Genomic DNA, 72089 nt, shown 5'->3' on the forward strand with positions numbered 1-72089 from the left:
TTCCCAGTAAAGAGAAGGGTATACGTGTATTTAGTGTTCTGGTTTTAGAAGACATCCATCAAATACCAGCCCCAACGTGGTTCGTGAACACAGCACCCATTCACAGCACCACAGAGTCCATGGCTCCAACCTCCAGACACAGCACTGATCACCTTGGAAACCACAAGCCCAAAGAACAGTGCCCACCAGATGTTTTGACTGCTGGACACTCTACGGCAAATTCCACACCGGACCATTCACCAGAGCCTCGCCTCCTGGTGACTGCCCTGTGCGTCCCTCTAGCCCTCCTGGTACTTAGGCTAGACAGTCATGTGGCCTTCGCTGTATTGCTGAGAACCAGTGAGGGAACAAGGATGGGAAGCGAATCTCGATGATGCACGGTTACTTGCATAGTTCAGGTTTCTTTTTTGTGAGCTGCCGTCTTCCGTCCTCCTCCTTTTGGATGGACTGTGGCTGTGTATGTGTGCTCAGTCGCTTCTGTCATGTCTGACTTGTTGCAACCCCACAGGCTGTGGCCCACCAGGCTCCTCTGTCTTTGGGATTTTTCTCAGCAAGATCACTGGAGCAGGTTGCTATGCCCTTCTCCAGGGGATCTTCCTGACTCAGGGATTTAACCATGTCTTCTGTGTCTCCTGCAATGCAGGTGGGTTCTTTACCACTTGAGCCATCAGGGAATCCCTGACTGTATCTATCCTTACTCAAAATGTATTCTTGTAAAGATGAGTAATTACAGAGATCTACTTTGAGATTTCAACATCTGCTGGATCATCAAAAAAGCAAGAGAGTTCCAGAAAAACATCTATTTCTGCTTTATTGACTATGCCAAAGCCTTTGACTGTGTGGATGACAATAAACTGCGGAAAATTCTGAAAGAGATGGGAATACCAGACTACCTGATCTGCCTCTTGAGAAATCTGTATGCAGGTCAGGAGGCCACAGTTAGAACTGGACATGGAATAACAGACTGGTTCCAAATAGGAAAAGGAGTACATCAAGGCTGTATATTGTCACCTTGCTTATTTAACTTATATGCAGAGTACATCATGAGAAATGCTGGGCTGGAGGAAGCACAAGCTGGAATCAAGATTGCGGGGAGAAATATCAATAACTTCATATATGCAGATGATAACACCCTTATGGCAGAAAGTGAAGAAGAACTGAAGAGCCTCTTGATGAAAGTGAAAGAGGAGAGGGAAAAAGTTGACTTAAAGCTCAACATTCAGAAAACTAAGATCATGGCATCTGGTCCCATCACTTCATGGCAAATAGATGAGGAGACAGTGGAAACAGTGGCTGACTTTATTTTTTGGGGCTCCAAAATCACTGCAGATGGTGACTGCAGCCATGAAATGAAGATGCTTACTCCTTGGAAGGAAAGTTACGACCAAACTACACATCATATTAAACATATTAAAAACATATTAAAAAACATATTAAAAAACTTTGCCAACAGAGGTCTGTCTCATCAAGGCTATGGTTTTTCCAGTAGTCATGTATGGATGTGAGAGCTGGACTATAAGGAGAGCTGAGCGCAGAAGAATTGATGCCTTTTAACTGTGGTGTTGAAGAAGACTTTTGCAAGTCACTTGGACTGCAAGGAGATCCAACCAGTCCATCCTAAAGGAGATCAGTCCTGAGTGTTCATTGGAAGGACTGATGGTGAAGCTGAAACTCCAATGCTTTGGCCACCTCATGCGAAGAGCTGACTCATTTGAAAAGACCCTGATGCTTGGAAAGATTGAAGGCAGGAGGAGAAGGGGATGACAGAGGATGAGATGGTTGGATGGCATCACCAACTCAATGGACATGAGTTTGGGTGAACTCTGGGAGTTGGTGATGGACAGGGAGGCCTGGTGTCCTGTGGTCCATGGGGTCACAAAGAGTTGCACACGACTGAGCGACTGAACCGAACTGAACTGAAGCACATATCTACAGAGGGTGATATGTAGTATGTTTGACATAATAAAAACTTCACGGGCCTTAACATTTTATATTGCATACTTCTGTTACAGCTCATCTGCCTAGTGTCCACAGAATTTAATAATGACTCATTCTGAATTCTAAGAATCACTGTACACTTGGCAGAAGCGATTGTGTAAAGAATCCTTAGGGATGATTTAGGTTGAATGTGACGTGGTGCGTTTTGACCAAAATAATTCATTCAGGAACAGTTTGATCTCATTACCCTTCCCTCCGCCCTACACTCTAATCACAGTAAAGTAGCTGAATTTTTACAAGCTGTTTTCCTTTGGGGCATCTGATTCAAGCAGTTCATTCTGAGTGATACATCTCTTTCGCCAAGAACCCAAGAAGTAAGGGCACGGGGGTTACATAAGGTTTACAATTGAACCAGTGGGAACCTAGAAGCAAATTGAGGATCCACCACTATTGATCGAGCACCAGCCCTCAGATGGAGCCTTAAATGTATTGTCTCGTACAAGCCTGGGGGTGTCGAGTCAGGCACTGCAGACGGATTAGTGAGAATAACCTTTGAGATCATTAAAGCCAGTGGTCTCCTAACTGAAATATTTTTTCCAACAGAACTTTTAATTTTTTTTCACATGAAACCTGCACATCACCTCACTAACTCACATACTTGCAAGTGATTTGTAGGTACCCTGCCCAGCAATGACTCAGCCTGTGCTAACAGCAAAGTGCCCTGCTGGAGATTCACCCCATGCTGTCTCCAGGGAGCTGACGAGTTCACGTAGCAAGAGCTGAGGGAGGCTTCTAGGGCCCCGTTTCCTTCCTTCCAGGAGAGAAACCTGATATGAGACGCTCTCCCTTCTCCCCTTGGAGTGACCCATGGAATTATTGTAGCGGACTTTCTCTGAAGCTAAGAACAAAGTCACAGAGTTCACAGCAATGTGAGGAGAGAAAAAAAATACACTAGTTTTTGATAATCTCATTGAGTCACTGAACCAAGCAATGATGAAGTCCTGTATTACCTTTAGACTTGAAAATACGCAGCAGTCCCTGCCTTCGATGTTAAAGTTGGGCGTTAGGGGTCTACTTTCATGGAGCCTGGATCATCCTCACTGGCAAAATCACTCCTGGGGACCTGTTTGCTGCTGCTCCTCCTGTGGGCTCTAAGAAATAAAGTTTGAAACCCTTCTGAGATGTTCCAAATCTTCTTACAAATGTAACAAGAGGAAAATGTTATTTACAAGATTTTATGAGGTAGGTGATTGACCATACACTATCTTCATAAGTTTATTCTAAAAAAGAAATACTGGTTAACTTTCAGTTTCTTTACCTTATGATTAGCATAAGTGTGAATATTGTGTAGACTTCTAAGTCATTTGGTTGTGAGTAACACAGAGTCGGACACCACTGAAGCGACTTAGCAGCAGCAGCAGCAACTTTGTTTTGTTTTATCTCTATAGGTTATTTTGTCTCTTTATATTTTTATTAATGCTGTTTGATTTAATTCATTGTGGTCAGAGCCTATGAGCTGTATCTTGGTTATTTCAAACTTGTTGAGATTTATTTGTGATCTAGTGCCTGGTCAAAATTCCAAATGTTTCATTTGCATATGAAAGATAAATTTCAGATTAGGTATGTTAATACACTATCCTTTTGTATATTTTATTAATTTGTGTCACTCTGAGAGGAAAATTGAAATCCGTGAATGAGTCTTAAAGTGGTCTGCTGAATGCCTACCCTTTTATTCTGAGTTTTTTCAGGAGCTTATTTAGTACATTCAATATTTTAAACAAATTCATGTATTCAACAATATTGGCCAAGCCCTTCACTGTGTGCTCATAATGTATCAGACAGTAATGGTCAAAACCGAACAAGAAAAACAACCTGCCAAGAGGCATCTTTCATTGCAGGAGGGAAAAACTGAGTCATGAACGGAATGCCATAATATAATGGGTGATCTCAAGGAGAGGGAGGAAGTAGGGGGTGGGGGACGGGAGGATGACTCATAAGGTTTAGAGAAGCATAGAATAGCAAGGCAGGGATCCATTACTGTCTTATGCCTTGGAGGAAACAGCGTATTGTGGTAGCTTCTGGAAGGAGGTGACACTGATTTGAATTTAAAGCAGGAGTGGGAGATAGATTCCTAGTACAGCCACTTTGGGGGAATGAAAAAGAGAAAGTAAATTGCAGAGAAGAACACGGCATGTCCTCTTGCCTTCCTTTAGAATAGCATTTTAATTTCATACCTGAAAATTATCAAAGTTCCAAAAAGGAAGACTCATTAAGAGAATTAAAAACCAAGCCACGGTTTGGGAGAAAATATTTGTGAAGCATGTATCTGATACACAACTTGCATTTAAAATGTACAAAGAACTCTTAAAACTCAAAAATAAACACCCAAGTTTTGGCAAAATTGGCAAACGAGCTGAACAGACACTTTACCAAAGATGATATAGAGATGGCAAATAAGCATATAAAAAAGATGGTAAATATCATAGGTCATTAGAGAATTATAAAGTGAAATGAAAATATACCACTACAAACATTTGAATGGCTAAAATCTAAAGAACTAACAATACCAATGATGACAGGGATGCAGAACAAAAGGAACTTTCCTTCATTGTTGGTGGAAATGCAGAATGGTACAGCCATTTTGGAAGACTGGTGGGCAGTTTTTTACTCAGCTAAACAGAGTCTTATGAGTCAGCAGTGGTGCTCCTAGTTATTTTTTCAAATGACTTGAATGCTTAGGTCCACACAAAAACCTACACAGAGAGGTTTAAATCAGTTTCATTTGGGAGAAGGCAATGGCAACCCACTCCAGTACTCTTGCCTGGAAAATCCCATGGACGGAGGAGCCTGGTAGGCTGCAGTCCATGGGGTCGCTAAGAGTCAGACATGAGTGGCTTCACTTTCACTTTTCACTTTCATGCATTGGAGAAGGAAATGGCAACCCACTCCAGTGTTCCTGCCTGGAGAATCCCAGAGATGGGGGAGCAGACAACCAAGATGTCCTTCAGAAGATGAATAGATAAGCAAGCTGTGGTACACCCATACAGTGCATCCCTAAGTGACAAAAGGAATGAGCCATCATGCCATGAGAAGACATGGGAAAATGCCTGCTGCTAAGTAAAAGGGAAGCTATGACCAACCTAGACAGAATATTAAAAAGCAGAGACATTGCTTTGTCAACAAAGGTCTGTCTAGTCAAGGCTATGGTTTTTCCAGTGGTCACGTATGGATGTGAGAGTTGGACTATAAAGAAAGCTGAGGGCCAAAGAATTGATGCTTTTGAACTGTGGTGCTGAAGAAGACTCTTGAGAGTCCCTTGGACTGCAAAGAGATCCAACCAGTCCATCTGAAAGGAGATCAGTCCTGGGTGTTCATTGGAAGGACTGATGTTGAAGCTGAAACTCCAATACTTTGGCCACCTGATGGGAAGAGCTGACTCATTGGAAAAGACCCTGATGCTGGGAAGGATTGAGGGCAGGAGGAGAAGGGGATGGCAGAGGATGAGATGGTTGGATGGCATCACTGACTCGATGGACATGGGTTTGGGTGGACTCCAGGAGTTGGGGATGGACAGGGAGGCCTGGCGTGCTGTGGTTCATGGGGTTGCAAAGAGTTGGACACGACTGAGTGACTGAACTGAACTGAACTGAAGTGAAAGGGGCTAAATAGTGTCTTATTTTAATCACATAACATTCAGACAAGCAAACCACAAAGAATGTATAAAGAATGGTAGTCTCCAGGAGTTCAGAGGAAGGAGAAGGGTGAACAGATGAAGCAGAGATTTTCGGGGCAATTAAACTATTCTCTATGATGCTGTACTGATGGTAGGTTCATGACACGATATATTTATCCAAACATATTTTCACTGTACAACGCAGAGTGCACTTTCATGTAAGATACGGTCTTTAGTCAGTACAAATGTATCAGTACTCATTCTTTAATTGTAACAACTATACCACAGTAATTCAAACAGTTAATAGAAGTAATTTGTGCAGGGGAGAGAGAAAACATGGGAACTCTATAGCATCAGCTTAATTTATCAGTAAATCTATTGATTTATTTAATAAATGTAGAACTGTTCTAAAATAGTCTATTAGCTAAAAAAAAAAAAAAGGCTAATCTAAAAATAAACATCTAGAAGAGCATTACAAAGCAGAGGAAGTGAGTGCGGAGTTGAGAAATAGCGCGTGGGCAGATGAGTTGCAGGGATTATCAGGTAGATGCGGCAGTGGGGGTGCCTACCAGTAATTCCACGTGGTTGCACTACAAGTCATAAGGCAGAGAAGTCATGAGTGATGGGCTGGGGAAAACCAGCAGAGGCCAGTCCATGGATCTAGTTTGGAGAATGAATTCTATCCTGGAGGTAATGGATTTTAAACATGGAGATACAAAGTTTGTCTCCTGGGATGGTGTGGACAATGCCTGTGTGGCTTATCACACAAGGCTGCTGTGTGTGCCCAATCAGACCATGTCTGTTGAATGCTGACCCTGGATCAAGTTGTCAGTAAATGGCCTGTCGCTTCTGTAGGAACCTCAGGGTCTTGATCCCTCAAGGGAGGATCAAAAAGTCCTTACACATCTAACTTTCCATGTCTAACTTTCTGCTTGTGATAATGTCCACCCAAGTCTGAGGCCTGTGAAGTCACTTTTATGGTGTAACCAGTAACAGTGAGAGGTGGACTGTCCTGGATTGTGACTGGACTCTCTGGCTCCTCCAAGAGATGTTGGAAACAGTCTCATCCACTCAAGATAGCCTGGATCAGAGCAAAATTCTAGAAAGTTAAACTCACAGTATGGAATTGTAGTAGAATCATGCTGTCTGAATGACACTGCTGCTAAGTCACTTCAGTTGTGTCCGACTCTGTGCAACCCCATAGATGGTCTCCTACCAGGCTCCTCTGTCCCTGGGATTCTCCAGGCAAGAACACTAGAGTGGGTTGCCATTTTCTTCTCCAATGCATGCAAGTGAAAAGTAAAAGTGAAGTTGCTCAGTCGTGTCCGACTCTTAGCAACCGCATGGACTGCAGCCCACCAGGCTCCTCCTTCCATGGGATTTTCCAGGCAAGAGTACTGGAGTGGGTGCCATTGCCTTCTCCACGACACAGTGTGTGTAAAATCTTGAGAAAAAGAAACAACAAAAAGAAGTGGACAAAAAGCCCAAAGTATCGTGACTATCTGGAGGAAGGCTTATTTTATTCAACAAAATTAGTTTGCATTAACATAGCTATAAAAACAGTGGACAATTAATTGGGGTATAAAGTGAAATAATAATTAGTATTTATTGAGCAATTTCTACATGCTAGGCACTTGACTGTCATTTCCCTCATTTCTATAGTTAAAGATGACTTTGCAGAGAATTGAACTCATGTAATTTGCTCAAGGGCTTCCCAGGTGGCCCAGTGGTAAAGAATCCACCTGCAGGAAATCCCTGGGTTGTGAAGATCCTCTGGAGGAGGAAATGGCAACCCACTCCAGTATTCTTGCCTGGGAAATCCCATGGACAGAGGAGCCTGGTGGGCTGCAGTTCGTGGGGTTGCAAAGAGTTGCACATGACTTACTGACGGAGCCAAACCAAATCTGCTCAATATCAACCACGCAGGAAGCAGAAGCAAGATAGAAACACAGGAGGCTCACCTCAGACGTCACGTTCTCATCACAGTGCATTTCTGTCCCTCACTCCATAAGAAAATATCCTACAATAAAATACAACATCAAGTTTCATTAATTCCACGAAGATATTAACTTGCCAGGAGTGGAGTGCTGAGAGAATACCTTTCTGGACAGACAGAAGTAGGTTCAAGCTCTGGCTCTGCTATACCCCAGCTCTGGGGAAAGTACTGAAACTCCATAAGCTTCTGGTAGTTTATCTCAGATTCTTTATTTGAATGAAATGTGATGGGATAAATAAAACGTCTAGCACCCAGTGCTTCACACACGCTCCATTCACGTTAGCTCAGCTCTCGCCATTTAATTTTTCATGCCTTGGTCTCCCAAATGGCTTTTCCCAGCGTGAGAGAATGAACTGATTATTTAGACAGCTCTAGTCTCCTCGTGAAACTGAATAAATAGGCACTCAATTTCAATCATGCACTTGGTCAATATGAGTCATCCTGCAGAACGAGATAAACTCTTGGAGAACCTGTAAGTTCTGTTCTTAGTTATATAAAGCTATTGACCAGAGTTTGAGTTCATGAAGTTCATTTTCTGAGCCAGCAGCCGGCTTCCCCCTCTCATATCTGTTCAGTTCATGCAAGATTCCTCTTTGATGACTTTGTTTTTATGGCTTCTATTGATGACCGTGTAATGAGGTGGTTATTAATATCCTAAACTGCTTACCTGGATGGCATATCAATGATAACTCGCTGAGTGAACAAAAACAAGATGTCTCGGTTGGTGAGCTCAGAAGTACACATCCTATGGATCTCTGGCATCTGGGTAGGGGGCACCTCCTGCGTGCAGTGCCAGCCCCAGCCTTGGCTCTCCTACTCCTCCCCATGCTGTCAGAGCTCAAGCTGCTATGCCCATGGAGAGCTGCTACCCTGCATGGGACAGGGTGACAACTCGTGAGTTCTAAAAGCAAGGATTATAATTGCGCAGGGCAATGTCCAGACCTCCTCTTGCTGCTATCAAGGGTCAGATACTCATTTCTCTATCGTAGCACTCAGGAAACTTGGTACCTGTGTTAGGCTATTTGGCACAAGTGAAACAGGAGGACTGCACAAGTTGTATAGGAAGAAGGATGACGCATACCCATATCTACTTGAAGAAGGCAGGGTTTTTCTATTTATTTCTTGATGTATCACAAGTATACAAAATAGAGCTAAGCAATAACAGAGCCTCTGCACTGTATGATATACTCCTGGGACTATACGATACACGTCCCTGGTGGTCCAGTGGTTAAGAGTCCACTTGCCAATGCAAGGGGCACAGGTTCAATCCCTGGTCTGGGAAGATCCCACATGCAGCAGAGCAACTGAGCCCTTGCTACAACTACTGAAGCAGATGTGCCCTAGAGCCTGTGCTCGGCAACACGAGAACCCACCACAATGAGAAGCCCTCACGCCGCAGCTAGAGAGTAGCCCTTGCTCACTGCAACTAGAGAAAGCCCGTGTAGAGCAATGAAGACCCAGTGCAGCCAAAAAATAAAAAAACAAATAACTTTGTATTTCCAATGCCTGATATGTAATGAATACTCTGTTATCACATATCCCCGACACCATCACTGGAACCACCTCTAAGAAACAACCAGAGAACCAGGACGCTACAGATGGACCTCTAATCATACTCACTCTGAATCGCTTCTCCAACCCTGGAGTTTTCATTTAAGCACAGTATTAAAATATTCTTATTAACTTGCATCATCAATATATCCTTCATCTATTATTTATATGCTTTAGTTCTGCAGCCTGGTCTGGAAGAAACAGATACCGTGGGGGTTATATTACCCTGTGGTTGGAAATTGCTTTTCTCTGACTCTTCCTTTCTCTCTCTCCCCATCAGTGAAGTGCTAGTTCAGTTTCTGTTTTCCACTGGCGTGAACCAGTTTCAAAGCTTTCTCATCGCTTGCATTACTTCTGATTCATTTTCCCTGCAATGAAATAGAGCTTCCTGGTTGCCTTCTAAACAATGTGCCGACTGCACCACTTTTCCTTACTGGGCTTAGCATCACCTTCAGAATCCAAACTTTCTTTAGAGACAGTGGCTCTTCTTTGCCTAATACCAGAGGTGTTATTGGGCCCTGTGTGTTTGTTAGTTGCTCTTTGTGACCCCTTGGACTATAGCTTGCCAGGCCCCTCTATCCATGGAATTCTCCAGGTAAGATTATTGGAGTGGGTTGCCATTTCCTTCTCCAGGAGATCTTCCCAACCCAGGGATTGAACCTGGGTCTCCTGCATTGCAGGCAGATTCTTTACCATTTGAGCCCTGGTTCAATGGATCAAAGGCTTCCCTGGTGGCTCAGAGGTTAAAACGTCTGCCTGCAATGCAGGAGACCTGGGTTTGATCCCTGGGTTGGGAAGATCCCCTGGAGAAAGAAATGGCAACCCACTCCAGTATTCTTGCCTGGAGAATCCTATGGATGGAGGAGCCTGGTGGGCTACAGTCCACAGGGTCGCAAAGAGTCGGACACGACTGAGTGACTTCACTTTCAATGGATCAAATGCTTTGGATCAAATCCTAGGATCAAATGCTTCATCCTAGGACATCAAGTGACTCAGCAACCTCAATTTACTATCATTGGCTAATTGTTACCTGAACTGGCAAATCATTTTTTAAAAAAGTTGTTTAGTTAAGTGGAAGTTATTTAAGTGAGACCAAAACTAACACAGAGGCACAGGTAACCTTCGAGAGAATGTGGCTCATAGTCCAAAGTTATCTGCTCTGACTGTGCTGTCTAATGAATCGTGTCTTTCTGAAATTCGCATGTTGAAGTCCCAACCTCCATTGCGACTATATCTGGAGAAAGGGTCTTTAGGAGTTAAAGTTAGATAACGTCATAAGAGTGGAGCCGTAGTCTGATGCAAACGTGGCCTGTGGCCTTATAGGAAGAGGAAACTCTCTCTCACTTTTGCTCTCCCCACCCCGTGCCATGTGAGGTCACCGGGAGAAGGTGGACCGTCTGCAGGACAGGAAGAGAATTCTCTTAAGGACCCACCCGTGCCTTCACCCTCACCTGGGACTTTGAGCTTCCAGAACTGTAAGGAAGTAAATTTCTATTGTCTTGGCCGCCCAGTCCCTGATATTTTGTCGTGTCAGCACAAGCTTACTTAATATAAACTATTAATACTCTACTACTTCTCCGTGAACTCACACCTACAGAATCACATGCAGCTCCAAGGGCAGCCGACACAACTGGAAAGAATTATGGGTCTCTTTCACCTTTGGGAGCGAAACCATGAGAGAACCCCCTCAAGGGTTCCCCTTTAGGACCATTACACAATAAGGTTATGCAAGGAAGAGTGCAGGTAGTATTCTCTATATATGTTCATTATACAATGGAAAAGACAGAGCCTGTATAGTGATCACAAATGGATGGGTTGGCAGCTAGTATTTTTTCCCAAAAGATAACTCTTGGAAATTACATGTCATATAGAGGAGTAATGTGTGGATAGACCTCTTAGAAAGGGTATGGTGAATGAAAATATCTATGATAGAACTAAATAAGCACTAGGAGACATAGCCCATTGGGAAAACACTCAGTAGCCAGGTGGACAAGGTGAACATATGTGGACATCCCTCGGCCTCTTTCTCCAGGAAGCCTGGCATTTTCTCTGTGGGCACAAAGGTTCTGTGGCATCAGGAAGGAAGACTAGGCATGGTCTCCACAAGCTGGATGTCCTTCACCAAGCTGCGCTGGACACTGCTACTGCCAAATACTGATAGTGCTGCTTTCTTCTTTTATTTTTATTGGAGTTTAGTTGCTCTACAATGCTGTGTTAGTTTCTGCTGCACAGCAAAGTGAATAGCTATGATGCTTTTGAACTGTGGTGTTGGAGAAGACTCTTGAGAGTCCCTTGGACTGCAAGGAGATCCAACCAGTCCATTCTGAAGGAGATCAGCCCTGGGATTTCTTTGGAAGGAATGATGCTAAAGCTGAAACTCCAGTACTTTGGCCACCTCATGGGAAGAGTTGACTCATTGGAAAAGACTCTGATGCTGGGAGGGGTTGGGGGCAGGAGGAGAAGGGGACGACAGAGGATGAGATGGCTGGATGGCATCACTGACTCGATGGACGTGAGTCTCAGTGAACTCCGGGGGTTGGTAATGGACAGGGAGGCCTGGCGTGCTGCAATTCATGGGGTCGCAGAGTCGGACACGACTGAGCTACTGATCTGATCTGATCTGATATATATATATAGATGTATCCCCTCTTTTTTTGGATTTCCTTCCCACGCAGTTCACCACAGGGCACTGAGAGGAGTTCCCTGTGCAGTACAGTGGTTTCTCACTAGTTATCTATTTTATACATAGTGGTGTGTATTCAGTTCAGTCGCTCAGTTGTAGACCCTTTGTGACCCCATGAACCGCAGCACACCAGGCCTCCCTGTCCATCACCAACTCCTGGAGTCCACCCAAACCCATGTCCATCGAGTTGGTGATGCCATCCAACCATCTCATCCTCTGTCGTCCCCTTCTCCTCCTGCCCCCAATCCCTCCCAGCATCAGGGTCTTTTCAAATGAGTTAGCTCTTCGCATCAGGTGGCAAAAGTAATGGAGTTTCAGCTTCACCATCAGTCCTTCCAATGAACAACTAAGACTGATCTCCTTTAGGATGGACCGTTTCAGCTTCAACATCAGTACTTCCGATGAACACCCAGGACTGATCTCCTTCAGAATGGACTGGTTGGATCTCCTTGCAGTCCAAGGGACTCTCAAGAGTCTTCTCCAACACCACAGTTCAAAAGCATCAAGTCTTTGGTGCTCAGCTTTCTTTACAGTCCAACACTCACATCCATACATGACCACTGGAAAAACCATAGCCTTGACTAGACAGACCTTTGTTGGCAAAGTAATGTCTCTGCTTTTTAACACGGTATCTGCTGCCAACTCACTTCAGTCATGTCCAACTCTGTGCAACCCCATAGATGGCAGCCCAGCAGGCTCCACCGTCCCTGGGATTCTCCAGGCAAGAACACTGGAGTGGGTTGCCATTTCCTTCTCCAATTCATGAAAGTGAAAAGTGAAACTGAAGTTGCTCAGTTGTGTCCAACCCTCAGCGACCCCATGGACTGCAGCCCACCAGGCTCCTCTGTCCATGGGATTTTCCAGGCAAGAGTACTGGAGTGGGGTGCCATCGCCTTCTCCGAACATGGTATCTAGGTTGGTCATAACTTTCCTTCCAAGGAGTAAGCGTCTTTTAATTTCATGGCTGCAATCACCATCTGCAGCAAGCTTGGAGCCCAGAAAAATAAAGTCAGCCACTGATTCCACTGTTTCTCCATTTATTTGCCATGAAGTGATAGGACTGGATGTCATGATCTTAGTTTTCTGAATGTTGAGCTTTAAGCCAACTTTTTCACTCTCCTCTTTTACTCTCATCAAGAGGCTCTTTAGTTCTTCTTCACTTTCTGCCATAAGGGTGGTGTCATCTGTATATCTGAGGTTATTGATATTTCTCCTGGCAATCTTGATTCCAGCTTGTGCTTCATCCAGCCCAGTGTTTCTCATGATGTACTCTGCATAGAAGTTAAATAAGCGAGGTGACAATATACAGCCTTGACATACTCCTTTTCCTATTTGGAACCAGTCTGTTGTTTCATGTCCAGTTCTAACTGTTGCTTCCTGACCTGTATACAGGTTTCTTAAGAGGCAGGTCAGGTGGTCTGGTATTTCCATCTCTTTCAGAATTTCCCACAGTTGATTGTGATCCACACAGTCAAAGGCTTTGGCATAGTCAATAAAGCAAAAATAGATGTTTTTCTGGAACTCTCTTGCTTTGTCGATGATCCAGTGGATGTCGGCAATTTGATCTCTGGTTCCTCTGCCTTTTCTAAAACCAGCTTGAACATCTGGAAGTTCACAGTTCATGTATTGCTGAAGCCTGGCTTGGAGAATTTTGAGCATTACTTTACTAGTGTGTGAGATGAGTGCAATTGTGCGGTAGTTTGAGCATTCTTTGGCATTGCCTTTCTTTGGGATTGGAATGAAAACTGACCTTTCCCAGTCCTGTGGCCACTGCTGAGTTTTCCAAATTTGCTGGCATGTTGAGTGCAGCACTTTCACAGCATCATCTTTCAGGATTTGAAAGAGCTCAACTGGAATTCCATCACCTCCACTAGCTTTGTTTGTAGTGATGCTTCCTAAGGCCCACTTGACTTCATATTCCAGGATGTCTGGCTTTAGGTGAGTGATCACACCATCATAATTATCTGGGTCATGAGGCTGTTTTTTGTACAGTTTTGTGTATTCATGCCACCTCTTCTTCTTAATATCTTCTGCTTCTCTTAGGTCCATACCATTTCTGTCCTTTATTGAGCCCGTCTTTGCATGAAATATTCCCTTGGGATCTCTAATTTTCCTGAAGAGATCTCTAGTCTTTCCCACTCTATTGTTTTCCTCTATTTCTTTGCATTGATCGCTGAGGAAGGCTTTCTTATCTCTCCTTGCTATTCTTTGGAACTCTGCATTCAAATGGGTATATCTTTCCTTTTCTCCTTTGCTTTTCACTTCTCTTCTTTTCACAGCTATTTGTAAGGCCTCCTCAGACAGCCATTTTGCTTTTTTGCATTTCTTTTCCATGGGGATGGTCTTGATCCCTGTCTCCTACAATGTCACGTACCTCTAGCCATAGTTCATCAGGCACTCTGTCTATCAGATCTAGTCCCTTAAATCTATTTCTCACTTCCACTGTATAGTCATGAGGGATTGGATTTAGGTCACACTGAATGGTCTAGTGTGTTTCTCCACTTTCTTCAATTTCAGTCTGAAGCAGTGTGTATATGTCAATCCCAATCTCCCAATTCATCCCACCCACTCCCCTGTCCTCCTTATGACTTACTTCATGCTGTATGACAGTCTCTAGATCCATCCATCTCTACAAATGGCCCAACATTGTTCCTTTTCATGGCTGAGTAATATTCTGTTGTATATGTGCCACTCCTTCTTTATTCATTCCCTTGCATATAGATTGCATTCAGGTTGTGTCCATGCCCTGGCTCCTGTAAATAGGGCTGCAATGAACATTAGGGTGAATGTGTCATTTTGAATTTTAGTTTTCTCTGGGTGTATGCCCATGGTGGGATTGCTGGGTCACATGGTAGTTATATTTTTAGTTTTCTAAGGAACCTCCACACTCTTCTCCATAGTGACTGTATTAATTTACATTCTCACCTAGAGTACAAGAAGGTTCCCTTTTCCTCGCATCTTGTCCAGCATTTCTTGTTTGCAGATTTATTGATGATGGCTATTCTGACTGGTGTGAGGTGATATTTCATTATAGTTTTGAGTTGCATTTCTCTAATAATTAGTGATGTTGAGCAACTTTGCATGAGTTTTTTACACATTTGTATGTCTCCTTTGGAGAAGTCTCTATTTTTGTCTTTGCCCATTTTTTGACTGTGTTTTTTTTTATTGGGATACATGAACTGTTTGTATATTTTGGAGGTCAATTCTTTGTCAGTTTCTTTGTTTGCAAATATTTTATCCCACTCTGAAGGCTGTCTTTTGATCTTGTTTATGGCTTCCTTTTCTGTGCACTGATGATTTCCTTGGCAGTGACTAATGTCAAGTAAATACAATAATAAAATAATAAAGAAATCTAAGTGCTGAAGAATCGATACTTTTGAACTGAGGTGCTGGAGAGGACTCTTGGGAGTCCCTTATACAGCAAGGAGATCAAACCAGTCAATCCTAGAGGGAACCAACCCTGAATATTCATTGGAAAGACTGAGGCTAAAGCTTAAGCTTCAATAATTTGGCCATCTGATGTGAAGAGCCAACTCACTGGAAAAGACCTTGATGCTGGGAAAGATGAAGGGCGGAGGAGAAGGAAGTGACAGAGGATGAGATGGTGGGATGAAATAATGAACTCGGTGGACATAGTTTGAGTAAACTCTGGGAGACAGTGAAGGACAGGAGAGCCTGGAATGCCACAGCCCCTGGGGTTGCAAACAGTTGGAGATGACTGAGCAACTGAACAACAGGGACCAAACAGAGTCATGGTTTATCGCTTTGGTCCTGCTGTCCCATATTCTCCTCTTTTCATTCTCTAAAGTGTCCCACTAGAGAAAGCCGATTGTGTGGCCGCCCTGCTGATACGGCACCGCTGCCAAACACAATCACCCTGCCGCCAGGTGGTAGGTGCAGTACCTTTTTCCTTCCGTAGTGCAGTGGGCAGCAATTTATTCTAACAGAAACACATACATATTCTACATGCAGATTTGTCTTCCCTGCAGGAAACATTTCCAACAGAACCATCATCGTTCAGCGGCTTGTGGAATTCATCACCATAGTATCCCACTTTGCATTGACACTAACCGAGGAAATCATTTTACTGTGAAGGAGAATTCGTAATGAGCTAAAACCTACAAATTAATTTTGCGGCCATGTGCCTTATACGACAAAGTCACTGGCTTGACAAACAGATGGAATGGGCTTCTGAGACTCATCATAGATTTGAGGTAACTCTGTGCAAGGTTGGGGTGCTGTCCCACAAAATGAGGTGCTCCCTTCCACCAACAGTTTCCTGCATTGTGGCTTGACACGGACCTTCCCTTTACTATTGTCTGGTTCAAAAGACCCGGAGAGCAGAGTCTAAAGCTCTAAAGACCTAAAGCAGAGTCTTCTTTTGTGCTGAGCCCGTATGAAAACTTGCAGCCTATGGGTTACCTTAAGGGTAAATGGATTTAAACAATATTCCCAAATGTGGTATGTGGTTACCCCTAAAATCCAAAGAGGCTCACAAAGCAGCATATCCTGTTCTGCAGAGTGGTATGAGGTGAAGCAAGTTCTCTCTTCCTTTAAAAGGACTTTTTCCACTTGCCCTACACTCTGGAGCCCAGAAGCTTCAAGAATGTGGCAGAGTACTTACCCAACATGCTGCTGCTGCTGCTGCTAAGTCGCTTCAGTCGTGTCCGACTCTGTGCGACCCCAGAGATGGCAGACCACCAGGCTCCCCTGTCCCTGGGATTCTCCAGGCAAGAACACTGGAGTGGGTTGCCATTTCCTTCTCCAATGCAGGAAAGTGAAAAGTGAAAGTGAAGTTGCCCAGTCGTGTCTGACTCCTAGCGACCCCATGTACTGCAGCCCACCAGGCTCCTCCATCCAAGGGACTTGCCAGGCAAGAGTACTGGAGGGGGTTGCCATTGCCTTCTCCGTGAAGCAGATGTAAATAAAAATCTGTCATCTCACTACCCTAATCCGAAACCAACTAATAGTATTCAGTGATGTCTTGGGTGCCCAGGACTAGAGACAGTGAGAGCCTGTGTCTGATGAAAGGTCTATGAGTTTCCATTTTTCTATGCACAGCTACCCTGGTGAATAGCCATAGGGTGTTTCTGTGACCATTTATGTTTTAATAATATACAATTATTGTTTTTAGCAATTTAAAATTTCATTAATTATTTTGAAAGTACATTTCTCCATAAATTTAAATTTTATGTATTTTAAGCTCTGAATACATTATTATAGCCTCCCACTCTTGAAATTACTGATGGTTTTAATCTCAGTTATTTTCCTCTGAAACCTGGAGGTATTTTTTGCATATTTGTGGTCTGTATTGTTTATTTGGGCCTATGGAATTTTACATCTCCATATTTTTTAGTCCTCAGTGCGACTTTTCTCTTTTTGTTTACCTTCCTTCACTATCTCATCCTGTTGACTTTTTGTCTTAAATTTTGCTTACCTAGTGGTTTTCTGCTCCATTTTACAGAGGCTCTGGCTTCTTGAATTTTTGAAAAGCCAGTTTAATTCCCATTGAACTGCAATTATACTTCATAGATGAAGTAATGTTCTCTTTGGTCATTATTCAATGAGGTGATTTTTTTCTGGATGTACTTTCAGCAGCACGTAGTGTGGGTACCCAGTGCTTCACTCGGCATACTCAAGTGATGATAGACAAGACACTCAGCTCAGACTTGCAATTGGATGCTGCATTGGTATGTTGGAAGGAAGTTCGCCCTCAGAGAGCTGTCCAGGGTGCTGTCTGGGGCACCAAAATGCTTCTACTTTGACAACTCCTGTTTGGATAGTGCACTGAACCTCCACAGTATTTAAAAGCCAAGATCTAGACGCTAATTGCTACTCTGGTTGCTATTGTCCACAGTCCCTCCCAGTGGAAATGTGTTTGTACACATATACCCCTTAAGTCTAATTGTTTTATGTTTACAACTACCTACTCATCTACTTATATAATAACACACATGGTATTACCATAAGATGTCTTTCCATATTTCTACCTTCCTTCTTGTTACTCAAACACTGGCTCCCATTCCCAGCATATTTACTTAGATAAGTAAATGCCTGTATGCCAGTCTATGCCTCTATTGTCCCGTTCTGATACTGTATCTCAGGCTAGCATTTTGGTCGCCACTGGACTGACTGGCTCTGTGGTCTGGTTCTGATAGCATCCTATAGGCTACTGTTGCTGATTCACTTTGGTCTTCCCAGTGACTTTTGGACTAAATTAACTGAAGAAAGAAGGAAGGAAGGCAGGAAGGGGGAAAGGAAGGAAAGAAGCAGGGGGAAATAAAAGAAATTTAATTGACTCAGATCTCATCCAAACTTCAAGGATCAGCTCAGAGAAATATTCCCTAGTTATGCAGAATGATAGCCTTCCAAAGATGCCCATGCCCTAACCCACAGAATCTATGAATATGCTACCTTGCATGCAAAAGGATCTTGAAGATGAGATTAAATTAAGCATCTTTGCTGGGAAGTTGTTACAGTGGGTCCAAAGTAACCACAGGGGTCCTTCTAAGTGAAACTGGGAGGAGCAAAGTCTGAGAAAGGCTTGACTATGACACACTGCTGGCTGTGAAAATGGAGAACAGACCACCGGCGAAGGAATGCAGGAGGTCTCTAGAAGCAGAAACAGGCAAGGAAATGAATTCTCCCTTAGAGCCCCAGAAGGAACACAGCCCTGCCAAACTGTGAGACCCAGGTCTGATTTTTGACCTCCAGAACCATAAGAAATCCATTGTGCTATAAGCCACCTGGTTTGTGGTCATTTGTTGGCATAGCAGTAGGAAGTTAATGCACCCATCTCTGCTGATAACTTACTTAAGGAATCTCCTTATGATCCTCACAAGGATTCAGACTCCACAAAGACAGGGGCCCTATCCTTGGTGTCCATGGTTATAGCCAGCACATGGATGTGTCCTGGTGAAACTAACCCCTCCAATGGTTTAATTTTTGTGGCTTGACTCTTATTCATTTTAGTGGAGACTTTTAGGTCTTTGTGTGAATTACAAATAAAGGGAAATGACTCTGAACTCTACCTTCTTTTTGTGTTAACCTATGAAACAGTCAACATGCCAAGGAAAAACAATTCAGTCAATGCGTGATCTTCTAAGCATGCCCCGTGTGTGCATTTATTCTTCCACACCTTTCCTGTGCTGGTTCCTCCATCAAGAGCGCCCGTCCCAGGACTCCCTGGGCCCAGCGGTTAGAACTTCACCTCCCAGGGCAGGTGGTGTGGTTCAATCCCTGGTGGGAGAGCGAAGGTCCCACATGCCTCCTGGCTGAAAAACCAAAACAGAAGCAATAGTGTAACAAATTCAACCAAGACTTTTAAAATGGCCCACATCAAAAATATCTTAAAAAGAAACAAAAACAAAAACAAAAACGAATGCCTGTCCCTTCTTCCCTTCAACTCTTACTGTTGCCACTCAGAACAAAGATTAGGAATGCATGGCCCTCTCTCCTCGTGCATTAGAACGTATCATAGAAAGTTTCCAGGAAGTCGCAAGGCTATAGTCAAGGTTGCATTTAAAGCATGCATTGATGACTTCAGGAAGTGAGCTCATCAAAGACACTGGGGACTATGAGACATTGGTGTATCTTCAGAGATTGCATAATTCACTCAAATTCCCTGTCATGACTGATTGTCTCCTAATAGGGTGGCAAAACTATAATAGAAACCTAAAACGCTTCTAAGCCTGAGCTAAGGGAAGATATCTGGGCTCATTTAGTGTAAAGAGGGATGCATTTTACATCTCTGCCTTCCTACTCATTATATTACATCTTAGAAGTTCAACAACCTGAAAGTCAGATTTTTCTATCACATTAAGGACCTGTCAATGACTTATGGCTTTGCATTATTCAAGGGTTTGTTTAATCAGGATTTGCTTAATAAAAAAAGAAATGATGAAGCAGCTTTGACCTTTAAACTCTTCATGTCTGGTTTCGGATTTGGGTCTGCACTCATCTAAAAGGAAGATTTTGGCATTGAAAGCAACTGAAGTGGAAGCTTTTCTTGCATAACAGTTATACATTGTTTTCCTCTGAGATGCCTGCGTATCTTCCTCCTGCGGTAATGTGTTCTCATCAGTGAGACCTGGATGAAGTGTCACTTTGTCCTCGAAGCCAGGTGGAGATGTGAAAGAAGTGAATTTCATTAGGCTGATTTCTGCTGTCAGCTTGGAACTCTGTAGTTTGGATTTGCTCTGGGACAATATCATTCTTTATGCTTTTATAAATGTTATAAATAATACTTTACTTATTTTTGTGAAACGTTTGATGAAAGGTTATCTTCATGAATGAGAGTTATCCAAAATTCTGTAAAGAAATCACTGTTCTTTCTACCCTTTTCAGACATGAGAACTTGAGGCTTATAAAGATCACTCACCCAAGCTAACCTCTGGCCACAGTAAGGGGTCAAGGCGAAAAACCACTGATGTAACACAAGTTCCTCATTTTCCCAACAGCAAGATGAAGGCTTGATTGAGAAAAATGGAGTTTCCAAAAATTACTCCATGACTTTGGATCAAAGAAGCATTAGAATGCCAACTGAAATATTTTCCTTCTGGTACCATATTTGAGATAATTCATAGGGAATTTAGGTCAGAAGCCTGTTTTTCTGATTCTGTTGCCATGAAGGTGTGGTGTCTATATGGTGTGAAGTTCTGTCGGATCCCTGGTGGTAGAATTGATAAGATATGAGGGCTGGATGAGTGGGATGGGTCAGAGTGATGGAGGAGTTGATGGTGACTTTTGATTTTCACAATTCCAGCATTTCAGTCCGTCTTTTTAGAAAATCTCTCTTTATACTTCGCATAGACAAGCTTTCACCCACAAAATATTACCCAAGAAAACATGACTGGGTATGTACCTAGCAGTTGTCACTGGGAATATCTTTTTAATATGAAATAGATGTGTCATGCTATGAAGAATCCATAACTTTGCTCAAGTCAAGATATATTACACCTGTCCCCATCTTCCCATCTCTAAGCCCCATTACCCTGTCATGGGAGATTAGACTCATCAGGCTGAAAATGGGTCTTCAGAAAATCTCTCAGGCTACTGCCTAACTCTCTGCTCTCTTCTGTGGTATCACATTTTTTCTCAGTAAGCATTTCGTAACCGTGTAAGAGACTAGACATCTGGCTTACAAATAACATAGCTTCTAAAGTGATTGAAAAATTCATCTGGAAAATATATAGAATAAAATAGCTGAATTTCAATTAACTACTTGACAAAATAGATAAATTTCAATACGCTAATATTCACTTGCTCTTGACTACAAAGGGAAGATGTAAAATTTGTTGTATATAATTACTTAACAAGTATTTACTTGTGTTCTAATGATATTATAAGCTAGGAGCCCAAAACATCTAAACCTCTGGGAATATCACGTTTCCAGTCTTCATTCCTACTCAGCTCCACCAAGAAACTCTTATATTCTCTACTGCCTCAACTTCAGCAGCTCCATCAATATTGGCTTTAGAAAATTCTCCTGTGTGTTGTTAGTCGCTCAGTTGTGTCCGACTCTTTGTGACCCCTTGGACTATAGCTTGTCAGGCTCTTCTGTCCATGAAATTCTCCAGGCAAGAACACAGAAGTGGGGTGCCATTCTCCAGGGGGTTGTCCTGACCCAGGGATCCAACCCAGGTCTCCTGCATTGCAGGGAGATTCTTTACCATCTGAGTCACCAGGGACATTTCCCCTAAGGAACCTTTTGTTCTGTGACTATGTACTGTCACTGGCTTGCCACCACATCTCAGAGGGTTGCCCTGCAAGTGCCCTACACCATGCATGGCACTTCCCTTCTCATCCTGTAATCAACCCTGCCCACGGCCCCTCCTCCGGACCAAGGTGCTTAACAGTTAAGCACCATAAACTGGATGGCAGTTCTGGGAAAGGAGGCCTGGGGTCTCTGAGAAGACAAGGCAGGAAGGCAACTTTCACTTGGCATCTCTGGGAAGCCCTCCCAGAGAAGAGGCAGCATCCTGGAAAACAAGTAGGAGTAAGCCAGACGCACACAGTTAATGGCTAATGTTGGAAATCCATGTCAGCAAGAAGGAGAAGTCAAGAGGAAGAGAAGACAGAGAAGGAGGAGGAAGAGGAGGAGAGTTATATTATTGAAATCCCAGCGCGTAGAGATAACCACTATATTTTTTTACTATCTGGCTACAGTCCAATGTGGAGAAGGCAATGGCACCCCACTCCAGTACTCTTGCCTGGAAAATCCCATGGTGGGCTGCAGTCCATGGGGTTGCTGGGAGTCAGACACGACTGAACGACTTCATTTTAACTTTTCACTTTCATGCATTGGAGAAGGAAATGGCAACCCACTCCAGTGTTCTTGCCTAGAGAACCCCAGGGACAAGGGAGCCTGGTGGGCTGCAGTCCATGGGGTCGCACAGAGTCGGACACGACTGAAGCGACTTAGCAGCAGCAGCAGCACAGTCCAATGGGGTCTCAAAGAGTCAGTCACGACTGAGCGACTGAGCACACACAGACGCCCAACCATTCTATATGCAAATACAGGACAAATGTACTCAATGCTATTGTGTAAACATGGATTGTATTTAATTCTCCCCCATGCAACTGGACATAACGCATCATTTACATCCTGAAACCCAAGCAGAAGTGTCTTCAGGTTCTTGAACAATTCAGGTGACCTCACCTGACAACTGATGGACAGGGCAGGTTCTCAGGTGGCAGATACTCAGCAACATAATCAGGACGCACCGTTAACTTTCACAGTGATGTCTGATTGAGTAACTTCTTTCCAGCGCAGTTAAAATGGACACACAAAGAAAGCTTTGTCACACATGTGCACAGACACACAGGTGAATGAGGGCATGCGCAGGGCAGCTGCCTCTCCCATCCTGGGTTCTCAGATGCTGCTTGAGTGGGAGAGGGGATTTCCCGGGTCTAATGGGAAAACCGCCAGAATCCTGACTCATCCGCGTACTTCCTCAGGTTTTCAGTGACCTACGGCTGGTGAATAGTTTCCTAAGCACCACCTCAAAAGAGAAAGTCTGTGGGACTCTTTGCTCTCCTTCTCTTTAAAAGTTGTTAGAGTTTTGTAAAAGTAGAGTAGATCTATGGAAGCAGGTTAAACACGACATCCTTCATTGGTTTGGGGACAGGTGTATGTCTCACAAATAAATGGAATGTAGAATGTAGAAACCTCCCTGGAATTGCCCCAAATCCATGGGTTTTGAGTATTTAAAGCAGGGGTTATATGGCCACTGGAAGGACTAAGGTTTCACAAAAATGCTAAATACCTTCTGTTGGTGAGATGACCTTATTTGAGTTGGTTTGGGTTTTATTTTTCCCATCCCAGAGGCATTAGGGAAAACCATTAGAACAACATTCACTCTCCAGGCATATGGACCACAAGGGCCAGAACAGTGAGGGGAACTCCATCTGCTTTCTGGTTTTCAGTGCAGTGTGATTGGTGGGCTTGGGGTGGAACAAACGTGAGTTCAAACCCTGGTTTGCAGCTTGCTGTCTGTGAGATCTGGAATAAGCCATGTCCTTTCTATGAAAGTGTCTCCTTCCTCTGTCCTGCTGCTGCTGCTGCTGCTGCTGCTAAGTCGCTTCAGTCGTGTCTGACTCTGTGCGACCCCATAGACGGCAGCCTACCAGGTTCCCCCGTCCCTGGGATTCTCCAGGCAAGAACACTGGAGTGGACTGCCATTTCCTTCTCCAATGCGTGAAAGTGAAACGTGAAAGGGAAGTCGCTCAGTCGTGTCTGACTCTTAGCGACCCCATGGACTTCAGCCTACCAGGCTCTTCCATCCATGGGGTTTTCCAGGCAAGAGTACTGGAGTGGGGTGCCATTGCCTTCTCCTACGGGATAAGAAAATAAAGCCTGATTGCAAAATCAGCTCTCCACAGTTAGTGCCAACGTCCTCACACGCTAACATCTCACGGCCCCAACGCCTCTTCTCCCCGGTGCAGAAGCTTAAACTGCTCACAGTGGGCCTTGGAGTCCTGGGATGCACCTTCTGGCTCTTCTGCTGAATTGTCTGGAAATCTGCCAGGGACCGTTCCACAGCCACAGCTGTCCCCCGCCGGCTTCCGTCTCCTGCTCGGCCCTGGGCCACAGCCTCTCCTTATGCTCCTTGGCCGGGGACCTGAGAGCCCTTTGACAATGATTCGCTATGACATGGGCCTTGGCGGGGAAGGGACCCCAGCCAGGGAATGAGAGATGGTGCTGGTACCTCCCCTCGGTCCACCCTGGCTGTACTTGCCAGCCCATGTTCATGACCCCGGGACCCCTGGCGCTCCGTGGGTGCTGCAGTTTCCCACAGGGAGCCTGGTTCCTTCCTAGGGACATACTATGCTGTGTGATTTGTCTCCTCTCGAGACAAATGTGAGTGCAAGTGAAAGTCGCTAAGTCGTGTCTGACTCTTTCAACCCCATGGACTATGCAGTCCATGGAATTCTCCAGGCCAGAATATGGAGTGGGTAGCCTTTCCCTTCTCCAGGGGATCTTCCCAATCCAGGGATGGAAACCAGGTCTCCCGAATTGCAGGTGGATTCTTTACCAGCTGAGCCACCAGGGAAGCCTGACTATGTGAGAAGCAGATCCAACTCTGTGCAGCTACCTCTCAGGTCCTGTCCCCCACTCAGCAGATGGCGGTTTTTTACTCCATGGCTCCATCAGCCAGCTCCCTACATTCCTTCCCAGGTCTCTCCTAACATGTCTTTGGCTCAATAGAAAGCAAAATATCCTGTGCATATAAAACCTTTTTTTTTTCTTTAAAAATTACTAATTTCAAATGTATGCTCAATCGCGTCTGACTCTTCAACCCTATGGGCTGACCAGACTCCTCTGTCCCTGGGATTCTCCAGGAAAGAATAGAAAACTGGAATGGGTTGCCATGCCCTCCTCCAGGGGATCTTCCCTACCCAGGGATCAAACCTGCATCTCTTATGCCTCCTACATTGGCAGGCAGGTTCTTTACCACTAGCACCACCTGGGAAGCTGTTCTTGAAGACTGAGCATTGGTTGAACTAGGCAACCTTTGGAGAAGGAACTTGATATTGTTGTCATAGAAACGTTCATTCGCAACATTGTGGTTCTTTAGCCTTGGGGAGAAGAGTCATTGCAGCTGTGACTTACCCTCTAAGAGTTGGAAAGACTTTCTGATAATTTGGGGAAAATATTTCTTTGATGCTACCTCAAAATTTTCAATGAGGACTAAGAGATTCAAATATTGAAAGTGAACTTCTTATTTTGAAGAATAACTTTAACCCCCCAAAATTAAAAGAAATCTAAATGGTTCCTTGGGAGGCAGTGAGCTTTCTGCCACCTTTGATTTTTTAAGTAGAAATGGGATGGGCACCGTGTAACTCCTGGAGGAAAGCTTTTGTTCATGATCCATCTACCTTACCACCTTGTAGCCATTCTCACAACTTGACTTCTTTAGAAACATTACAGAAGTGTGTAAATGATTCAGTCACTGAAGCCAGACTATCTGAATTCTCCTTGAATAAGCTCTAAAGATGGGTTATTTCAGGTTATACCACAGCTTTAGACAATGTCCTTGCCAAACCTCAAGGTGCTTGTCCATAATACAGAGGCTGCGCAGGTACCCCTCTGGTCTCTGCTGATGTGCTGAAGCTGCTCTCACTCTCTGCTAACCTGGAAGAGAACTCATCCTCGTGGAAGTCCCTGAGATAACCCATTTGCACAGAGCCTCACTGAGCACAGCAGACTTTACTGAGGTGTCAGGGTGGAGGAGGGTTTACAGGGCACCCTTCATACATAACAACTCACAGCAATGGGCAAATATCTCCCAAACTCCCTTCTCACCTGTGCCTCCTCACAGGCTGATGGGTCTTTGTTTTTCCTCATTCCTCTTTCTACCTGCCCCCTCGAAGATACTTATTCCAGCTCCCCTTTCTTTCCAGATTCCAGCCCTGCACCTACCTTCAAATCCCTCTGCTCTAATGCAATTCCACTTCCATGGCTGTCTCAGACCATCAGACACTCTTCAAAGAAGGGATGGACAAAGGGCTCCCTCCTTGGACGGTTTTGTGCGCGCATGCTCAGTCACGTCTGACTCTCTGTAGTCCGCCAGGCTCCTCTGTCCATGGATTCTCCAGGCAAGAATACTGGAGTGGGTTGCCATTTCCTTCTCCAGGGGATCTTCCCAACCCAGGGATCAGACCTGCATCTCCTGCACTGACAGGCAGAGTCTTTACCCCTGCGCCTCCTGTGAAGCCCCCAGAAGGCTTTATACTGGGTTATTTTTGTGATTTCACTTCTACCTCAGAAAACTCTTAAAAATATTTCTCCTGAATAAACATATTGCCATCTTCATAAGAAAATTTTTATTTCTTTTCTTGATTCAATGAGTTAAAACTAAGATGCCTCGGCTGTCTTATTCATAATGTGATTCATTATTATAATTGAATGCTGTAAAATGCACAGCACCCACTGTTCAGTGTTCCTTAGAGGAAAGAGATAAAAAAGGAGGATGACAATACACATAAATGCCAAAAGGGAATTTCAAGTCAACCAAGGTGCTCTGGACTGAACTATACCCCTTCCCTCATTCATTGCTGAATCCCTAACCCCCATTGTGATGGCATTTGGAAGTGGGGTCTTTGGGAAGCTATTAAGCTTAGTTGAGGGTGGGGCCCTTGGGATAGGATTAGTACCCTTATAAGAAGAGGAAGAAACACCAAAGCTCTCCATCCTATGAAGACCTCTTGAGAAGGTGGCCATCTGCAAGCCAGGAAGAGAACTCAACCATGCTGGCTCCTTGATCTTAGACTTCCAACATCCAGAACTATGAGGAAAACATGTTGTTCACTGTAAATCAATTATACTTCAGTAATTTTTTTAAATGTCTGACATTTAAGCCACCCAGTCTACTATATTAAAAAATGCTTGCTCCTTGAAAGAAATCTATGGCAAACCTAGACAGCATATTAAAAAGCAAAGACATCACTTTGCTGACAAAGATCTGTATAGTCAAAACTATGGTTCTACCAGTAGTCATGTATGGCTGTGAAAGTTGGACCATAAAGATAGCCAAGTCGAAGAACTGCTGCTTTTGAACTGTGGTATTGGAGAAGACTCTTGAGAGTCCCTTAGACTGCAAGGAGATCCAACCAGTCAATCCTCAAGGAAATCAACCCTGAATATTCATTGGAAGGACTGACACTGAAGCTGAAGCTCCAATACTTTAGGCACCTGATGCAAAGAGCCAACTCATTGGAGAAGACCCTGATGCTGGGAAAGATTGAGGGCAGGAGGAGAAGGGGACGACAGAGTATGAGATGGTTGGATGGCATCACCAACTCAATGGGCATGCTGCTGCTGCTGCTAAGTCGCTTCAGTCGTGTCCGACTCTGTGTGACCCCATAGACAGCAGCCCACCAGGCTCCCCCGAGAAACCCCTGGGATTCTCCAGGCAAGAACACTGGAGCGGGTTGCCATTTCTTTCTCCAATGCATGAAAATGAAAAGTGAAAGTGAAGTTGCTCAGTCGTGTCCAACTCTTAACGACCCCATGGACTGCAGCCTACCAGGCTCCTCCGCCCATGGGATTTTCCAGGCAAGAGTACTGGAGTGGGGTGCCATTGTGAGTTTGAGTCAATTTCGAGAGATAGTGAAGGACAGGGAAGCCTGGCATGCTGCAGTCCATGGGGGTCACAGAGAGACACACAGTTTAGCAACTGACCATTCATTCAAAGGTTGAGGAGCAATATCAACGGTATAATCCCATGTGTCTAGAAAGAAAAGCCTTACCTGTAAAGGTCCAGAATGAAGCACAGGAAGCTGTGTAGGGTGAGTGACAGGCGTGGCTGGCTCATGTCAGCCACCAGAGGAGGCACCACAGGACTGACATGGCTCACAGCTCTGGAAAGGGGTGGATCAGCCTGCATCTGTGCATTGAATTTCCTGGCGAAAGGCACCTTTCTACTCATCACATTTTCACACACACACATACAGGCCAGGGAAGTATTTGTAGGGAGTCGTTTAGTCGCTCAGTCGCTCACTCTTTGCAACCCCATGGACTGCAGCACACCAGGCTTCGCTGTCCTTCACTATCTCCCTGAGTTTGCTGAAACTCATGTCCATTGAGTTGATGATGCCATCTAACCAACTCATCTTCTGTCACCCCCTTCTCCTCCTGCTCTCAGTCTTGCCCAGCATCAGGGTCTTTTCCAGTGTTCCCTACTGGAAGGCGTGCTACTCCAGGGGGCCGACCCCCGTGCTGTCTCCACGTGGGTTTGATTGTGAAGGTCTGCAGCTGCTCCCGGGCCTGATAATCGGATTATTCTGGCAGAAGGACATTTCATTGCTAATTAGTACAAGGAGATCTTCCAGGCTTCTCGGGTTGGGGCCTGGCGGATGATAAAAGGCCTGGGTCCTGAATGGTGCCCTTTGAGATGTTTAAATGGGTTTGGGAGAGAGCCTGTCACATCTGGTTGCTGTGATAATTAGATTATGAAACAGGGAGGGAGAGAAGGTGTCCAATATAATCTGCAGAGACTCTGCCAGAGCCTGGAGCAGGAAACTGGCCATGCAGTTGACCTCCAGAGGGTCACAGGCGATGTGGGCCCCAGGGCCGGAGCTGGGGGCACCAATGCAAGGAAGCTCTTTTTGGTGTCTAAGGGCTGTTGAGGACATCTTGTTGAGTGACTTCCAAATATCAGGCGCTTGGCATGTTCGTTTGAAAATATAGGTTTCCAGGCCCTGTCCCTGCAAAGTCTAGGTCACTGGACTTGGCTTTGATCCAGGGATGAGGCCTGTATTTTTTAAGCTCTTAAGTAGCTCTTTTTAATGTATACAGTTTAGTAGTCCCTTGCCTAGTTCAGCATTGACATTTGGCAGACGGAAATGAGGAGACATCCTGGAGACAGTGGTGACAATGGAACCCACGTATGCTTCCTGGCAGCCCTGCAGTGGTGGCTGTGTTTGCCCAACTTGACAGATGAGGATACCAAAGGTCTGAGAGGACCAGGGACTTGTCCACAGTCACCCGGCCAGTCAGGGATGAAATAAGACTCAGCAGTGCCTCCCAGGGGGCCGCTGAAAGCACCTGGTCAGAGTCCACAGGCTTATCACCGTCTGGTCCCTGCAGAGCTGCTGAAGGTAGTCACTGGATCCTGGAGGGAGGGGTTGCTGCATGGGGAACAGCATCTAAGATGAGCTGTGGTTGCCAAGGACACCGCCAACCTGCAGAGATCTTGCTGGGAGAGGAAAAAGAAGGAAGACCCTGATCTTGCCACCTCCCTGCCCTCGGATCTCTGCCAGGGCTCCCCTGTGAGCTTGGAGCAAAGTGAGAAGAGTAGAGAGAGCAAGTGGGGAGAGCGGTAGATAGAAAATTTACAGCACACAATTTGCAGGAGACATCGGAATGCAATCAAGTAGAATTTTACAGAGATAACCTTGAATTGCTCCAAGTTATTTATAAAGCCTGTAATTTGCAAACCTCAGCATGTTAATGGTTATTAGTCTCAAATTACTTGGGGCACGTCTCTGCATCGTTGGAGGTGCATCAAAGGAGCCTCACCATGTTTACAAGGATGATCAGAGACGTGGAGAAAAGATCGTTTAACTGGAACATATAAGACCTGCTGTGCGCCTGACAAACATTTCTACAATGTAAATACATCAATTGGAAAGAGTATAATTATCTAAAAAGTATAATTCACTTGTAGGATCATCTTCATATATCCTGTTAGGTTCTCCACCCATTATAGGAAATGAGAGACATGACATATAACATATATTTACACAATCTGCAATTCAGCAACTCCAAGGGCTTGTTATTTACTGACCACAGAAGCACCTGAGAACAATCACAATCCTTGTATTATCATCAAAACTACTGTTATCATAATGCACTTTATAGGATCTAGCCTGCCTTGTCTTTACTGAACGGATTGGATTAATGGGGCATGGTGTCCAATTACTCAGGAGGTTTCAGTCTTATCATTCTTCCATTCTATGCCATTTAAGAGGGAAACTGTTCTTCAATTATATTTGCACCTCTGATGTGAAAAGGCGTTAGGCCAACACTCCTTCCAAGAATACCAAGAAGAGTTTAAAAATATTTCATTTCACATTGCAATTCTATGAATGTGTAATAAACCACCCAATATATTCATATGCACACACACACATATATTCCATGAGTGTATAAGGAGCTACTCCAAAATTTAGAGGCTTAAAATAAACAAAGGAATTAATTTTCTCGAGCACTTCAACTGGGCACGTGGCTCCAGCTGGGGGAGCTTGAAGAGGGCTAGAGGACTTATTCCCAGAAGGGTTCCCTCCTGGGGCTGGCAAGTTAGTGCTGGTTGTTGCTGGAACCTCAGCCAGGTCTTGGGGCCTGAACAGCCTCTCCAGATGGCTGGGTTAGCTTCTCACGGTGCCCCAGCTTCTCCTAGGTTTGAAAAGGAAGCATCCCAAAGTCAGTGTCCCAGGGACCAAGCATCAGAATACATGATTTTGCTGTTTCAGGAGCTAAAAGTTAGCCTCAAGGTCAATCCAAAGCAAGAGTCAAGGTGACAGAGGCTACAAAGTGCATATGTTCCAGGAAGCACAATGCACTGGATATGAGTGTGTATTTGTTGATTTACTGGCATAGATAATTTGTCAAGGAAGTTAGAATTTGGGGCTGTAAATCATAGGGAAATTAAAACAAAATGAGGTGAATCCAAAATCAAATTGCATATTGCTTCTTTCATCTGAGTCATTTTTATGTAATTACAAGTGATAAAAATAGCCAAGACAATCTTGAAGAAGTAGAACCAACATGGAGGACTTTTACTACCAAACATTAAGATTTATATAAAGTTAATAATTATGACAGTACACTAACAGATGCAGAAATGGGCGAATAGAGGAATGGAATACAATGAAAAGTTTCACTGAATACACACACACACTGCTGCTGCTGCTGCTAAGTCGCTTCAGTCGTGTCCGACTCTGTGCGACCCCATAGACGGCAGCCCACCAGGCTCCCCTGTCCCTGGGATTCCCCAGGCAAGAACACTGGAGTGGGTTGCCATTTCCTTCTCCAATGCATGAAAGTGAAAAGTGAAAGTGAAGTCACTCAGTCGTGTCCGACTCTAGCGACCCCATGGACTGCAGCCCACCAGGCTCCTCCGTCCACGGGATTTTCCAGGCAAAAGTACTGGAGTGGGGTGCCATTGCCTTCTCCACACACACACATACACACACACATGTAATCAAATAAATGAATTATTCCGTATAAATTGGATATCCATATTTTAAAACTCTGAATATTGATTCCTTCTATGTTGGATCCATAAAATTCATTCCAGATAAATTATAGATCTAAATATAAAGAGAAATTGTTATACATTCTTAAAAGGTAACTTGAAGAATGGCTTAATGCTATGATACAGGCATCTTAAAAAAAAGGTTTTTTTTAAGCAGGAAAAACATTCATAAACTATTAAGTATTTTTTTAAAGATAACTTGTCTAGGATGTAATTAAGAATTGCTATTCATCAAAACACTCCAGTAAGAGAAGAACTGTGCAAACCATGGATAGGAGGAGATGATTATATCTTATGAAGGACTCATACTCAGAATAAAGAAATCTTTTAAATCAGTAAGAAAAAGAAAGAAAATTCAATAAAAAATGAGCAAGAAATTGACTAATCAGTTTCCAAAAAATTTTATCCAAAAGCCAAACAAGTATATGAAGTGTGTTCAACCTCTTTGCATGCTCAGTTGCTCAGTCGTGTCTGACCCTTTGTGACCCCCTAGACTGTAGCCCACCAGGCTTCTCCAGCCATGGGAGTTTCCAGGCAAGAAGAGGGAGTTGCCATTTCCTACTCCAGGGGATCTTCTAGACCCAGGGATAGAACCCAAGTCTCTCGCATTGGCAGGCAGATTCTTTACAGCTGAGCCCCCTGGGAAGCCTTCAACCTTTTTAGGTAAATTTAATGTGCAATGAGATCCCAGTAAATGCCCTCTCACCTCCCAGAAGATACTAAATGCTGGTAGCTGACTGAGAATTTGTCAACTGCAATCTTCATCAACAGGAGGATAACCACAATTGCAGAGGTCCTCCCCAAGGAGTGCGGGGTCTCCAGCCTCCACACTGGGCTCCCAGCAAAGGGATCCTGAGCAAGGAAGATGAGCCCCTGGAACATTTGAAGGCCACGGGGCTTTTGTATGATAGATCTGGTGGGCTGTAGGAAAAAGAATCTGCTCTTGAAGGGGCTACACAAAACCTCATGCACTCTAGGTCCCGCAGAAAAGCAGTAGTTTGAAAGGACCCTGGGTCAAAGCCATCTGCTCATCTTGCAGAGCCTTTTGGAGGGGAAGGAGGCAAACGGGGCTCCTCATTTTGGGGAGCACGTCCTACCCCAAGGACACTGAAGCTGGCAATTGCTATTTCAGAGACCTCACTCTAGTCCATGAGAGCCAGGAGATTGAGCTGAGACAAGGATTCTAAATATGGAAACTCACAGGATTGGATTAAAGAAACATTTAGAGATGACAAATTATCAAGCTACAGTGATTGGCTGGATATGAGAGGCTTAGAAGAGAAGACAGATAAGGGATGAGTTTGGAGATGAGATGATGAGTGTGAAGGGCCCTGGACAGACTCAGAAAAGCCTGAAACTCAGAGAACAAAGAGAGGTCCTGAAGAATCACAGAGAGGAGAGTTAGATCATCAGGGGTGTTTTATGCTAAAGATACGTGACAGCTGCTATGAAATAGTCCTCCTGGTAGACTCTAACCTAAAGCTCCATTTTAGCTTTAAGGTCAGTGGCCTTCATGAGTGATCTATTTGAAATGGCAACATATTTCTGCAAAAAGAAAAAAAAATGTCTCAATTTCAAAATATCTAGCAATGAAATTCAACACATGTACATCCTAAAGGAGAGGAAAGGACTGAGCAACTTAACAAGATTAAGGAAATGGAAGGTGTATTCACGTTGAACACTATCTCTAAGGTAAGAGTATATAGGGGAGGAAAAGGCATTTCCCTCCACCCTCCTAGGCTTTCGGCTGAGAACCCCATAAAAGGCACTAACAGGAGGAAAGCCAATGTTTAGTAATGTGATTTCTCCTGTATACATGGGAGAGACCCAGGAAAACTGAGTAACCTGTTGAAATGGCCCATCTACCACCTTCAGTACTGTGCTTGGAACAGTGACCACGGCTTAGCAGTGATGAACATCAGTGGCCGTTAATGTTATTATGTGTAAGTCTCCCGTGTCCACAGGGTGGCATTTAGGATACGGCCTCAGCTGGGCTCCCAACTTCCCTTTACGTGTCTCTGGCATCCACCAGCGGCTCCTCTGCCCTGCCCATTCCTGGGGTCACTGTGGCCGGGCCTCTGCCTACCCACAGCTGTCCTTGGCACACTGCCTGGCACTGTTCCCCTCTCCCGCCACATCGTGCCTGACTTCTGTGCTTTCTCCTTGGAAACCTGCCTCTCCTGACTCCTGGGAGGCTGTCCTCACCTGTCCCCCTCACGCCGGCCTAGGCTCACCGGTCCTCCCCATACCTGCCCAGGGAGGGGCCTTAAACCCTTGAATGGCAGTTCCTGTCTCACTCTCCTCTTCTCCGTGTTCATTCTAACCCACGTTTACTCGTCTGTTCGGTCATCTCTCTGGGGGACTCCGATGACCTTCTGGACACAGGCTCCTCCTCGTCACTGTCCACTCTCAGACCCAGAGTCTCCCTCCTCAGGTGGACGGGGCCCCAGGTGGGCCTGCCTGCCCCTGGGGGGGAGCAGGCTGTTGCCTCCCCGCAAAACTGCTCTGTCTGGTCTCGGAGAATGGCCCACCTACCTCCCGCCTGGCGTTCAGCCTCTCACCACCATCCTGTGAACCAGACCACAAATGTCTCTGTAATTACAGTGAAGATTCTACTAATCTTAACACTTAATCAATAGTTATGCACTTGGCAGACACCACAGTAAGCACTTTAAGTGGATTAATTCATTCAGTAACAACGTATGGAGTGGATCCTATCACTCCTCCCATTTTGCACCTCCCATTTGGCCTGGAGGGGAAGCTGCTCGCCTGGCAGAAGAAGAGGAAGACCCTTCCTAACAGGCTACCCCGTCTCCCACAGCCACCCCATTTCATTGTCAGAACCTGCCCTGCAACTGCTACAGCGAGCTTCCGAAAACAAGGGGGGGCTATTCTGTTTAGGAACTCCCCATCTTCTGCAGCTGCAAGCCCACCTGTGACCTGCCCACCGACCAGCCTCCAACTGATGCTCCGAGGCAGTCACCCGCGCGACGCCTCCTCAGGCTCCCATCACAGCCACACGGATGTGTGCGCGGAGGATGTCGACACACGGAAGCTCTTTGCTGCCCCCTGCCGGCCACCGGCCGCTATAAGGGAGCCCCGTGGGAGGAAACCTGCAAACCTCCGTAACCATCCCATCCGTGGGGTTTCAGCCCCAGGATTCTGGGGGATCTTACTTCGCACCGGGTTCCTGTAACATTCTCCAAACATGAATCCCAGAATCCCCAGCTGAGGGACCCTACCATCTGTAAAGTGCCTTGGCTGATTTTTTGTTGTTGTTTCAAAAGTGCCTTTGCTGACTTTCATTATCAGGCAGGTTTAGAGAAATCACGTTCCAAACACATTTGAGATCCAGCCGAATGGGCTTCGCCTGTCAGCTCTGCCCCTCCCGCTCCCATCGCCAATCTGAGCATCTCCTTAGGGTTTGCTGTGTGTGCAAACAGCCCCTGATTCAGTGGGGGAAAAGAGGTACCCACTCTCTGAAAAGTATAGTGTTGCAGACACAGGGGCTCACATGTACATATTGAACGTTAGCTATTATTACTGTCCTCTGGCACTCTTGGGTCCACAGGACGGGGGGTGGGGGGTTGCTTAGATGATAGTGGGGAGTTCGAGTCTTAAGATTATAGAAAGGAATACAACTGGCTAAGGTGGGGGGGTCTGGTCCCCTTTGGATGGACAGCACAAGACTTCTTTGTTTCTTATTTCTTCTCTCATCTTGGTCCTTCTTCCTCCTTTTCTATCTCCTTCTATGGAAGACCAGCCTCAGGGCCCAATACAGGCTGAGGTCACATGGTGGAATGAGACCAGGTTCCTCCATCAAGAACCTTCCCATCACCTCACATGGAAGAGACAAAGAGGAGTCAGCGTGTGGTCCTCCATGGAGGACTCCCCACCCGCTGCCGCCCCAGGAGGATCACCCTCTACCTCTGCCTCAGTGAACACGCAGTTCCTGGGGGTGAATATGTGCTCCACCCCATGCCCTAAGTCAGACCCAGACATCCAGAACAGACACTCATGCCTACAATACTGAACTTTACTTTTTCCCCCAGACCATGTTTAAGGTTGTTAAAGTAATCAGGTGCCCTCGCTTAGACTGGATTACAAAATTTTGAAGATAGGAGACTAGTCTTTAAAAAAAAAAAAAGTGAGTCAATTCTTTATTCTGAGAGGAGACCAAATTGACTGTTTTTAGGGCAGACTCGACTTTGTTCTGGAAAATCTACTACATGGGAGTGCATTGTAGAGAATTTCTTATCCTCATGCCTTGGGAAAAAATTTTAATTCAGCAAAGTGACCCAAATGAGTTCTCTGAGACAAAATGAAAAAGGACATGTTCTGCTTAGTTATGGGAATTAATTGGATGTGGTAATTGGATGTGGAAGAATTCCTGCAGATTTTGTTGCTTCAGTTGGAGCAAAGTCACTTTTCTCTGTGTGGGTTAGACTGCCATAGGCCTGAACTTACTTTGTGTTCTTACAAGATTTCACGGCTTCTCACAAAATGAGTTGCAAGGTGAGACCTTGAGGCCCCAGAAAAAAATCAAACATGTTTAAGATTCACTGCATCGTGCTGGAGGAGGAATTTAGGTGAAGCAACCTGAAAGATCTGTGTGGTCCTTCTTCTGGCTGAGCGCTGGAGCAGTGGGCCCGGTGGTGCCTACAGTCTGAAGTCAAGGCCCTTTCCATTTTTCATCATGAGCTAGCCCTAACCTTGAATCAAACCCAACAAATAAGAGGCGCCATAAACTCCAAGTCTCTTAACAGGAACTCAGAGCTTATAACCCCCTGGTCAAAAACAGCCTTTGCAGCTTTATTTCCCATCGCAGCCATAATTGTTTCAAATTGTCCCAATCAGGACCACGGCCCCTCACTGTCCTCTATTTCCAGTTGGCTCTGCTGGGAATGACTGTGCCACTACTTCTGTTTCTCTTGGTTGTTTGAAGGTTATGTGAAATGCACGTCTCTGTGACGCTTTTTCAGACTTGTCCTGCTCTGTAGACTTGCAGGCCTCCTTGCGCCCCACCCCCGCCCACAGGTCACATCCTTCTGTAAGAGCAGATCACCTTTTGGAAAACAGGGCACAGTGAGGCAGGTAAGCAGAGTGGTTGGCAGATCCCACTGTGGAGCAAAAGTGCTAACATTAAAATCTACGTTTCACAACTGGCTGGGAATGTGATTTCGAGCTGTTTCCATAAACCCTCTAAATCTCAACTCTGCACAAGCATGCAGATAATTGTGGTAACTGTGCTAAGAGTTTTGAAGAAAATGCAGCAAAATATGTAAATATCTAACCAGAGTGCTTGGCACTGCTGCTGCTGCTGCTAAGTCGCTTCAGTCATGTCTGACTCTGTGCGACCCCATAGACGGCAGCCCACCAGGCTCCCCCGTCCCTGGGATTCTCCAGGCAAGAACACTGGAGTGGGTTGCCATTTCCTTCTCCAATGCATGAAAGTGAAAAGTGAAAGTGAAGTCACTCAGTTGTGTCTGACTCTTAGCGACCCCATGGACTGCAGCCTACTAGGCTCCTCTGTCCATGGAATTTTCCAGGCAAGAGTACTGAAGTGGTGTGCCATTGCCTTCTCCAGCTTGGCACCAAAGCTATGCTCAATTCCTATCCACCATCATCTTCACCATCACATCACCGTCGTCATTATCAAGATACCATCATCCCCATCAGCAGCAGCAGCAACATCATCACCAGTAACATTATCATCATCCTCACCATCCCCAGCATATCAAAATTAACATCATCATCATCACCCTCATTGTTATGCCTGTGATGGTCATCTTATCACCATCATCTCATCATCCCCATCATCCTTATTATCATCCCCATCACCAACATAATCATCAACACCATCATCATCACTGTCATGCCCATGATGGTGTTCATCTCGCCATCTCCATCATCTCACCATCTCCATCAACTCACCGTCTCCATCATCTCCACCATCTCACCATCTCCATCATTTCACCATCTCCATCATCTCACCGTCTCCATCATCTCCACCATCTCGCTGTCTTCATCATCTCACCATCTCCATCATCTCACTGTCTCCATCATCTCACCATATCCATCATCCCCATCATCTCACCATCTCCATCATTTCACCATCTCCATCATCTCACCATCTCCATCATCTCACCATCTCCATCATCTCACCATATCCATCATCTCCATCATTTCACCATCTCCATCATTTCACCATCTCCATCATCTCACCACCTCCATCATCTCACCATCTCCATCATCTCACCGTCTTCATCATCTCACCGTCTCCATCATCTCCATCATCTCGCTGTCTTCATCATTTCGCCGTCTCCATCATCTTGCCATCTCCGTCATCTCACCGTCTCCATCATCTCCATCATCTCACCATCTCCATCATCTCCATCATCTCCACCATCTCACCATCTCCATCATTTCACCATCTCCATCATCTCACCATCTCCATCATCTCCATCATCTCGCTGTCTTCATCATTTTGTCATCTCCATCATCTTGCCGTCTCCATCATCTCGCCATCTCCATCATCTCACCATCTCCATCATTTCACCATCTCCATCATCTCACCATCTCCATCATCTCCATCATCTCGCTGTCTTCATCATTTTGTCATCTCCATCATCTCACGGTCTGCATCATCTCACCATCTGTATCATCTCCCCGTCTCCATCATCTCACTGTCTCCATCATCTCCATCATCTCACCGTCTGCATCATCTCCCTGTCTCCATCATCTCGCTGTCTCCATCATCTCATCCTCTCCACCCTCCTCATTATCATCTTCATTAATACCACCATCATTCTCATGATGCTCCTCATCCCTATCATCTTCATTACTGTCATCAGTATCAACATGACTGCTGTCATCATCTGTGTTCCCAGGTCTAGTTCAGTTCTTAGCCTTAGCAACCCCTTGAGGTTGCCATCCAACAGTCACATGAGTGAACCTGGAATTTGAGATGATGGTGGCCATGCACTCAATGCTTACCTCCTGAGGGACCTTTAGCCAGAACCACCCAGAGAAGCCACTGCAGAGTCCAGGCCCCTGGAAACCATGAGATGATGCTTCCTTCTCTTTTTTCTTCAGAGATAAATGAGGCTGTAATTCCCTTATTGTCTGATATATGGAACCTATTTTGTATCTATTTTTTTTAGTAAATACCCTTATTTTTAAATAAATATTTAAATATGTTTTAATTAAATTTCAGTTATTATTAAATATTTCTGTTAATTTTTATCCTCTTAAAGACATTTGTACATTTTTAACTTCTCACTGAACACCCTTCTCCCACCACAGTAGTCAAATGTTTTTTAAATTTATTTTTTAAACCTAAATTATAGTGTGAAGTCAAAGTGAAAGTGTTAGTCACTCAGTCATGTCTGACTCTTCACGACCCCATGGACTGTAGCATGCCAGGCTCCTCTGTCCATGGAAGTCTCCAGGCAAGAATACTGGAGTGGGTAGCCGTTCCCTTCTCCAGGAGATCTTCCCAACCCAGGGATTGAACCCGGGTCTCTTGCATTGCAGGCAGACTCTAAGCCACCAGGGAAGCCCAAATTATAGTGTATAGCCTCCTAAATGTTCTCATTTAAAATCATTTTGCACTGTCCTATAGGAATATGGCTCAGATGGTAAAGCATCTGCCTACAATGTGGGAGACCTGGCTTCGATCCCTGGGCCAGGAAGATCCCCTGGAGAAGGAAATGGCAACCCACTCCAGTATTCTTGCCTGGAAAATTCCATGGACGGAGGAGCGTGGTAGGCTACAGTCCACGGGTCACAAAGAATTGGACGCGACTGAGCGACTTCACTGCACTACAGGAGTAGCGAGTAGAATGGGCAGTTTTTGTTTACATTATTGATTTTGCTGGCCTCCTCTTCGCTTGGATGAACTTCATTTATTTCTTGTTATTTAGTGAGCTGTTTTGCTAAGGAGATGATTTTGACCCAGAGTAGCTCATTCTACACGTGTTTCCAGGCTCTGTGCTCACCCTTACTAAAAAGTCAACAGAAATGTCCTCATCCTCCTGTTTGCAGCCACGTGTTCCTATTAGTTACTTAGGGTCCTGACCTTATGGCCCAGCTCCTGCCCCTTCTGCTGGGCTTCTCTCTCCCTTCCTAGCCCCCCACGTTCTTAAGGAAAAGTTAAACTCAGAAGATACACTGGCGGCAGCTTCATTGGGCTTAATTTCCTGAGTGCCACAGGAGTGTGCATGGAGGTGAACTTGTCTGTCAAAGATGCGTTTGGTGCCCCAGGTGGCATCATCTCTGGCTCTGATTTCAGCCTCACCTGTAGAGACTTGTGAATAGCAACACACCTTGGAGTCTTTCTGCGGTCTGCCTTGGTGCCTTCTTGGAAGCCACCGGAGTTCACTCAGCACAAAAGTGCTGTCAGGAAGTGTCTGTGGGTCTGGCTTTTCATCATTGATTTTTTTTAAGTGTTCTTTATTGTGTGGATTTTCTCAAAGACTTAAGCCTTCTGTCACGTAGGCACTGCACTGACTCTTTGTTCCCCAGCCTGCAGCTTACCCCTCAATTTACTTACAGATGTCATTTGATGAGCACATTGAAGCAACAATGTGTTGAAGCCCAGGTTTTCTCTTATTTCTTTTATAGGGTCGGTGCTTTTGTGTCCTCAGAAGCCTTTGCCTATGTGAAAGTGGCATGTATATGACATGTGTTCTTTTGCAAGTTTTAACGGCTCTCAAGATTTTAAAATTTAGTCTATGATTCACTTAAAATGTATACTAAAAATAGTGTGTCTGTATGACTGAGGTAGAGATTTCATTTTTTTAAATATGGATACTCGATTGTTTAGCAAGTTGACCTTATGAAATTCACTTATCTGTTATACTCTTCTTTTTTTAGAGCCCTTAGATTTTTCTGTAGATACAACCATATCCATGAAAATAAAGAGTTTGAATTCCTTCTTTGTAATGTTTATCTTCTTCCTGTTCCTTGCCCATTGCTCTAAGATGCCCAGTTCAAGATTGGGTATGAAAGGTGAGGATGGGCATCTCTGCCTTACAAACAATGAGAGAAGACAAACATTCACTATTTTATGATTAAGTGTGATGACAGCTGTGGGGTTTTGTAGACGGTTACTATATATTTCTCATTGATGCTGATTATCATCATGAATAGTTATTAAAATATATAAAATAATTTTTATTCCTTCATTAAAATGGTAAGATGATTTTTCTTTTCGATACTCTTTTTTAATTGAGGTATAATTGACTGATACTCTTAATCTGGTGAATTACCATGGATTGTTTCTCAAATGCTGAAAACACCCCAAGAGTCCTGAGATAAACTTCACTTGGTCATATTTTAGATACTTCTAGATTCATTTTACCAACATTTTGTTATAAATTTTTGCATATATATTCCATTCCTTCCTTCCTGATTTTGTACTCCATATTTCACTTAGATTTTACAGACTCCACAATACTGTTATTTTTGCTTTCTACAGTCATTATGTTTTAATGAAAAAATGTACAGAATAAGATTTTTCATATATTTATGTACATATTTATAGTGTCTGATATTCTCTTATTTTTCCTGTAGATCTGAATTTCCATCAAGTGTCTTTTCTATACCTTTTCCACTGTATTTTCTTCACATATTTTTCACAGCTGTGTTGAAGCCCCCATCTGCTAATTCCAACCTCTGAACTACCTATGGGTCTGCTTCGATACAACATTATGACACCTGATTTGGTTTGGTTTGCTTCTTTATATGGGGTGGGGGGGCTTCCTAGGCGGCTCAGTGGCAAGGAATCCATCTGGCAATGCAGGGGACATTGGTTCAACTCTTGGGTCAGGAAGATCCTGTGGAGAAGGAAATGCTAACCCAGGGGGCTACAGGCAAATGGTCCAGGGGGCCGTAAGGAGTTGGACATGACTGGGTGACTGTGAACAGCAGTCTGGGTTTGTCACGCTGGACTTGTTTGAGTCATCAGTAGGAACATGAGTTGGTAGACCAAAACAGATCCTTAGAGGTCAGCAAGACAACCCCCCTCACATTTTAGAGTATAGAAAATTGGCTCAGAGAGAACCAGTCCAAGTTTACCCAGGAATTAGCTACAGGGTCAGAACTCCAACTCACCATCTATCTATCTCTTTGCTTTTGAAGCACCTGCCTCCCAGAGCCTAGGTTCCCTCATTATTAAACTAAGGGAGTTGGACTAGGTTAACAGCCGGTCCCTTCCAGCAACATGATTCTATTTTTTCCTTTCATTGTGCCTGTGAAAGCTTTCAAGGGCGTCAGGGACATGACCCGTGTTACATCATCGGAGGCCCTCTTCTATTTACGCTTAAAGGTTTGTCAGACCATGTCTAGATCACAATTCCAGGAAAAAAATAATAGCTTCGTGTAAAAAAGTAATAAAAACCAAAAACAAAACTTTTTTTTTAAAAAAATTGGTTCTCACCAAATCCAAATGTGTTCTTGTGAAATATTTATTAGGCATTGTCAAGTATAATAAAAACACTATAATTTCCTCCTCCTTCCATCCCCAGATATAACTGCTATAAAGAGTTTGATATATGATTCTCACAATACTAGGGGCTTACATTACATCTATGCTTTATTCCTTCTGCATATGCTCACTGATGTCCTTTAGTGTGCTGGAATACTCCACTAGATCCCAGGGCAAGGCAACAAGACAGTCTCTCCTCTCATGGACTTTATATTCCAATGATGAAGGCAGATAGGAAGTAAGCAAGTGAATCGACAGCAGCATCCCACAGGTACAGAAGGGGGCAGTGGCTTGGAAGAGGGCTGCTCTGGAGAGGGTGATCAGAGTGCGTCTGTCTCCGAAATTGAGATCCAATGATATAGAAGAGTCAGACGTTATAAAGCGTGGGTAAGAGTGAGCTGATGAGAAAAAGCAAAGGCCCTGAGAAAGATCAAGCTATGTGCGTTCAGCCCCCAAGCAGAGTGGCTGGAGTGTGGAGGACAGGGAAGAATAGAGTGAGGCGCAGGGCAGCTTGGGTCCAGGTCACGCAGGGCTTCAGCCAGTGAATTAGGTGTGGTCTAAGTGCAGCACAAAGTCAGTGAGCAGTGTTAAGGGAAAACCTGAGTCTAATTCATAACTTAAACTGTGGTTAAATATAGACTCACACATAACACATGCTTATACTAAAATAGATACATATCCATTCACACATCCATTTCATTGAAGAGACGATTCCTTCTTGCTTGAGAAGGATAGGATCTTTCTTTGTATACTCTCTGACACACCTTTCAGTCCATATCTGTCAGACATCTTCGCTTGTCAGCATCTAGAGGTCACACATGGTCTTTTCAACAGCGTTTCTCTGTTTTCTAAACCCCTTTGCAGAGAGACATTCCTTTGTATGAAATGACCATGTGTGTATAAGTTCTATTTGCTTATTTCAGTTACTAACGACTCACCCATTCAGTTACCCAGCACTCGTTGTCTGAGCCTCCACAGTGTCTAAAGCTAGATATTCATAGGAATATGAGTGAGTGGAGGGTCCTCACCCTTAAGAAGCAGCGTTTGGGGAAAAGTGTGCGCAGTGTATGACCATGTCCTGTCAGGTTTCACGAGCTCTGGAGGGAAGACCGCACAGAGTAACAGAGGAGCACAGGTGGGGAGGAGTCCAGTCTCGGGATGCTGGGGGACAGGGGAGCCTTGCAGAGCGGCTGGCTCCCAGGGGCCTCTGAGACGTCGGTAGGAACGTGCAGCAGACAGAGCCAGTGAGGGGAAAGCACGGGGCAGGATGCGGCCCCGCGTGTGAAAGGCATTGTCATTAACACTTGAGGAGACTTCAGTGAGGAGAAAAAAGGGACTGGCGCTGGTGGTAAGGCCCCTGGGGTCCGACTTGCTTTTTCCTCTAATCCCCGTGTCTTCACCGCTCAGTCCCTTCCCTTTTCTGTGCCTCAGTCTCTGCATCTCAAAGGAGCACTCTGGCTTTCACATCCTGTGGCCTTAAGTAAAAATACGACATAAGCAAGACAGCTGGGAGGGGGCGGGAGCAGAATCTGCTTTGATTGCTCCCCAGCTCTGAGATGCTGCCAAGTCCTTTTCCCAGCAGACAATATTGAAGCAATTAATGGAATGAAAAATACTGATCTCACAGAGGGCATCTTCGACAGACTAAGGGGAATCATCAAATAATATTGTAGTTAAAGTTTCAAAGTAGCAAGGAGGTAGTTTGGTCCCATGCCCAGTTGGTAATTTGATAATCCTCAACAGCGCCACCTAGTGGTCATCCAGCTTGGGCTTTAATGAAGGAAGGTGTCCCTGGTGGCTCAGTGGTAAAGAATTCGCCTGCAATGCAAGAGATGCCAGCAATGGAGGACCTGGGGGTTGATCTCTGAGTGGGGAGGACCCCCTGGAGAAGGGAATGGCAACCCACTCCAGTATTCTTGCCTGGAGAGTCCCATTGACAGAGGAGCCTGGCAGGCTACAGTCCATGGGGTCACAAAAGAGACACTACTTAGAGACTACACAACAGCAATGGAGGAAGCCCACCCTCTGCAGGATTTGCTCTAGGTGCCTGCTGCACCCATAACTTCGGCTGAGACCTCAGGCTGTAGCCCTGAGCTGGGGTGTTCATGATCTTTACAAAGTGACTCCCTACAGTCTGAGTCGAAGCAGCAGGGCAGACCGAGGCAGGGCCCTTCCTTGGGGACATCAAGCTCCAGCCTGGTCGAAGAATTCAAACAAGGGTGATGGAAACTGGCTGAAATGGGTTCCTTCTTTGAAGAATTTGAAATGGGGATGTAAACAGACAACTGATGGGAAGAGCAGAGGGACAGACGTTCACCATGCAGGACACCGTGTTTGCCCTTCCATTACCCAACCCACTTTGCCCCTGGGATTGGAAATGAGTTTTCAACTCTTTCCTAAGATGCAGGGGCACTTAACCAGAAAGATTACTTCTCCCCTCTTCACTGTGTTGACCAGCATAGGCCAAGAGATCCTGATTTCTCTCCCAGCCACAGGGAGTGCCTTATGAACTCAGGATTTTACAGGCAATTCTGAGAAACAGGCTTCCTATCTGTGGTTTAAAAATGCAAAACTTGGAACTTGATGACTGCCATTGTCTCCCCAGTATGAGATAAAGCCAATATGAGAAGAAAGCAGACGCGTAGAGATGAGCAGAATAAAGGAAGTTGCAGAGAAACAGAGGTGGTGCTGTTCCACTGGTCCTAAATCCACTCTCTTTTATTGTCTAGGCCAGTTTGATTTGGAATTTCTGTTACTTATTAAAACTGTATCCCCAAAACAAAAAAGAAAATGAAAACAGTGTCCTCTCTAAGACACCGAGGCAAGGTGCATGTACCATCAGAATCCTGCACCCCAAGTTCCCCCTGCGTGGGGGCGTGATGATCTGGACCAGATTTTAGTGCTAACTCAGATCTTGGTTGTTCCAGACCCAGGAACCTGCTTGTATTCCAGCTTTCAAGTTGTATCTTTCCTGATTACCTTACTTTACAACATATATTTGACTATGTCTACCATCCTTGTGTGTGTGCGTGCTTAGTCACTCAGTCATGTCCAGCTCTTTGCAACCCCATGGACGGTAACCCACAGGCTTCTCTGTCTGTGCAGTTTCCCAGGCAAGAATACTAGCGTGGGCTGCCCTTTCCTTCTCCAGGGGATCTTCCTGACCCAGGGATTGAACCCCAGGTCTCTTGCATTGTAGGCAGATTCTTTACCATCTGAGCCACCAAGGAAGACCATCACCCATCCTTGCTGCTACTGCTAAGTCGCTTCAGTCATGTCCAACTCTGTGTGACCCCATAGACAGCAGCCCACCAGGCTCTGCCATCCCTGGGATTCTCCAGGCAAGAACACTGGAGTGGGTTGCCATTTCCTTCTCCAGTGAAAAGTGAACGTGAAGTCGCTCAGTCGCGACCTACTCATAGCGACCCCATGGACTGTATCCCACCAGGCTCCTCCATCCATGGGATTTTCTAGGCAAGAGTACTGGAATGGCTTGCCATTGCCTTCTCCGATCTCCCATCCTTACTCCTGCTTAAAACCTTTTATTTGGGTTTTCAGTGATTTGAGAATGCAGAGCCAAATCTCTCCTCTGGCCCATAGGGCCCTGTGTGGTCTGGCACAGAAGCTCACTCTTGGGTCTTCTTGACCAATGTCACCTCCTTTTCAAAGCTCAGGGCTCTGATCCACCTGCAGCAGACACCCCCTGTCCCTAAGACAGCCCCTCCCGTCTCCAGCTCCTGGTGTGTCAGATGATTCTGCCAGTGGGTGTGTTTGGGGAGCCCCATGAGTACAGACCCCGAATCTTCTTCTGCTCACCATTGCCTTCAGTCTCCAGCAAAGAAGAGGCAGGACGGAATTAATAGGTACGTGAATGAATTCCTACCACTAACAGAAAGGGTCAGTTCTTACTAAGCCGAATCTCTGCAATTAATCCCTTCCAGCAAGTCAGAACATGATATAGAACTTCTTGAACCACCAAATCAGGTGTCATGATGTCCCCAGGAGTCTCACACCATCAGAGTTGGGGGAAGGCACACCTCTTAAGTGGATACAAGCAGGATCAGCTGCTCAGTGATACCTTGAGAATTGCCAAGGCATGGAGTTACTGCTGCTGTTTCCACTGGATTGAGGAAAAGACTGCGGCTGACGCACTCCTCTTAAGTGTGTTAGTCGCTCAGTCGTGCCCGACTCTTTGTGACCCCATGGACTGCAGCTCACCAGGCTCCTCTGTCCATGAGATTTTCCAGGCAATGATACTGGAGTGGGTTGCCATTTCCTTCTCCAACACTCCTCTAGAGTCTAAGAAATATGTCTAATTGATTTCGGGGTGGTGTGGGGGTGGCTTTTATAAAATTCATCCCCAGACCCTGGAAATGTATGTGTATTTGAAGTGACAAAGTGTGCCATGCTTCCCAGGCAGTTCCTACCCCCTGCCTGGATGGATGGAGGTCGCGCTGAGCTGCAGGTTGCCTCAGTGGTACCAGCACTGAACTGTGCAGTCAGAACTGAGTTTTAACTCCAGCCTCACCACTTGGGAGCATGGATTGTCAAACTTTAAGTGTGCATTAGAAGCTGACCTGTCCTCTTCTCTCATCTTTTGTAGATGCTGACTTGGATGGCTGGCCGGCTTGGCATTTGGTTAGCAGTCTTCCCTGTGGCTCAGATGGTAAAGAATCCACTTGCAATGCAGGAGACCCGGGTTCAGTCCCTGGGTTGAGAAGACCCCCTGGAGAAGGAAATGGCAACTGACTCCATTATCTTGCCTGGAGAATCCCATGGACAGAGGAGCCTGGAGGGCTACGGTCCATGGAGTCGCAAAGAGTCGGACATGGCTGAGCGGCTAACACACACAGATACTTCCCAGATCACAGTGGAAGGCGTCCCTTCATGCGAGATTAGAGCTCAGGCTCTGGATTCAGACTAGTTTGGAGCCCTGACTCTACCCTGTGCTTGGGTTAGAGGCCTGAGCCATCATTAACTCTCAGCTCTTTCCTAATCTATAAAGAGGGGTGGGGGTAGGGGGCATGGAATCTGCTGTAGGCCTCAACAAAAAGCAATTAGTGAGACACCCTTCAGTCCAGAGCAAGTGCTGAATATATCTGCCCCAGTGCTTTTCCCAGCGAAGTCAAAATCCAGCGCCAGGTCTTGTTACCCAGCTCAGAATTCCACATCCTACACCATGAAGAGGGGCCTGCCTGGGTGACCCACAGGAGGCAACAGCCAAAGGCGGAGAAGCCATGCACATTTCTGACATTGGAAGTCTTGCCAACCAGAGGAGAGGGCCCTGGGATCTGCTGCCCGTGCTTCTCCATGGGCTGAAGGGAGCCCCGGCGTGCGTCCAGGCCCCATTCAGTGGGTTCTGTGTTTCCATGGACTGGAGGAAGCCTCAGAGGTGGGCCCAGGCCCCATTCAGTGGGTTCTGTGTCTCCATGGACTGGAGGAAGCCTCAGATGTAGGGCCAGGCCCCATTCAGGGGGTCCCGTCTCTCCATGGACTGGAGGAAGCCTCAGAGGTGGGCCCAGGCCCCATTCAGTGGGTTCCGTGTTCCCATGGACTGCAGGAAGCCTCAGAGGTGGGCCCAGGCCCCATTCAGGGGGTCCTGTGTCTCCATGGACTGGAGGAAGCCTCAGAGGTGGGGCCAGACCCCATTCAGTGGGTTCCAGCTGTCTTCAAGGCAAGCAGCCCAAGACCGGTTTCCTCTCCCTGAAGCTTGGTAGCCACCCCTTTGGCTTCTCAGTATAAATCAGGATGGACAATGGTATCGTTTAGCTCCCATGATGATGTCAGACACATAAAGAGCAAGACTTTTTGTGAAATGGAGAACAGGCTCTTTGCTGAACTGAAACCTAAGCTGCTGAAGCTCAGAGACAGAAGGGATCTTAGAGAGACTTGTGCTTTCCTGAGGCCAGAGAGGGAAAGGAACTTCTCTGCACAGTGAGTTGGAGGAATGACAGGAAGAAAATGCTCATCCTGGCCCTGAGCTCAGTTATTTTCCATTATTCTACACCATTTTTGCTTGCTCCCTCGGATAAATTATACTGCAGCTCTTTGTGAGAATTAAATGTTGGGGAAAACTGCAGAAGACCTGCAGTGAGAAGACCCCAGCCACTCTGCCTGTGTGGCTTGCAGGTGGCAGCAGGGATGCTGGGAGAGTCAGGAGGGCTGGTCCCCACCCTACCTCTGCCCACCTCCCCCCACCCCCCTACTGCCACTCTGAGACTCTGGGGAAGTCACTCTGCATTTCCGCATCCTTGTCATGAGCATGGATGACATTCTGAGGCATCCATGGATTCTGAAATACCTGTGGTCCAATTCCCCCAAGTGATCAGAGATCAAGATGATTGGCTTTCTTCCAAACAGCCCATCCTGGACATAGCAGTAAACACTCGAGAGAGATTTGAGGATAAATTAACAAAGGACTGAAAGGAGCTTCAAAAAAAAAAAAAAAGCTGCACCAAGTGAAAGAAGCCAGCCGCAAAGAACACATAGCGTTTGCTTCCATTTGTATGAAATGTCTAGGAAGGGAAAATCCACAGACAGAAAGTACAGCAGTGGTTGTCAGAGTGATTATGCTCAGAGAAGCATGACATCTGAAAGGACTTCCACGTGTGCCATCTGACAGAAGCCGTAGAAGGATGGTGCACGGAAGGTAATCACTGGTGTTTCATCCCCATAGAACTGGGATCCAGAGATGAGAAGTGGCTTGCACGATGACCCGCACACCTCGACAGGGGCAGAAGGGCAAAGGGACCACTTGGTGCTCCTCTGAGGCTCTCCACAGCCTCTACCCACACCCTCCAGACTCAGAGCACTGATTAATGTTATTAATAAGAGCAACACATCCTGGACAGATGCAGGAGTGGTGTCTGCCCCTTCCTCGAGGGGTGCTACGCCGTCTCCAATGCTGCTTACTCAGCACCCCAGAGACGCTTGACCCACCCGTCACTCTTCGCCCCCTGCCCAGCGCCTTCACCCTGCAGCCCCTCGGTTTTTCTGTTTCGGGCCCGCTGACGACCGGTGCTCTCAGCCCCCAGATGGGCCAGCTTACCCTACGATCCCCCTAGGGATATCTCCCTCCCTCGGGGACCCTTCCTGGGCTGTGTCGGGCTCTCTCTGCAGATTCTCCCCTCTCACGATCTCTGGTCGCATCTCTGCACGTGCTTCCTGAATTTCAACTGCTGCAGGGCCCAGGCCCACGTCAAACTCGACTTCATCAGTATCTCCTCTGCTGGGCCGTCTCTCGGCCCCCGCCCCGGAGGGTGCAGAAACCTCACGTGCAGAGAAAGGGACCGGCTGTATTCCTCAGTCCCCACTCGCCCGCATCCGTACAAAATGTCCCTTCAGGCTCAGTCTCGCCTGTCTCCTCCCCCTCCTCCCCTTCTCTGTCTGCATCTCTCACCGTGTCTGGCTCCTCCTCTGCTCCTTCCTCAGTTATACCCCTTGTCTCCCCATGAGTAACTGCTGTGCGTTTGCTGGCATTCCCTGGAGGTGTGGGTATCTTCGGGAAATGTGTCAAGTTGTCTTCTGCGTACGTATTTTGAATGTGTATCAACGATGTCTTGCTGAGATTTCACTCGGCACTTTTAAGACCTAGCCGTGTTACGGGGTGTTCCTCTGGTCCGCCGCTTCTGACTGCTCCGTGTCCACAGTGCGTTCGCACAGCCCGCCTGTCTGGTCTGCCATTGATGGGCGACTGGGCACCTTCTGACACTTGCTACCGCAAATGGATAGCCGGCCACGGGCCTTCTTATTTCTGCGGATTCCGCCTGCCTTTCCGCCCTGAGGGGCCGCCAGTGTCCCTTTCCCCACGCCCCCTCCCACACGCCCCATTGTACCCCCGCGCAGTTGTTGTCAGGATAAAAAGTTGTACCTTTCTTTCCATTAGCATTTTTAAATTACTGAGTCTCCATGTTTTCACTAAACACATTAGTAATTTTGACTTCCCCATCTGTCAGTAGCCCTATTTATAGCCTCAGCTCATATTTGTACTCTGTTTAGTGTCTTTTATATTTTATTTTCAGGAATTTTACCTTTTATTACTGATATTAATCATGTGTCTGTTTCGGAAGTTGGGGAAAAAAATCTTTTCCTGGCCTGTCATTAATATAACTTTATTTTTTTGAATGGGGATTATTATTGTTCGTGTTTTAAGAACCATTCTTGCTCCCTTGTGGCTGGGGCTTCCTGTGGCACCTGTCCTGTCGTTCTGCATCCTAGCTGACCGCCCCAACGTGTCCTATCTCAGCTCAGCACCGCCCGCCCACCCTCCCCGATGGCTCCCTCTCCCCAGCCAGCCCACCAGCACCCCCGCCAGCCGTGCGGTCTCCTCTCCCGGCACCATCGCTGCCCCGGTTTGTGGCTCGCCGGCTCTCACCTACACTGTCCACCGGGCCTCTCTCCCTACCCCGACCCCACCTCTTCCCACGCCAGGCTCCCAGCTGCTTTTGTGTAGTAGTGTTAGTGGCTCAGTTGTGTGTGACTCTCTGTGACCCTGTGGACTGTAGCCCTCCAGGCTCCTCTGTCCATGGGATTCTCCAGGCAAGAATACTGGAGTATGCGCTCCTCCAGGGGATCTTCCCGACCCAGGGATCAAGCCCTGGGTCTCCTGCATTGCAGGCAGATTCTTTACTCTCTGAGCCACCAGGGAAGCCCCCCAACTGCTTTAGTGCAACTTAAAAAAAAACCCTAAGTTTATTATTACTGCTACTGTGACTCCTAGTGCTGTGACTTCTATTGGTCTGGGGCCGACGGGACTCAGTTAAAGGCTCTAACTGGGAGGCAGCCACTGCATTGCAGCCAGATGTGGCTGAGGTGGAGTCTGTCTGGAGGCCCCCTCGCTCCTGTACCTGCTGGCTGGGGTTGGTCATCGGCCACAGCACCTGCCTGTGGGCTCCCCATGTAGCCTGGGCTTCCTCAAGGCACGGTGGCCGAGCTCCAAGAACGAATGGCTCCAGAAAGAGTTAGGAAGAAACTATTTCCTTCCATGAAAGTCACATGGGTCACTTCTGCCTCACTGTCGTGGCCCAGGCAGTCACCGAGACCCCCCTGATTTCCAGGGGAGGGGACGGACACTCCTCCTGCCTGGGGAGCCCTGGGTCACGTGGTCCAGAGAGCACATGGACTTTTGTTATGACCCATATTTGGAAACTACAAGCTGCCTCACCAGGAAGCTGGTTAACTTCTCTGAGCCTTGGCTTCCCTGTCTGTAAAACATGGACACCAGCACAGACATCACAGGAAGGCTGGCTGAGAGGTTTTGTCTCCAATGAAACCTGACTTCTGTTAGTAAATATTGAGCATCTGCTGAGTGAAAGCAGAAATGGATTGAACATGCCTGAGGTTCATGATCTTAACAAGCCCACAATCACTATTAGCTTCAAGTTCCCTGTAGAAAATGACAACATGCAATGTTCAAAGTCGGTATCTCTGTTTGGGAGTGGGCCTTTGTTAAAAAACATTAGAGCAGGAAATTGCCTGCCTGTGTACTTCTCCCCAAGCCACCACTGCTCCCCGTCTTCCCTATTTTCACCCTTGTTCTGAGCTGTTTTCAACCAGATCCGGGCGTATTTCCAGCAATGAACACCCTTAACTGTTTTGTCTTCAAATATTTCATTTTGGAAGAAATCCATGTTTAATTAAATAAACAGCTTGGTCTGGGGTAAGGAAAAGACAGAATATTCCCATTTTCACTACAAGAAGTCTTACGTCTCTCTCTTCATTTTATCTGATTATGCCTCTCAAATTCACAAATTTCCATCCATTAATGTCACTATACAACATGTACAAATTTTATTAAATACAAGGCTTAATTTTTTTATCCTCTTCCCCTTTCCCCTTTGGTAACCATAAGTGTGTTTTCTATGCCTCTGTGTCTATTTCTGTTTATATATATAAGTTCATTTATATCACTAGGGGGTTGAAAAGAGTTGGACATGACTTAGCAACTGAATAAGAATAACAAATCATTTTCTTTAGATTCCATATGTAAATGAGATCACATGATATTTGTCTTCCTCTATCTGACGTACTAAGTGAAGTAAATCACTTACTTAGTACGTGACTTATTAGTGTGATAAGCTCCAAGCCCATTCACGTTGCGGCAAATGGCATTAGTTCATTCTTTTTAATGGCTGAGTAATATTCCAATGAATATATATGCACCACTCTTCTTTACCCATTCATCTGTCGATGGACATCTAGATTGCTTCTATGTCTTGGCTATTGTAATTCCTGCTACTATAAACAGTATGCAGTGTGGAGTTCGAGGGAGTATGGACTTTGGGGTCAGACAGACAGAAGTGCAGTTTACAGGGATGGAATTTACGTCTTGGCTTTAGACACATCACCTTGCCCACTGGGTCTCATTTTTCTTATCTGGGGTGATTAGTTAGTTATTTTTAGTGCTTAAAATATCAAAATCTATTCCATGAAATACCAGCTCCATGATGCTAATAGATATTCCACATATAAACGGATACGTTATCAAACATGGCTCATCATTTCTAAGAAGAAACTATTTTACATTTTATGATTCCTAAAGGGATCTTTCTAGTGACTATTCTAAATCTCCAAGGAAGTACCAGAATATTCAGTTTTTCAATACATCTCTGACACACGGGAAGCATTTTCCACAGAAAACCCTAGTGTTGTACAAACACGCCTGGTGCAATGATGGTGTAAGACAGAATACACATTCCAAAATGCTACCTACTATTATTATTACTACTGTTATTATTGCTAATATAACTATTATTCAGTTATTAATTATTACTTAGCAGCAATAATAATAATGCAAGAGGCCCAAATCTGAAGAAATCCAAGTTACAGTTCAAAATTCCGAGTTTTCCAAACAAAATTTTGCATGTTGGATTTTCTTTGGTGCATCTCCTCTGAATTCTACTGGTTATAGAATAGACAACTTGAACACAGACAAATCCCTCTTCCCCTTGCTAATTAGCAAGTTGGATTGTTGAGATGGGACTGCTCCATCACCGCAGAGATGATGCCATGGCTTTTAATTAACCATACAGGGACTTGAATTGATTCAAAAAGAAAGAAAAGTTCTGAACATGCCCACTCACCTGGGTTAAGGACCAAAGAAGTCAAAGAATTAACAGCTGGGGGCATGTGTTTCCTACTGAGCTCCTTACATGACAACAAATTTATACATACAATCCATGGGGTTGCAATGAGTCAGACACGACTGAGCTCCATCACCACCACCATGACTTTGAATATTTATAACTGTCTGTGTTTTCATAACGTGGGGCTAATAAGAGCATAGTCAGAGAAAGCGGTACACTCACATAATTCTGAAGTGCCAGCTTTTTGTCCAGTGCCTTCCTGGATTATGCTATTAATTCCTTGGAAAGTGTGAATCACAGTAGTTTCTAGGTGATGAGTGATTTTCCATTATTCATGAATGCATTCTTGTATATAAACAACAGCCTCTGTGTTGCCAGCATCTGTTTTATTCACTGAGACAGAGGCCCCCACCCCCTGCACTCTGGCTCTAGCCCTCCAGCCCCCCTAGGTCTCCAGGATGAATGGAAAACCAGAAAGAACCCAGGCCTTGGGGTCTTTATTGCCTCTGGGTTCTTATCTAGACTCTTCCCCGTGTGGGAGTCTGGGCAAGATTCACCATCATTCCTCTTCTCTTTCCTAAGATGAGCTAGATGCCTTCTGAGTCCAAGACTGCATGACTCCATGGCTTCGGGTTAAGGGAAAAATGAAACCCTTGGGTTGGAGGGAGAAAACGGGAATATTACTCTGTCACTGGCCCTAGCTATCTTTTATAACTACTCAGCAGACATTTACTGAGCACTTAGTTACTAGGCCGTGGGTTGGACACTGGAGAAATAGAGCTCATGATCAAATTGCAGAGAAAAACACGCGCCCATAAAATAATGCGGTGTGTGGTATTCAGTCCTGATGCGGACATGCTACCAAAGAGATTACAAAAGGCAGGGTGGTTGCAGCAGGCCTCACAGAAGTCACTGCTCTGAAGCAGAGTTCTGAAGGTTGAATGTGTGTTTGGCAGTTGAGTAGGGATGGGAACTCTGAGTAGAGAGAACAGCACGTGGAAAAGTGCTGTGAGACTCAATATAGAAAAGGAAATACACACACACACATATAGTAACTATATATAGTAAATCAATCTACAGGCAATCCAGAAAGCCAACTCAAGGGCCTCCCAGGTAACTCAGTGGTAAAGAATCCGCCTGCAATGCAGAAGATACGGGTTCAGTCCCTGGGTTGGGGAAGATCCCCTGCAGAAGGAAATGGCAACCGGCTCTGGTATTCTTGCCTAGGAAATCCCATGGACAGAGGAGCCTGGCAGGCTATAGTCCATGGGGTCACAAAAGAGTCAGACACGACTGAGCAAGAACAACAACAAAAAGGAAGCCAACCCATGACCCACAGTAGGTCCAACTACTACCTTTAGCAACCAACTCAGGAAGCCAAACAATAACCCCTATAACAATCAGCCCCACATGGCCAGGTCTTGTTTAATAACTGACAGCTTCCCTCATTTGTGCCCCCTTTTCCAGCTTCGGGCCCAATGGAATAAAACAATGGTCACCCCTAAACTGTCACAGAGGAGGCCCCACTGGAGGGAGGTAGTCCACTTCCAGCTTCTCCAGGCCAACAGCCTCCAATCAGGGGACATCTGAACTTTTGTGTTTCCTCCACTATAAAGCTTTCCAACTCCTCTGTGTTGATTCCCTGCCAAACGTAAGAGATGGTGGTTGACTCCCCTGCTAGAGCAAGTTCAAAGTAAATAGCCTTTGCTTATTTTCATTTGGGAAATCTTCTTTTAATGTCACAGCACAGAAGCATGAAACCATATGTTTTGTGTAAAGAACTGAAAATGTGTGTTTACTGTAGGTGGTTTTGTGTGTATGTTTCTGTGAATGTTAATATGCATTGGTTGAGGGGAGGATGATGGCAGATGGGTTTGGAAAGCAGGCAAGATCAAAACCACTTAGACTTTTGTATAATGTATTAGTTAACCATTGCGGTAGAATAATATTACCACAACGTCAGGTGCTTCAAGCAACACACATGTACTCTCTCCATTCATGTGAGTCAGGAGTCCAGGCACCCTTGGCTTCAACCAAGGTCTCCTTTGGGACTGGATTGAGGCTGGTCTGGGGAAGGTTCTGCTCCTGGCCCACGTGGCTGCTGGCAGCATGCAGTTTCTTGTGGAATGTTAGTCTGAGGACCTCAGTTTCTTCCTAGTTATTGGCTGGAGGTCACTGGAGGAGGCAAGGTAATGGTCCCCCAAAGATGTCCATGACTTCATAACCAAAATCTTGAATATATGCCCTTACATGGACAAAGAGACTTTGCACATGTGATGATAGCCAAGGACCCTGAGATGGAGGTGGGGGTGTTATCCTGGAGTACCCAGGTAGACCCAGTTTCATCACATGGATCTTTAGTACCAGGGAACATCTCCTAGTTATAGCCAGAGAGAATCGTGAGAACACAAAAGAGACGAGACTGTGGCTGGACTTGAAGATGGGGGAAGAGGGTCATGAGCCGAGGAGAGCAGGTACCTCCAGGATCTGGAAAAGGCAAAGGACAGATTCTCCCCCAGAACCCCTGGGAGGAACCCAGCTCCTGATCTGTGCACTACACAAAGGTCCCCCCAGCCTGAGCCTGTGGCCACTGAAATCCTGCCTGTGCTCTGCCTATGCTCTGCTCACCAAGCAACACCTTGTTAAGGGGTGTCCACCCATCTGTCTAGTCTGTCCAGCTGAAGATGGTGCCACTTCCTGAATATCTCTAGAAGGAGCATCCCTGTGTACTTTGCCCACAGGTACCAGACAGCAAGTCCTCTGTTTTCACAAATGCCTCCACAAAGTTACTGTTACCCACTTCCTGGGAACAAAGCTTAGAAATAAATGGTATTTTGCTCTTAAGTCCAAGGGATCTAGGCTCTAATTTTAGAGCCCAAGCTCACTCCTGCTTCATGCCGTTGAGCCCCTGTGCTTCCCCAGATGGTCATGCTCCCTCCCTGCTGAGTCTATTCCTGTTTCCTCTTCCCCGGCTGTCTACTGAAGCACCAAACTAGCCACTCAGCTGTGACCTCAGAGCTGAGAACCAGGCAGGCAGCCCCTGGCCTCAGGCAGGCCTTGCGCTTTCCTGCTGAACCCAAACATTTCACAGAATATCCACATTAGACAAGGCCACTCTGCCCATGATGTATCTAGACAAACAAGATGGTTGGGCAATCATGAATAAGAACTTTGTCAAAACCACAAAAATGTGCACATGTCCCCCATCCTGGTTATCAGAGCAACTGCTGCTTTTTTTGAGAATCACAGCTGAAGCTGTCACCCTCCTGGCCCCTGAGAGCTGAAAGAGCCTTGCCTCAATTTATCTCTGTTTGTTTCAAAAGCACTGGGGATTTGACAGAGATGTTTGCAGCTGGACTTTAAGAGATATGTGGTGGTCAACTGCCCTGAACTGACTCTGACTTGACCAAAGGAAGAAGCCCGCACAGAAGAGATCTGGAGGTGTCTGAAAGCACCCAGAACAGAGCTTTCCCCACCTCTTCCCACCCTGTGTCACCGCAAAGCCCATGAACAATTCCAGGGAATAAAAACTTAGTCTTGGTGATAAAATAAAGTCTAACCTTTTCTTTTCCTTTGTGCTTGGTCAGTTTCACTGGCTCACAGGGGGCCACGTGCAGAGGCCTTGCACCGAGTGCTTTAGTCCAGAGTTCCTGATGAAAGATGGCTGCACCCACACTTCAGCTCTCCGGCCGTGTGCAGGATGGTGTGCAAGACACCACGTTAACCAAGATGGCGGCGGTGGCGGGCTGTGTGCAGAGGTGCCGCACACGACAACTAGGCCAAGATGGCGGCGGCGGCGGGCCGTGTGCAGAGGTGCCGCACACAACAACCAGGCCAAGATGGCAGCAGTGATGGGTTGTGTGCAGAGACGCCACACCTGGGCCTGCAATCTGGAACATCAGGATTCTACTCACCCTCCAGGGCGCAATTCAAATGGCACCTCCTCCACGGAGTCTTCTCTGGAATTCGCCTTAAGAAGGAGTCACTTCTTCCTCTGTATTTCCTGAAGAAGAAAGCTAATCCTTACGGGAAAATAAAGACATGGAAATGAATGAAGACCAGCTCCCTGGTATGGAGACACTTGTAAAAGCTCACCTTGATCTTGTCCTTCTGTTCCCTCTCTTGCCACAGGTAAAATAATAAAAATGCAAAAATACCATTTTGTTTTGGGGGTTTGCCCCTTCAGGAAGCAGCTGGTAAACACTAAACCTCATTACACAACACACATTCCAATTAGAAGCTCAAGGCCCAGGAATGGAAGGATGGGTCAGCCCCCTGCCATTGTGAACAAGAATATCTCTACTTACTCTTTCTAGCCCTGCAAATGGACTTGTGGGGTTGGTATTCAAAAAGACAAAAATAAAGTCAGTTTAAATTTGTGGTGATGTATGTCTTGGACTGCAAGGAGATCCAACCAGTCCATTCTGAAGGAGATCAGCCCTGGGATTTCTTTGGAAGGAATGATGCTAAAGCTGAAACTCCAGTACTTTGGCCACCTCATGCGAAGAGTTGACTCATTGGAAAAGACTCTGATGCTGGGAGGGATTTGGGGCAGGAGGAGAAGGGGATGACAGAGGATGAGATGGCTGGATGGCATCACTGACTCGATGGACGTGAGTCTGGGTGAACTCCGGGAGTTGGTGATGGACAGGGAGGCCTGGCGTGCTGCGATTCATGGGATCACAAAGAGTCGGACACGACTGAGCGACTGAACTGAACTGACTGATGTCTTGCCAGGTAAGTTATTTAAAATTGCTCAAGAGTAACACTAGGGCAAGTAATTATAGAATCAGAAAGGTTATAGCTATAAATCTATAGCTACACATCTATATGACAGTATTTTGTTGTAGACAACAAATACTGATATAACAGAAAATTCAAGAAATTTGTTGTAACCAGATCTGGTGTTTATAATTAAATTAATTATAGTAATTATAATTACTTCTATCACTTTCTGGATGGATGAAATCAGTCAGGCTTTTTGAACCTAAATGCTGTCATCCTGTAGAGTGGTGGTGGTTTAGTCACCAAGTCGTGTCTGACTCTTGTGGCCCCATGGACTGTAGCCCCCAGGCTCCTCCATCCATGGGATTTTCCAGGCAAAAATACTGGAGTGGGTTGCCATTTCCTTCTTCAGGGGATCTTCCTGACCCAGGGATTGAACCCAGGTCTCCTGCATTGCAGGCAGATTCTTACCCACTAAGCTTTTAGGACAGTTTCAGGACAGAGTTTTATGCAAGCAGTGAGTTTCCTTCCTTCTCTCTCCCTCTGACAACAGCATGTATTGTCCCTCCTGGCTGAGCATCGCCAGCATTTGCTGGTCTGCCTCAAGACTGCTCTCTCAATCTTTAAACTCCAAAGAGTTAAACTCTATCAAACTGAAAGTGTTAGTCATTCAGTCATATCCGACTCTTTGTGACCCCATGAACTGTAGCCCACCAGGCTCCTCTGTCCATGGAATTCTCCAGGCAAGAATACCGGAGTGGGTTGCCATTCCCTTCCCCAGGAGATCTTCCCAACCCAGGGGAAATTGGGTCTCCTGCATTGCAGGCAGATTCTAAACTCTATCAAGGCCTTTCTCAAATATTTTTCTGTTCCTGTGTCCACGTCACTGCTCCATACTGGAATGCCTTCTCCGGTCACGAGCCTTATGAACGGTCCCCATCTTCCCAGACCTGGATCAGAGCTCATCCCTGCCCCGGAGCAGCCCTCAGCCCCCGCTGCTCTGGGCCCAGGGAGCCCGGCCAGCTGTCACAGAGCTTTGACATCAGGTCATCCTCTGCCCTCTGGGTTGGCGAAGGCAGAAATGTAAACAAACGATTACAGTGAACTGTGACAGTGTTCTGAATGGAGATGAAAAGGAGTCATTCTGTCTGTGGTTAATGAAGGGACCGCTGAGCCTTGGGTCCATTGAAAGGGGGTGGGGGTGCTGTTTATAGGAAAATGGAATCTGAGGTGCCTGTATGGTAGCTGGTGCTGACCAGGAGCAGACAGACCACCTGGAGGGCACCGGGAGGAGCAGAGTGTCAGCTTGGTCCAAGACCCACAGCAAACAAGCGTCACCAGTGCTGCAGTGTGACCCAGGCAGGCAGTGCCCGGCACTCCTGAGCTTGGTGCTGGGAAAGATGACAACAGGGTTTGGTCTGAACACCACATCACCAGAATGCAGTCCATGGGGAAGGTGTGGTCACTGTGGCTCCCCTTTCTCCCCCTCCCTCACCCTTCTTGCTCCTGCTCTGCGTGGCCTGAGGCAGGGCAGGAGGTCCCGAGAGCCAGGTAGACAGGCAGGCAGCCCCACTGCACCCAGGGAGCAGGCAGATCTGACCAGCTCTCTGCTCCCACTGGGCCAGACCTTAGCCACTCTCTGGAATTGACTTGAAAACTTGGCCGGAAGAGCACCACCCAGGCTTATGCAATGGCCAGCACATGGCTTGGATGTCAGGGAGGGGGGAGGCAGCATTGTAGCTGGAGGTTTTCAAGAAAAATGCTTATATTGAGGACAGTACTAAGAGCCATCAGCACACGGCCAGCTTCGGGCCAGCCTCCCAGGCACCACTGCCTCCATGCCTCTCTCCAGACACAGCTGTGAGCTGCCTTTCACTCACCCCATTTTACAGATGACAGCATCACCAATATTTGTGAGTCATTTACACTCCACGGAGGGCTTCCCAGGTGGCTCAGTGGTTAAGAATCCGCCTGCCAGTGCAGGAGATGTGGGTTTGATTCCTGGGTCAGGAAGATCTGCTGGAGGAGAAAATGGCAATCCACTCCAGGATTCTTGCCTGGAAAATCCCACAGATAGAGGAGCTTGGTAGGCTACAGTCGGGTCACAGAGTCGGACATGGCTGAGTGACCGAGCATGCAAGCATGCACCTCTGTGGGTACTGATAAACACCAGAAGGCACTGCCTCATTTAATAAAATAACCTCTTGAGGAAAATGCCATTAAGATCCCTACTTCACAGACAGATAGACTGAGGCTAGAGGGCTCTTAGTGTTTACACACAATCACACATCGTGAACTGATGTTAAGCCTGCATAGAAGTCAGCTCCAAATACCATCCGGGGGTCTGGCAGGGAGGGTGGAGGCAGGGATCCTGAAGGGCAGGGGGGGCAGGATGGGGAGGGAAAACCTTTCTGTGAAGCAGCTTTAGCCAGGATCCGGTCTGAGTACAGGCCGAGAGTCCGAGGGGCTGCTGCACCTTTCCCGATGGCGTCGAGCAAACCAGCTCATCTCTTAGGCCTCCCATTTCCAAGGCGGGAACAGTAGCACCTGCTCTGGTTATGACGGTGAATTCCATTCCAAAGTCCAGCACTACAGTGTGGACAGACCTTGGAAACAGTAGGCTAAGTGGAAGAAACCAGCCACAAAGGCGACACACGCAGCGAGGACTTTATGTGAAATTTCCACTGTTCGCAAAGCTGTGGAGACAGGGCGTTATTGGTCGTAGGGACCAGACGGGGGGAGGGGGAGTGACTGCTGACGGGCACGGGGTTTCTTTCAGGATGATGAAACTGTTCTGGAATTAGGGATGATATCATACAACCCTGTTAATATATGAAAACCCCTGAAGTACACAGCTTAAAATGGTAAATTTTATGTGTCAACCACAAATGGGCACTTGCCAGGGGTGTTTGCCATCTACCTCTACAAGGATGAAATCACGTGCTGTTGCAGCTGAAGGAGTTCAGCGTGGAGATCAGGAATGGGGCACTCATGTGCTCCTGGAAAACTGCCAGGACAGGTCTCCAGATAGATATTCTCAGGAGCTGATTTTATGAGCCCAATTTTTGTATCTCCTTATATCTAAAGAAGCACTAAAATCCTTCATGGTGTCAACTGTTTCTGGTGACTAGCTTCCCAAGACCCGCAGAAATGTTGCAATGTATGGCAAAACCACTACAACATTGTAAAGTGAGTAGCCTCCAATTTAAATAAATAAACTAATTTAAAACAAAAATGCGGGCTTGATTGCATGTACTCCCTCTTGACCAAAATCACATGTGTACTGTCCCTTCTCCCTGCCTCTTTGGAGCAGGTCCTCAGGGCTGTCTGAGGTGCTTGCTAACCGTCCCCTGGGCTGCGGTCCTCATTTTGCCCCAAACCAAATTTAACTCACAGCTCTCATTGTGCATTTTTTAAGTCGACATATGGTATATGGATCATACCTCAATAAAAAAGATAAATTTCTTTTGACATTCAGGCTGCGCATTGGGCTCCAGACGTTTATGTATTTTAATTTTTTGGTCCACCCTGGATCTGAGAAGGAAGGATAAAGGAGGTCAGGCTCTGGCACCTTAAATCTGGATTTGTGTCAGCATTTCCCCAAACGTTAAATCATTAAAACTTGGCCTCAGATCTCTGAGCCTGTATAGTGGTTCTAATTTTATGTGCAGGAATCTGAACTCGGAGAGGGGTGAATTTACTGGAGGGTGACATGAAGAAGCGGCACTTGGCAGCCTTAATAAAACAGGCAGGTGTCAGGGGAACTGCCTGTGACTGTCATTAACAGTAAAGCCCTGTTAACAGTCAGCGCTAAAGTGACGCTGACCCGCCATTGTGCAGAGGGTACTGTATTCCCCGGACCTGTGGTCACTCACCTGCTTCTCACTAAGTGTGTGGATCAACTCCATGAGGCAGGAAATGTTCTCATCCTTTCCTTCTGAACAAGGCTCAGAGATTGCATGACTTAGCTAAGGTCGCAGGCCCGCCTGGAACCTACAGGAATGTGTAGTGACAGCGTGCTCGGAGGCTCCTGACTTCAAACATAGGTGGGCATTGTGGAGGACGCACACAGTTGGGGCAGACGAGGGTCTGTGGGTGAAACCACAGAGGAGCTGCCCTCTCCACTGTGACGCATCATTTTCTGGCAGCTCAAGTTGCCCTGGAAGGGAGAGGTTGTCAAGGAAAGAACTGAGCTCCCTGTTCCTGGAGGCATTCAAGCCGAGGCCACCCAGAAAGGAGGCTGAGGAGCAGACTCCCGAGGAAGGGGTGTATGTTGAAGCAGATGGCCCCTAAAGCCCCCCATCATTCCTGCATCCAGGGATCCCAAAACAATACACAGATTTCTCGGGGTGTCTGAGCCTCTTGCATATCTCAGCAGGCCCCATCTTCTGTCCAAGTGAAGACTGCGGTTGGTCCACTGGTTATGTTAGCGGAGCAGCTGTTTTCATAGCTTCCTTTTAGAAAACACAAGAATTACAAAGCCCAGTATGACAAAGGGACGCCCTTTCTTAAGGAAATCAGAAACCCTGCTTCACAATGAAACCCCAAGCAGAGGACTGGATGGTGAATTTACGGATCGTTCTCTGCGGCTGTGAGCATTGGCCTCCTTTGATGGGGAGCTGGTTGTGTGTATACTGATAGGGTCTACATGGGGGCTCATCATTAAGACGGTTCATTATGTTGACCTCACAAACAAGAAAATCAGTGACCCTTCAGACTGACCAAATTGCCCAAATGACATACTTTTTTCACTGGCGCCTACCTTCTCAAAGCTATGAGACCTCCAGATTCCAGACCTCTGGCTACATGACCACAGGACTCAACTGCAGGCTAAAAATTAAGCATCCCTTCAGAGAATGTTTCATTAGTGGGTATAGAGAAAGACCCCATCAGAAAGGGAGGATGCTGGTTCTCCTCAAGTCGCCCTCTCATTTCCCTCTAATAAATTTCCCTTTTATTGCCTGACTGCCCAGCTCATTGTCTTTTTCTCTGCACTTGTCTTCCATATGCATGCTCTGAATTTTCCCCAGAGGCTAGACAGATGATTAAACTGTAAGTGTATCTCTACGCACCAAAGCTACACCAGCAGATCCCGGGAACCAGGGTTTTTGGGAAGCAGCCAAATCTATGGTGGATGCCCTGGAACAGGAGAGGGGACACAGCGTGGCCAGCCTGTGCCCAAAAGAAGAAAAAGAGGGGAAGCACCTGGCCTCCCCTCCTCCAGCTGCCCTCCAGGCTGGCTCTTGGGAACTTGGTCCGCCTCCCCGCACTGGTAAGTCAGGAACAAAGCTGTCTGGGGAGTGCAGGTCCCGGCTTCGCACATGAGGGTGTGCCAGGGTGGGCGGATGCGAGAGCACACAGAAACCAAGACCACAGCCTGCCCACTCTCACATGTGTGCTCTCACAACCCCTCCGGAAAGGACCCACAGCCCCCGCTTCACACAGGAGGAAACCGAGGCTCAGAGGCGAATGACTCACTCATTCAACTCCCGAAGCTGGGCAGCGTCACAGCAGAATTCCAGTCTGGGGGTCTTTCTGTGACAGCGGTCGGCCCCCAAATGGCAGGGTCGTCATGGCTCACTTTGTTATCCCTCCTGGGACCACAGCATCCAGCCTATGTGTGACATCCTAAACGCTCGCAGAATGTCAGTGGCGGTGGATGAGTCATGACCGCGTGGGGAGCAAAGGCTGCAGGTGGCCTGGGATTTCGCGATGACAGGACTGTGACAGTCCGGTGGCTTCTGGACCTGGAGTGTGGATTTGGAGCCGCGGCTCCAGGGACACAGAACCGCAGAGTCAGAGGCCTCGGGCCTGTTAGGCTGCTCCGGGTCAGCTCAGATAGTCCTCACGGTCCCGCCAGGCACTCATCTCCCCCACAGGATATAGCAGGGGGGCTTCAAAGCAGCTGTTGTAAGCTGCATTGTACAGAAGGGCCAGATGCCCCTGAGGATGGGGAGACAGCCGGGGCGGGGTGGCAGGGACGGCGACACGCCCTTCCTTCTGGGGGCGGGGCCCGGTGGGGGCGTGCGTGCTCAGGGCGGCTTCACAGAGAAGCTAGGTAGGCGGTGCGCATGTGCGCTCAGTAGCTTCAGTGGTGTCCGACGCTTTGAGACCCCATGGACTGTGGCCGCCAGGCTCCTCTGTCCATGCGATTCTCCAGGCAAGAAGACTGGAGTGGGGTTGCCATGCCCGCCTCCAGGGGAGCTTCCTGACCCGGGGATCGAACCTGCGTTTCCTGAGCCTCCAGCATTGCAGGTGGGTTCTTTATCGCTCAGCCATCTGGGAAGCCCTGGGTAGGCGAGCTTGAGTGTGAACTTTCAAGATGTTTAAATGGTGGTCATGAAGTCAGATTTTTTTTTAATACCACACAGGTAATAATAATAACAACGTGAGTGAAAACTTTAAAGGTCGAGTTTGACCTGCGGGCCACTGGTTCTGTCCTTCTGCCCTGGAGAATCTGACCCGGGCTCCGGGCCCGCAGGCCTGTCCTGGCTGCCGTCCACCGGCCCTGCCAGCAGGGGGCGCTGTGCCTTTTGTTTACGTTTTTGCTTTCTGCTCACCGGTGCCCCTCCCAGGGCAGCTTTATGGGGACATTAGTAAAAGGCCTTCTCCGGCCGTGGCCTTCCCTTTCTGAGAAGGCGGTAAAATCAGAGACGCTGAGAGCCGCCCTTAGACCAAGGGAGTGCAGGGAGGCAGCCAGGGCAGGGGCCTGGGGGACGCTGCAGGGGGCAGTGTGGGGGTGTGTGTGTGCACTCGTACTCGCACACAGCCCGGTGTCAGGGACGCGACGTGCAGGGGACTCTGGAGAGCATGTGTCTGTGCCCCGCTCCCTTTAGGGATCTGCATTCTGAGCCCCGGGCCTCCCGAAGCGGAGGGGACTCACCTGGGGATGGGGGGAAAGTTGGGAAGGAAACTCAGCTGAAAGTGGTTTAGCTGACACTATCGGCTTTCCACCGGAGAGGGAGACAGACAGCGAGAGAGATGGACAGAGAGAAACAGAGGTATAGAGACAGAAAGAGAGACAGAGAGAGAGAGAGATGCACACGGATGGACAGACACAGAGAGAGACTGGGAGGGACAGAAAGACAAAGAGACACAGAGAGACAAACACAGAGATGCAGAGAGATGGAGGGAGACGGACAGAGACACAGACAGACAGACAAAGTCACAGAAAGACTCTCCGAGAGGGAGCACTTCCTGGGAGTGAGACGGTGTCGGCTGGAGCTCGTCCCTGGGTTCAGCTGGCCTTCAAGCGGCGATCACTGGTCTCTGGGCTTGGCCCAGGGAGCACTTGGCTCTTTGCTTGCTACCCGCTTACAGATTTTGGACACGTTCTCCTTGTGTGGCTCAAGCTCAGAGGGCAGCCTGGGCTCAGCGTGCGGGCAGCCCTGGCATCCAGGAAGGACCGGGTCGGGAGAGAAAGCCCAGGAGGACCGGGGAGGCGGGCAGGAGGAAGGCCCTGCGTGGCGGGGCCTCGGCCACCAGCTCTCCTGCCTCAGCCCACTATCCCTGGGATGGGGTGCCAGCTCCACATCAGCCCGCGTCACCCTGGTCAGTCCTCGGGATACTCAGGAGCCCAGGCGTTGCTATCACCCTCCCCTCCCCTGCCCCGACTGTACGGGGAGTGAAACAAAGTGCAGAGAGGCTAACGCTGTGCCCAAGGAGGCACAATTTCTAACTAGCAGAGCTGCCAGGACCAGGCACTCCCTTGATCGCCGAGAGGGTTTGGAGTCTCAGGACACTGAGATGCTGGCCTCAGCAGGATGCTGGCCTTGGCATGGTCCTGCCTCCCCACATCCCCTTCCCTGAGGCCCGCCTTCCTCCAAGCTGCAGCTCTGTTTCCCCCCAGGCTGCTGAGGGCGTCCTGGGGGAAGAAGTGACCCCTCTCCAGCCCCAAGGTGTGTGGGGTCCGGCCCTGGTCCCGCCCCTCATTCACTGAGACTGTGTTAGTGCCTTCCCCCTCTATTGACCCTTTTTGTAGCTGTTGGTTGTTCCTCTTATTTCATTTTAAAAATTGACTTCATATTCAATGTGCTCTGAGTTTTTGAGTTCCTTGCATGGAAGTCTGGGGTACTGCTTTGACAATTTCCCCCTACCTCTTACTGAACAGCATTCTTTTCTGACACTTCTGTTCATTGAGTTTTTTGATGAAAGAAACCACAGCTGGTCCTCTGTGTGCCCCCAGAGCCTAGAGTAGCACCCAGCGCCCAGCAGGCATTGAGAACACACTGAAGCCACATGTCCAGGGGTGTGGGGCAAGATGAAGTTATCAAGGGGTGTCAGAGCCTCAGATTTATAGACCCTGCTGAATCATCCTTTCAAATTGGCTTAATAAGTTGGTTGTCTTAAAGGTTTGAAGTCAAAGTTAATGCTCACTTTTTATAGAGCAAGAAAGGAAGGGAACTATTAAAATAATGACAAAGGAAATATCAGTGAAGTGACATTTAAAGGGCACTGTCGGACATCCAAACTGCACGACAGAGCTCCTCTTGTGACATTATCAAGTTTGCAGTTGCCTGGCCTTAGAGAGCTAAACAGGGCCTTGATGCTGGTTTTTATCCAATGACAAGGATGAGAGGAAGGCAGAGAAAGCAGCTGAGGGACACTGGGCCATGAAGCCAAGGACTCACTCAGGCACCACCTACCTCCAAGCTCCATAGGCAAAAGAGCCTTGTCCTTTGGTTTAAGCCTTAAATGCAGGGGCAAGCAGTCAAATAATGTAATGTTTGTGATATTTTTCCATAATATTGGAAATCAACCAAAATAGAGAATGATTTACTAAGATGATTATATAATTTATACCCTAAATAATATTTATATAAGTGGGACTTTTTAATAAGCATTTGAAAATAATATTTAGGACATGTTTGTATTAAGAATCAAACCATGATATACTTGGACACTTCCTGTATATTCTCAGTAACGTTCAAAATAGCTTTTTCTTAATTAAAAAAAAAGTCTAGATTAAAAATACTCCAAATTGTTCATGGTGAATATTTGCAAACTTAATATTTGGGAAGATTTTAATTTTAAACATTTTAGTAGACTACTTTTCTACTAAATATGCATAGACATATTTTCTATGTCATCTGTTTTGTAGGAAAAGAAAAAATAAAAGTGTACACATATGAGAAAACTGAAAGCAAACATCTTCCTTGAGGCTCCGCAGATTCCTGGATTTCTTCTGGAATTTATTTATAAATATGAATCTATCAATTTATTTATGTCATAAAATTAAAATACATATATTTATAAGTTACAGATTTATAACTTGTAAATATATGTTATAAATTTACTCATAAATATAAATTCAATAATGCCTTCTTGAAGCAGACTTAAAAATAAAATATAAATCAGAAACAAATGAATTTCATATTATGACGTAGAACTGGTTTCTGAGAGAACGGAGGCAGCTGGTGTGACCTGGGTCTCACACTGTGTTGGTCACATAGAAAGCCTTCCACATGGGCTTCCTGGCCACCTGTCATCCTCTCACTGACACCAGTGAATTATCATCAGGTTTGCTGTGTTGTACGAGGAGCAATTATTTTCCTACTAGAAAAACACTCTGAAGCTGAGTGACTGCAGACATCCCAGGCCCTGTGCTAACACCATTCCCCAGCCGACCTGTCCTGACCCACCCTACATCACCACTCTACTCCTAACTCATGCAACTGTGAGAACTGGTTCATGTAATTACAGAGACTGGCAAGTCCAAAATCTGCAATGTGGGCTGGCAGGCTGGAGATGCAGGAAGAGCTACTGTTGCCATTCAAGTCTGAAGGCTGTCTGCTGCAGAATTCCCTCTTGCTTGAAGATCAGGCTTTTTGTTCTAGTCATGCCTTCAACTGATTAGATGAGGCCCACCCACACGTGGGAGGGCAATCTGCTCCCTCAAATTTCCACCAGTTTAAATGTAATTTAAAACATCCCCAAATAGCCTCGCAGAAATACTCAGAGTGTTTGACCACATATCTGTGCACCATGGCCCAGCCACGCTGATGCAAAGCAAATCATCACAAGCTTAAAATATAACCAAGTCCATCTCCCCACCCTCACACAAGCCTCCTTCTCCTGGCTCTTTGGAATTGGTACTGGCAGCACATTGCTTAGTCCATGCTGGGCTCTTGAGAGGGAGAAGCTAACTGGCTGGATATTGGCAAGGTCAGCTGCCTGGACCATTGGGGCATCCTGAACTGGCCACAACCAGTCCACATGTCTGTCATGACCAGGGAGTGTGGTGGGCGTGGGGGTTGTGGTGGGCACTCCCCCGTCAGCATGGACCATGAGCAGAAGCTGGCGCTGAAGGGGGTGGGTGCCGGCAGGAGCATGGAGTCTTGAGCACCATGAAGACCAGGCGGAGGTGGGAAAGTTCAGAAGGAAAGTGCCAGCCGGTCCTTACTAAGGGCGCCAATTCACTGCCGGCCTCGTCTTGTTAAAACAACGTGCCCACCATCAGGAACTGCACTGCCTACCATGCAACAGGGAGAGAGCCGTTCACTAGGTCTGCAGCTTTGGGCCTGAGCATGACTCAGTCTTTGACATCAAAAGTCAGAGCCCAGGGTGGGAGAGGGCAGGTTGTCCTTGTGAGCAATGGAGGGAGTGAGGAGTCCTGGGAACAGAGGGTGAATTTCTGGGAAGAGTCCGCTCCAAAGCCCTCGGGGTGGGAGTACGTCTGGGTCTTGCGAATATAGCAGATTAACATCCTCCCCTCCACAGTTCGTTCTGGTGGCTTGTACCTTTCCCGGCTCATCCTAATAATGCATGTGCTTTGGTATCTAAGAGCGCACCGGGCAGTCAGACCCAGACAGACCAGAACGGGGTCCGAGCGCGGGGCCGGGCCATTACCCGCTCCGTCCACCAGGGGGCGCGCTCCTGTCGGGAATCACCCCAGGCAGGAGTATTGGCCCCTTGTCCAGCGCTCACTCCCTTTTACCCGCTTTGCTGCTGTCTTTTGGATGGACCTCTCCCCTGCTGCTCCCTCTCCCTGCCCACCTGTTCCCCCCTGCACTGGCTTGACTTCCGGTGTGAGTCCAAGAAAGAGCTCCACTCTGGGGGCCAGCTTGTGGTCACAGTCCCAGGCTGGACTGGTCCCTTAGTGACAGGAGGGAGCCCAGAAGCCCCCTTAAGCAGGGCCCATCACCTCCTCCCCGCTTCCCTTCTCCGTGCTCCCGGACTTCTTCCAGGCAGCTCACTGTTTCAGGAGGCAGCTCCATCACGGGAATGAACTCTGAGCTCAGCAGCTTCACCCCTTCAGGTGCTGCCCTTCAAAGGGTGGGTGGGTGATTAGCATGGTAATTGATTGTATCTGCATTTTACAGGCCAGAACCTCACTCAGGTTTGCACTTGTTACGGAAGTGGCCCTCCACTACAAGGTTAGGGAATTGAGAATGCTATGATTTAGATAAAGATTTGCCAGGATTCCTGCCTCGCCTGTGTGCTCCTTTGTCCCGATGCTTCCTTGTCCATGTGTTTGAACCTGCTTTCTCCCGAGTGGATGCCTGACTCTTCCCACAGTTCAAGTTCTCCCCTTGGAAACCAAACAAAAGAGCCCAGGGCAGTGTTTTTCCATATGATCTAGCATGTTCGTCATGTGATGAACGTGCTGGATAAGAGCTTCTGGCTCTTTCATTTTCTGCGTATGGACTCTGAGGCTCACCAAGGGGCAGAGAGCTTACTCAGTCTCCCCAGGTGCTGACGTTGAATGTAGAGCACTGAGTTCTCATCCACCGGGCAGTGCCCTGGGCTCCAAGGGAGGAGAAAGAGAGTTTCTTAGAGACAATGGGCCAGTAACAGTGCCACCAAGTGACCGGCCACTTCCCTCAAAGACAGCACCTTCCCAAAGAAGCCTGGGGCAGGGAAAGGTCCGCTATTCCCGTCCCCAGCCCCAGGATTGGAGAGGACGGCTGTGGGGTGCTGTGGACTTTGCCCTGAGGGGAGAAGGTATCGGGCTTCTGCAGAAGCAGAGCCAGGTCTCAGAGGAGCCTGGCGAGCTGACGGGGCAGATGTCCCTGGACTTGGGCGGGGGCGGCTGTCAGGCTGGCGTGGGAACTAGACATGACCCTCCCGGAAATGCTCCACTGCTTCTCATGTTTGATGTCCCTGCCAGCCTGGCTTCTGCGGAAGGTTAATGACCACCTGCAACCCTGCATCATCAGATGTGGTGCCCAGGCCAGCGTCTTCCCCAGAGCAGCGACCTACACGGCTCCTAGCATGCTGCCTTTTCCTCTCCTGGTTTCAAAACTCTGGGTCCCTCCAAGGGGCGTTAAGAAGGGGCTCACTACCCACCCCTGCTCTGCCTGGCCAGCCCAGATGTCCCCAGTGAAGGTCCCAGCCTCATCAGAGCTCCATGGTTTGGAGTTGCCTAACTATGCTTCGCAAAGTGTTTTCCGGAAAGTGCTTCTTGTGCAGATGGGTCTGGGACTTCCTGCCGGCAGTTCACAAAGCTCTGGAGTCTATTAATGATGCTGTGGGTTTCCATGTATAGAGTTTGTTGAAATTTAACTTGTTATTTCCCAAACCATCATGCTGTTTTTGTTGTTCCCCTCCCTCCTCCCCCTCTCCCTCCCTCTTCCCCTCTCCTTTCTCCCCCTCCCTCCTCCCCTCCCTCCTCCCCTCTCCCGCCTCCCCCTCCTGCTCTCTCCCTCCCTCTTCCCCTCTCCTTTCTCCCTCTCTCTCTCTCCTCTCCCCTTCTTCCTCACCTTCCTCTCCCCCCTCTTCTTTTTCTTTCTTCCCTCCCTCCTCCTCCTTTTTCCAAGAAACGTGTATTTACACCTCATAGAAGACAGAGAAGTATTTCTCTAAGCCAGTCCTGACAGGGAACAGGGCTGGACAGATAAACACAGTCTCAGCAGGAAGGGGTCCAGAAGCCATTTAGCCCCTCGTGCTTAACATCCGATGCTCCCTGTGGTGGGGCTGGGAGAGCCTTGGGCATCTGCATCCCTAGCCAGGGTCTACACCCGCCATCTGGTTTTGAAACTGAATTTCTGCCTCAGTTTCCTGTCCAGCACCTCAGCTCTGTGCAGGGCTGGAGGCCAGTCTGGGGATCCAGAGAGACTGGCTGGGATCCTGCAAGCTGCGTGGCCCCCGTGAACTTCAACAACTCTCTGATCCTGCCTCAGATCAAGCGTTGGAACCACGCCTCTGCCCTGCCTGACTCTCAGAATCGCTACAGACCCTGGGCCCTTGCTGTTCTTCCCCACACACCTGGGGAGATGCTCTTACTTATGATAATTATTAAAACAAGAGTTGCAGTACGTGCCAGATATTTTGCAGGTATTGTCTGATTTAATGGTCCTAACAACAAAGAATGTTCTCAAGGTGAGGAAGCAGACTCAGAGAGGCCCCGCCACTCATGCATGTAATCCCCACGGCTGATTAAGTACTGTCAGTACCCCCATCACGCAGGTGAGAAGGAAGATGAGGCTCGAGTGTGCAAGGCTTTTGTCTAAGGTCTTCCAGCACAAGGTGGATGGGTGTGTCCTTGTCGCAGCCTATAGAAGGGTTTCATACAAGCCAAATCAGATAAACCCTCCAGAGGAGCGACAGTGACTGGCACCAGTGGCTGGGCCAGCCTCACACAGGAGACCCGTGCAGACACATGCAGGACCCCACGGCCAGAAGGGCCTCGTGATGGTGAATTTTCTATATCGACCTGGCTGGACCTGCAGATGGCCTGCTATCTAGTTAAACCTTATTCTGGGTGAGTCGGGGAGGATGTTTCTGGAAGATACTGACATTTGAGTCCATGGACTACGATTTCCCTCTTCAACGTGGGTGGGCATCACCCAATCCACTGAGGCCAGGATAGCACAAAAAGGTAGAAGAAGGGAGAGTCCGCTCTGCCGACCCCTTGAGCTGGGCTCTGGGTCTCCTCCTGCCCTTGGACTGGAGTTGTACTGCCAGCTTCCCTGGGTTGGTGTCCAACTTCAGACAGTAGCTCATGAGACTTCTCAGTCTCCATAGCTCGTAAGCTGGCTCCTTGATAGACAGAGAGAGAGATAACAAGGCACCCTGTGTGGGTGTGTGCCAAGTAATGTTGGTCACATCCAACTCTCTGTAACTCCATGGCCTGTAGGACTGTATCCCGCCAGGCTCCTCTGTCCAGGGGATTCTCCAGGCAAGACGACTGGAGTGGGATGCCAAGCCCTCCTCCAGGGGATCTTCCCAACCCAGGGATTGAACTTGCATCTCTCATGTCTCCTGCATTGGCAGCTGGGTTCTTTACCACTATTGCCCACGTGGGAAGCCCCAAGGCATCCTACATTTTCATTTTGAGCTAGAATCTGCATAAAATGTAGCCAGTCCTGAACAGCAAGTTTTTTAGTTGAAAGGGAATTGGGAGGACTTTATTTTAACCCTCCTTTCACAGCTTAGTTCTCTTGCCCCACACAGTCCGGCCCCACGCAGGCCCTGCCCAGCCTCTGCGGAGCTCACCAGTTGCCAAGGCCATGCCCAGGACACAGCTCTTCTGGGAAGCTGCCAGGGGCCCCAGCCAGGCTGGCCTCCTCTAAGGGCACAGGCTGTGTATTTAACTGTTTTATGAGAAAGTCCCAGAAACTCCCTGCTTCTTCCCCAACAAAGTCTCTCTGGCCACGTGAAGCCCCATGCTGTGAGGCCCGTGGCCCACGGAAAACCCCTCATTGTGGCCGGCACAAAGCCTGAATGCGCCGCCCGGCCCGGAATCCC

At 47.0% G+C, this 72089-nt stretch overlaps 1 long non-coding RNA gene across 1 annotated transcript; it reads right to left on the reverse strand.

The window, feature by feature from the left end:
• Nucleotides 1-2395: 2395 nt before the first annotated feature.
• Nucleotides 2396-56727, reverse strand: LOC132342153 (uncharacterized). The gene is made up of 3 exons (XR_009490401.1): nucleotides 56237-56727; nucleotides 7573-7631; nucleotides 2396-3089 (listed from the first exon to the last, which is right to left on the reverse strand). It is a non-coding gene; the product is annotated as an uncharacterized lncRNA (long non-coding RNA).
• Nucleotides 56728-72089: the final 15362 nt, after the last annotated feature.

Source organism: Bos taurus, chromosome 14 (assembly GCF_002263795.3).
Source record: "Bos taurus isolate L1 Dominette 01449 registration number 42190680 breed Hereford chromosome 14, ARS-UCD2.0, whole genome shotgun sequence".
Classification (NCBI taxonomy): Eukaryota; Metazoa; Chordata; class Mammalia; order Artiodactyla; family Bovidae; genus Bos; species Bos taurus.